Consider the following 72,089-nt stretch of genomic DNA (forward strand, 5'->3'; position numbering starts at 1 on the left):
GTCTACTCCTCCTGTATAATAATAATAATAATAATAATATAATAATAATAGACAGGACACTACAGTCTACTCCTCCTGTATAATAATAATAATAGACAGGACACTACAGTCTACTCCTCCTGTATAATAATAATAATAATAGACAGGACACTACAGTCTACTCCTCCTGTATAATAATAATAGACAGGACACCACAGTCTACTCCTCCTGATAATAATAATAATAATAATAATAATAATAATAATAGACAGGACACTACAGTCTACTCCTCCTGTATAATAATAATATAGACCGGACACTACAGTCTACTCCTCCTGTATAATAATAATAATAGACAGGACACTACAGTCTACTCCTCCTGTATAATAATAATAATCATAATAGAACAGGACACTACAGTCTACTCCTCCTGTATAATAATAATAATAGACAGGACACTACAGTCTACTTCTCCTGTATAATAATAATAGACAGGACACTACAGTCTACTCCTCCTGTAAAATAATAATAATAATAATAATAATAATAATAATAGACAGGACACTACAGTCTACTCCTCATGTATAATAATAATAGACAGGACAACTACAGTCTACTCCTCCTGTATAATAATAATAATAATAATAATAATAATAGACAGGACACTACAGTCTACTCCTCCTGTATAATAATAATAGACAGTACACTACAGTCTACTCCTCCTGTATAATAATAATAGACAGGACACTACAGTCTACTCCTCCTGTAAAATAATAATAATAATAATAATAATAATAATAGACAGGACACTACAGTCTACTCCTCATGTATAATAATAATAGACAGGACACTACAGTCTACTCCTCCTGTATAATAATAATAATAATAATAATAATAATAGACAGGACACTACAGTCTACTCCTCCTGTATAATAATAATAATAATAATAGACAGGACACTACAGTCTTCTCCTCCTGTATAATAGTAATAATAATAATAATAATAATAATATACAGGACACTACAGTCTACTCCTCCTGTATAATAATAATAATAATAATAATAGACAGGACACTACAGTCTACTCCTCCTGTATAATAATAATAATAGACAGGACACTACAGTCTACTCCTCCTGTATAATAATAATAATAATAATAGACAGGACACTACAGTCTACTCCTCCTGTATAATAATAATAATAATAATAATAATAGACAGGACACCACAGTCTACTCCTCCTGTATAATAATAATAATAGACAGGACACTACAGTCTACTCCTCCTGTATAATAATAATAATAATAATGATAGACAGGACACTACAGTCTACTCCTCCTGTATAATAATAATAATAATAATAATAATAATAATAATAATAATAGACAGGACACTACAGGTCTACTCCTCCTGTATAATAATAATAATAGACAGGACACTACAGTCTACTCCTCCTGTATAATAATAATAATAATAGACAGGGACACTACAGTCTACTCCTCCTGTATAATAATAATAATAGACCGGACACTACAGTCTACTCCTCCTGTATAATAATAATAATAGACAGGACACTACAGTCTACTCCTCCTGTATAATAATAATAATAATAATAGACAGGACACTACAGTCTACTCCTCCTGTATAATAATAATAATAGACAGGACACTACAGTCTACTCCTCCTGTAAAAATAATAATAATAATAATAATAGACAGGACACTACAGTCTACTCCTCATGTATAATAATAATAGACAGGACACTACAGTCTACTCCTCCTGTATAATAATAATAATAATAATAATAATAATAGACAGGACACTACAGCTCTACTCCTCCTGTATAATAATAATAGACAGTACACTACAGTCTACTCCTCCTGTATAATAATAATAGACAGGACACTACAGTCTACTCCTCCTGTAAAATAATAATAATAATAATAATAATAATAGACAGGACACTACAGTCTACTCCTCATGTATAATAATAATAGACAGGACACTACAGTCTACTCCTCCTGTATAATAATAATAATAATAATAATAATAATAATAATAGACAGGACACTACAGTCTACTCCTCCTGTATAATAATAATAGACAGTACACTACAGTCAACTCCTCCTGTATAATAATAATTATAATATAATAATAATAGACAGGACACTACAGTCTACTCCTCCTGTATAATAATAATAATAATAATAATAATAATAATAGACAGGACACTACAGTCTACTCCTCCTGTATAATAATAATAATAGACAGGACACTACAGTCTACTCCTCCTGTATAATAATAATAGACAGGACACTACAGTCTACTCCTCCTGTATAATAATAATAATAATAATAATAATAATATACAGGACACTACAGTCTACTCCTCCTGTATAATAATAATAATAATAATAATAATAGACAGGACACTACAGTCTACTCCTCCTGTATAATAATAATAATAATAATAATAATAGACAGGACACTACAGTCTACTCCTCCTGTATAATAATAATAATAATAGACAGGACACTACAGTCTATTCCTCCTGTATAATAATAATAATAATAATAATAATAATAATAGACAGGACACTACAGTCTACTCCTCCTGTATAATAATAATAATAATAGACAGGACACTACAGTCTACTCCTCCTGTATAATAATAATAATAGACAGGACACTACAGTCTACTCCTCCTGTATAATAATAATAATAATAATAATAATAATAATAATAATAATAGACAGGACACTACAGTCTACTCCTCCTGTATAATAATAATAATAATAATAGACAGGACACTACAGTCTACTCCTCCTGTATAATAATAATAATAATAGACAGGACACTACAGTCTACTCCTCCTGTATAATAATAATAATAATAATAGACAGGACACTACAGTCTACTCCTCCTGTATAATAATAATAATAGACAGGACACTACAGTCTACTCCTCCTGTATAATAATAATAATAATAATAATAATAGACAGGACACTACAGTCTACTCCTCCTGTATAATAATAATAATAATAATAATAATAATAATAATAATAATAGACAGGACACTACAGTCTACTCCTCCTGTATAATAATAATAATAATAATAGACAGGACACTACAGTCTACTCCTCCTGTATAATAATAATAATAATAGACAGGACACTGCAGTCTACTCCTCCTGTATAATAATAATAATAATAATAATAATAATAGACAGGACACTACAGTCTACTCCTCCTGTATAATAATAATAATAGACAGGACACTACAGTCTACTCCTCCTGTATAATAATAATAATAATAATAATAATAATAGACAGGACACTACAGTCTACTCCTCCTGTATAATAATAATAATAATAGACAGGACACTACAGTCTACTCCTCCTGTATAATAATAATAATAATAATAATAGACAGGACACTACAGTCTACTCCTCCTGTATAATAATAATAATAATAATAGACAGGACACTACAGTCTACTCCTCCTGTATAATAATAATAATAATAATAATAATAATAATAGATAGGACACTACAGTCTACTCCTCCTGTATAATAATAATAATAATAATAGACAGGACACTACAGTCTACTCCTCCTGTATAATAATAATAATAATAATAATAGACAGGACACTACAGTCTACTCCTCCTGTATAATAATAATAATAGACAGGACACTACAGTCTACTCCTCCTGTATAATAATAATAATAATAGACAGGACACTACAGTCTACTCCTCCTGTATAATAATAATAATAGACAGGACACTACAGTCTACTCCTCCTGTATAATAATAATAATAATAATAATAGACAGGACACTACAGTCTACTCCTCCTGTATAATAATAATAGACAGGACACTACAGTCTACTCCTCCTGTATAATAATAATAATAATAGACAGGACACTACAGTCCACTCCTCTTGTATAATAATAATAATAATAATAGACAGGACACTACAGTCTACTCCTCCTGTATAATAATAATAGACAGGAAACTACAGTCTACTCTTCCTGTATAATAATAATAATAATAGACAGGACACTACAGTCTACTCCTCCTGTATAATAATAATAATAATAATAGACAGGACACTACAGTCTACTCCTCCTTTATAATAATAATAATAATAATAATAGACAGGACACTACAGTCTACTCCTCCTGTATAATAATAATAATAATAATAATAATAATAATAGACAGGACACTACAGTCTACTCCTCCTGTATAAAAATAATAATAATAATAATAATAATAATAGACAGGACACTACAGTCTACTCCTCCTGTATAATAATAATAATAATAATAATAGACAGGACACTACAGTCTACTCTTCCTGTATAATAATAATAGACAGGACACTACAGTCTACTCTTCCTGTATAATAATAATAATAATAGACAGGACACTACAGTCTACTCCTCCTGTATAATAATAATAATAATAATAATAATAGACAGGACACTACAGTCTACTCCTCCTTTATAATAATAATAATAGACAGGACACTACAGTCTACTCCTCCTTTATAATAATAATAATAATAATAATAATAATAGACAGGACACTACAGTCTACTCCTCCTGTATAATAATAATAATAATAGACAGGACACTACAGTCTACTCCTCCTGTATAATAATAATAATAATAATAATAATAATAGACAGGACACTACAGTCTACTCCTCCTGTATAATAATAATAATAATAATAATAATAATAGACAGGACACTACAGTCTACTCCTCCTGTATAAAAAAAATAATAATAATAATAATAATAGACAGGACACTACAGTCTACTCCTCCTGTATAATAATAATAATAATAATAATAATAATAGACAGGACACTACAGTCTACTCCTCCTGTATAATAATAATAATAATAGACAGGACACTACAGTCTACTCCTCCTGTATAATAATAATAATAATAATAGACAGGACACTACAGTCTACTCCTCCTGTATAATAATAATAATAATAATAATAATAGACAGGACACTACAGTCTACTCCTCCTGTATAATAATAATAATAATAATAATAGACAGGACACTACAGTCTACTCCTCCTGTATAATAATAATAATAATAATTATTATTATAGACAGGACACTACAGTCTACTCCTTCTGTATAATAATAATAATAATAATAATAATAATAATAGACAGGACACTACAGTCTACTCCTCCTGTATGATAATAATAATAATAATAGACAGGACACTACAGTCTACTCCTCCTGTATAATAATAATAATAATAATAGACAGGACACTACAGTCTACTCCTCCTGTATAATAATAATAATAGACAGGACACTACAGTCTACTCCTCCTGTATAATAATAATAATAATAGACAGGACACTACAGTCTACTCCTCCTGTATAATAATAATAATAATAGACAGGACACTACAGTCTACTCCTCCTGTATAATAATAATAATAATAATAATAATAATAATAATAATAATAGACAGGACACTACAGTCTACTCCTCCTGTATAATAATAATAATAGACAGGACACTACAGTCTACCCCTCCTGTATAATAATAATAATAATAGACAGGACACTACAGTCTACTCCTCCTGTATAATAATAATAATAGACAGAACACTACAGTCTACTCCTCCTTTATAATAATAATAATAATAATAGACAGGACACTATAGTCTACTCCTCCTGTATAATAATAATAATAATAATAATAATAATAATCAGGACACTACAGTCTACTCCTCCTGTATAATAATAATAATAATAATAATAATAGACAGGACACTACAGTCTACTCCTCCTGTATAATAATAATAATAGACAGGACACTACAGTCTACTCCTCCTGTAGAATAATAATAATAATAATAGACAGAACACTACAGTCTACTCCTCCTGTATAATAATAATAATAATAATAGACAGGACACTACAGTCTACTCCTCCTGTATAATAATAATAATAATAATAATAATAATAATAATAGACAGGACACTACAGTCTACTCCTCCTGTATAATAATAATAATAGACAGGACACTACAGTCTACTCCTCCTGTAGAATAATAATAATAATAATAATAGACAGGACACTACAGTCTACTCCTCCTGTATAATAATAATAATAATAATAGACAGGACAGTACAGTCTACTCCTCCTGTATAATAATAATAATAATAATAATAATAATAATAATAATAATAGACAGGACACTACAGTCTACTCCTCCTGTATAATAATAATAATAATAGACAGGACACCACATTCTACTCCTCCTTGTCACGATTCGGCTTCCAGGTAGTGGATCCTCTGTGCCAGAGAGGGATTGGCGTGGACCGTGCTAGTGGACCGGTTCTAAGCCACTACTGGTTTTCACCAGAGCCCGCCGCAAAGCGGGATGGTCTTGCTGCGGCGGTAGTGACCAGGTCGTATCCACTAGCAACGGCTCACCTCTCTGGCTGCTGAAGATAGGCGCGGTACAAGGGAGTAGGCAGAAGCAAGGTCAGACGTAGCAGAAGGTCGGGGGCAGGCGGCAAGGTTCGTAGTCAGGATGGGTAGCAGAAGTTCAGGTACACAGGCTTTGGACACACTAAACGCTTTCACTGGCACAAGGCAACAAGATCCGGCAAGGGAGTGCAAGGGAGGAGACTAGATAAAGGCAGGGAGCAGGTGGGAGCCAATTAAGCTAATTGGGCCAGGCACCAATCATTGGTGCACTGGCCCTTTAAGTCTCAGAGAGCTGGCGCGCGCGCGCCCTAGAGAGCGGAGCCGCGCGCGCCAGCACATGACAGCAGGGGACCGGGACGGGTAAGTGACCTGGGATGCGATTCGCGAGCGGGCGCGTCCCGCTGTGCGAATCGCATCCCCAACGGCCAAAACAGTGCAGCGCTCCCGGTCAGCGGGACTGACCGGGGCGCTGCAGGGAGAAAGACGCCGTGAGCGCTCCGGGGAGGAGCGGGGACCCGGAGCGCTAGGCGTAACAGTACCCCCCCCCTTAGGTCTCCCCTTCTCTTTGTCCGGAGACTGCCTCCCCTGGGATGAGGACACCGGGAAAGAATGGAGGGTTTCCTCAACGGCAGGCAGTACAGCAGGAGTGGGAATGGGGAGGGAGGGCAGAGGGCGAGGCCAGGCACGGGGCAGTGTGACACCAGGACGGGGGCCATGGGGAGGCACAGAGGCTTGCCTGATGGGACTGGGAGGGGGGGAGAGGCACTTCCTGTGGCAGGCAGAGTCCCAGTTCCTGATCTCCCCGGTGGTCCAATCAATGGTGGGGGAATGAAGCCGGAGCCAAGGCAGACCGAGGAGGACCTCAGAGGTACAGTTGGGGAGAATGAAGAACTCAATCCTTTCGTGGTGGGGTCCGATAGACATCAGGAGGGGTTCTGTGCGGTAACGCACGGTGCAGTCCAATCTGGCTCCGTTGACCGCGGAAATGTAGAGCGGTTTGACGAGACGGGTCACCGGGATGCTGAATCTATTAACAAAGGACTCTAACATGAAATTCCCGGAGGCACCAGAGTCCAAGCAGGCCACGGCTGAGATGGAGGAGTTGGCTGTAGGGGAAATCCGCACGGGCACCGTGAGACGTGGAGAAGAAGACTTAGAAGCAAAAGATGCCACACCCACGTGAGCTGGGTGCGTGCGTGCGTTTCCCAGGCGTGGAGGACGGATAGGGCAATCCACCAAGAAATGTTCAGTACTGGCACAGTACAGACAGAGATTTTCTTCTCTACGGCGATTCCTCTCTTCCTGGGTCAGGCGAGACCGATCCACTTGCATGGCCTCCTCGGCGGGAGGCCCAGGCGAAGACTGCAAAGGATGCTGTGGGAGAGGTGCCCAGAGATCTAAGTCTTTTTCCTGGCGGAGCTCTTGGTGTCGCTCAGAAAAACGCATGTCAATGCGGGTAGCCAAATGGATGAGTTCTTGGAGGTTGGCAGGAATCTCTCGTGCGGCCAGCACATCCTTGATGCGACTGGATAGGCCTTTTTTAAAGGTCGCGCAGAGAGCCTCATTATTCCAGGATAGTTCAGAAGCAAAAGTACGGAATTGTATGGCGTACTCGCCAACGGAAGAATTACCCTGGACCAGGTTCAGCAAGGCAGTCTCAGCAGAAGAGGCTCGGGCAGGTTCCTCAAAGACACTTCGGACTTCAGCAAAGAAGGACTGGACTGTGGCTGTGGCAGGATCATTGCGGTCCCAGAGCGGTGTGGCCCAAGACAAGGCCTTTCCTGAAAGAAGACTTACTACGAATGCCACCTTAGACCGTTCAGTAGGAAACAAGTCTGACAACATCTCCATATGCAGGGAACACTGAGACAAAAATCCACGGCAGAGTCTGGAGTCCCCATCAAATTTGTCCGGCAGGGACAAGCGGAGGTTAGGAGCGGCCACTCGCTGCGGAGGAGGTGCAGGAGCTGGCGGAGGAGATGGTTGCTGCTGTAGCAGAGGCAGAATTTGCTGTAACATGGCGGTCAACTGCGACAGCTGCTGTCCCTGTTGGGCAATCTGCTGCGATTGCTGAGCGACCACCGTGGGAAGATCAGCGAGACTTGGCAGCGGCACCTCAGCGGGATCCATGGCCGGATCTACTGTCACGATTCGGCTTCCAGGTAGTGGATCCTCTGTGCCAGAGAGGGATTGGCGTGGACCGTGCTAGTGGACCGGTTCTAAGCCACTACTGGTTTTCACCAGAGCCCGCCGCAAAGCGGGATGGTCTTGCTGCGGCGGTAGTGACCAGGTCGTATCCACTAGCAACGGCTCACCTCTCTGGCTGCTGAAGATAGGCGCGGTACAAGGGAGTAGGCAGAAGCAAGGTCAGACGTAGCAGAAGGTCGGGGGCAGGCGGCAAGGTTCGTAGTCAGGATGGGTAGCAGAAGTTCAGGTACACAGGCTTTGGACACACTAAACGCTTTCACTGGCACAAGGCAACAAGATCCGGCAAGGGAGTGCAAGGGAGGAGACTAGATAAAGGCAGGGAGCAGGTGGGAGCCAATTAAGCTAATTGGGCCAGGCACCAATCATTGGTGCACTGGCCCTTTAAGTCTCAGAGAGCTGGCGCGCGCGCGCCCTAGAGAGCGGAGCCGCGCGCGCCAGCACATGACAGCAGGGGACCGGGACGGGTAAGTGACCTGGGATGCGATTCGCGAGCGGGCGCGTCCCGCTGTGCGAATCGCATCCCCAACGGCCAAAACAGTGCAGCGCTCCCGGTCAGCGGGACTGACCGGGGCGCTGCAGGGAGAAAGACGCCGTGAGCGCTCCGGGGAGGAGCGGGGACCCGGAGCGCTAGGCGTAACACTCCTGTATAATAATAATAATAATAATAATAATAGACAGGACACTACAGTCTACTCCTCCTGTATTATAATAATAATAATAATAATAATAATAGACAGGACACTACAGTCTACTCCTCCTGTATAATAATAATAATAGACAGGACACTACAGTCTACTTCTCCTGTATAATAATAATAATAATAGACAGGACACTACAGTCTACTCCTCCTGTATTATAATAATAACAATAATAATAATGGACAGGACACTACAGTCTACTCCTCCTTTATAATAATAATAATAGACAGGACACTACAGTCTACTCCTCCTGTATAATAATAATAATAATAATAGACAGAACACTACAGTCTACTCCTCCTGTATAATAATAATAATAATAATAATAATAGACAGGACACTACAGTCTACTCCTCCTGTATAATAATAATAATAATAATAATAATAATAGACAGGACACTACAGTCTACTCCTCCTGTATAATAATAATAATAGACAGGACACTACAGTCTACTCCTCCTGTATAATAATAATAATAGACAGGACACTACAGTCTACTCCTCCTGTATAATAATAATAATAATAATAGACAGGACACTACAGTCTACTCCTCCTGTATAATAATAATAATAATAATAATAGACAGGACACTACAGTCTACTCCTCCTGTATAATAATAATAATAGACAGGACACTACAGTCTACTCCTCCTGTATAATAATAATAATAATAATAATAGACAGGACACTACAGTCTACTCCTCCTGTATAATAATAATAATAATAGACAGGACACTACAGTCTACTCCTCCTGTATAATAATAATAATAATAATAATAGACAGGACACTACAGTCTACTCTTCCTGTATAATAATAATAATAATAGACAGGACACTACAGTCTACTCCTCCTGTATAATAATAATAATAATAGACAGGACACTACAGTCTCCTCCTCCTGTATAATATTCATAATAATAGACAGGACACTACAGTCTACTCCTCCTGTATAATAATAATAATAATAGACAGGACACTACAGTCTACTCCTCCTGTATAATAATAATAATAATAGACAGGACACTACAGTCTACTCCTCCTGTATAATAATAATAATAATAGACAGGACACTACAGTCTACTCCTCCTGTATAATAATAATAATAATAGACAGGACACTACAGTCTACTCCTCCTGTATAATAATAATAATAATAATAATAATAATAGACAGGACACTACAGTCTACTCCTCCTGTAGAATAATAATAATAATAGACAGGACACTACAGTCTACTCCTCCTGTATAATAATAATAGACAGGACACTACAGTCTACTCCTCCTGTATAATAATAATAATAGACAGGACACTACAGTCTACTCCTCCTGTATAATAATAATAGACAGGACATTACAGTCTACTCCTCCTGTATAATAATAATAATAATAGACAGGACACTACAGTCTACTCCTCCTGTATAATAATAATAGACAGGACACTACAGTCTACTCCTCCTGTATAATAATAATAATAATAGACAGGACACTACAGTCTACTCCTCCTGTATAATAATAATAGACAGGACACTACAGTCTACTCCTCCTGTATAATAATAATAATAATAATAATAATAATAATAGACAGGACACTACAGTCTACTCCTCCTGTATAATAATAATAATAATAATAATAATAATAGACAGGACACTACAGTCTACTCCTCCTGTATAATAATAATAATAATAATAATAATAGACAGGACACTACAGTCTACTCCTCCTGTATAATAATAATAATAATAATAATAATAATATAATAATAATAATAATAATAATAATAATAATAGACAGGACACTACAGTCTACTCCTCCTGTATAATAATAATAATAATAATAATAGACAGGACACTACAGTCTACTCCTCCTGTATAATAATAATAGACAGGACACTACAGTCTACTCCTCCTGTATAATAATAATAATAATATTAATAATAGACAGGACACTACAGTCTACTCCTCCTGTATAATAATAATAATAGACAGGACACTACAGTCTACTCCTCCTGTATAATAATAATAATAATAGACAGGACACTACAGTCTACTCCTCCTGTATAATAATAATAATAGACAGGACACTACAGTCTACTCCTCCTGTATTATAATAATAATAATAATAATAGACAGGACACTACAGTCTACTCCTCCTGTATAATAATAATAGACAGGACACTACAGTCTACTCCTCCTGTATAATAATAATAATAATAGACAGGACACTACAGTCTACTCCTCCTGTATAATAATAATAATAATCAGGACACTACAGTCTACTCCTCCTGTATAATAATAATAGACAGGACACTACAGTCTACTCCTCCTGTATAATAATAATAATAATAATAATAATAGACAGGACACTACAGTCTACTCCTCCTGTATAATAATAATAATAATAATAATAGACAGGACACCACAGTCTACTCCTCCTGTATAATAATAATAATAGACAGGACACTACAGTCTACTCCTCCTGTATAATAATAATAATAATAATAATAATAATAATAATAGACAGGACACTACAGTCTACTCCTCCTGTATAATAATAATAATAATAGACAGGACACCACATTCTACTCCTCCTGTATAATAATAATAATAGACAGGACACTACAGTCTACTCCTCCTGTATAATAATAATAATAATAATAATAGACAGGACACTACAGTCTACTCCTCCTGTATAATAATAATAATAATAATAATAATAGACAGGACACTACAGTCTACTCCTCCTGTATAATAATAATAATAATAATAATAATAATAATAGACAGGACACTACAGTCTACTCCTCCTGTATAATAGTAATAATAATAATAATAATAATAATAATATACAGGACACTACAGTCTACTCCTCCTGTATAATAATAATAATAATAATAGACAGGACACTACAGTCTACTCCTCCTGTATAATAATAATAATAGACAGGACACTACAGTCTACTCCTCCTGTATAATAATAATAATAATAATAGACAGGACACTACAGTCTACTCCTCCTGTATAATAATAATAATAATAATAGACAGGACACTACAGTCTACTCCTCCTGTATAATAATAATAATAATAGACAGGACACTACAGTCTACTCCTCCTGTATAATAATAATAATAATCAGGACACTACAGTCTACTCCTCCTGTATAATAATAATAATAGACAGGACACTACAGTCTACTCCTCCTGTATAATAATAATAATAATAATGATAGACAGGACACTACAGTCTACTCCTCCTGTATAATAATAATAATAATAATAATAATAATAATAGACAGGACACTACAGTCTACTCCTCCTGTATAATAATAATAATAGACAGGACACTACAGTCTACTCCTCCTGTATAATAATAATAATAATAGACAGGACACTACAGTCTACTCCTCCTGTATAATAATAATAGACAGGACACCACAGTCTACTCCTCCTGTATAATAATAATAATAATAATAATAATAATAGACAGGACACTACAGTCTACTCCTCCTGTATAATAATAATAATAGACCGGACACTACAGTCTACTCCTCCTGTATAATAATAATAATAGACAGGACACTACAGTCTACTCCTCCTGTATAATAATAATAATAATAATAATAGACAGGACACTACAGTCTACTCCTCCTGTATAATAATAATAATAGACAGGACACTACAGTCTACTTCTCCTGTATAATAATAATAGACAGGACACTACAGTCTACTCCTCCTGTAAAATAATAATAATAATAATAATAATAATAATAGACAGGACACTACAGTCTACTCCTCATGTATAATAATAATAGACAGGACACTACAGTCTACTCCTCCTGTATAATAATAATAATAATAATAATAATAATAATAGACAGGACACTACAGTCTACTCCTCCTGTATAATAATAATAGACAGTACACTACAGTCTACTCCTCCTGTATAATAATAATAGACAGGACACTACAGTCTACTCCTCCTGTAAAATAATAATAATAATAATAATAATAATAATAATAGACAGGACACTACAGTCTACTCCTCATGTATAATAATAATAGACAGGACACTACAGTCTACTCCTCCTGTATAATAATAATAATAATAATAATAATAATAGACAGGACACTACAGTCTACTCCTCCTGTATAATAATAATAATAATAATAGACAGGACACTACAGTCTACTCCTCCTGTATAATAGTAATAATAATAATAATAATAATAATATACAGGACACTACAGTCTACTCCTCCTGTATAATAATAATAATAATAATAGACAGGACACTACAGTCTACTCCTCCTGTATAATAATAATAATAGACAGGACACTACAGTCTACTCCTCCTGTATAATAATAATAATAATAATAATAGACAGGACACTACAGTCTACTCCTCCTGTATAATAATAATAATAATAATAGACAGGACACCACAGTCTACTCCTCCTGTATAATAATAATAATAGACAGGACACTACAGTCTACTCCTCCTGTATAATAATAATAATAATAATGATAGACAGGACACTACAGTCTACTCCTCCTGTATAATAATAATAATAATAATAATAATAATAATAATAATAATAATAGACAGGACACTACAGTCTACTCCTCCTGTATAATAATAATAATAGACAGGACACTACAGTCTACTCCTCCTGTATAATAATAATAATAATAGACAGGACACTACAGTCTACTCCTCCTGTATAATAATAATAATAGACCGGACACTACAGTCTACTCCTCCTGTATAATAATAATAATAGACAGGACACTACAGTCTACTCCTCCTGTATAATAATAATAATAATAATAGACAGGACACTACAGTCTACTCCTCCTGTATAATAATAATAATAGACAGGACACTACAGTCTACTTCTCCTGTATAATAATAATAGACAGGACACTACAGTCTACTCCTCCTGTAAAATAATAATAATAATAATAATAATAATAGACAGGACACTACAGTCTACTCCTCATGTATAATAATAATAGACAGGACACTACAGTCTACTCCTCCTGTATAATAATAATAATAATAATAATAGACAGGACACTACAGTCTACTCCTCCTGTATAATAATAATAGACAGTACACTACAGTCTACTCCTCCTGTATAATAATAATAGACAGGACACTACAGTCTACTCCTCCTGTAAAATAATAATAATAATAATAATAATAATAATAGACAGGACACTACAGTCTACTCCTCATGTATAATAATAATAGACAGGACACTACAGTCTACTCCTCCTGTATAATAATAATAATAATAATAATAATAGACAGGACACTACAGTCTACTCCTCCTGTATAATAATAATAGACAGTACACTACAGTCAACTCCTCCTGTATAATAATAATTATAATAATAATAATAATAGACAGGACACTACAGTCTACTCCTCCTGTATAATAATAATAATAATAATAATAATAATAATAGACAGGACACTACAGTCTACTCCTCCTGTATAATAATAATAATAGACAGGACACTACAGTCTACTCCTCCTGTATAATAATAATAGACAGGACACTACAGTCTACTCCTCCTGTATAATAATAATAATAATAATAATAATAATAATATACAGGACACTACAGTCTACTCCTCCTGTATAATAATAATAATAATAATAATAATAGACAGGACACTACAGTCTACTCCTCCTGTATAATAATAATAATAATAATAATAATAGACAGGACACTACAGTCTACTCCTCCTGTATAATAATAATAATAATAGACAGGACACTACAGTCTATTCCTCCTGTATAATAATAATAATAATAATAATAATAATAATAATAGACAGGACACTACAGTCTACTCCTCCTGTATAATAATAATAATAATAGACAGGACACTACAGTCTACTCCTCCTGTATAATAATAATAATAGACAGGACACTACAGTCTACTCCTCCTGTATAATAATAATAATAATAATAATAATAATAATAATAGACAGGACACTACAGTCTACTCCTCCTGTATAATAATAATAATAATAATAGACAGGACACTACAGTCTACTCCTCCTGTATAATAATAATAATAATAATAGACAGGACACTACAGTCTACTCCTCCTGTATAATAATAATAATAGACAGGACACTACAGTCTACTCCTCCTGTATAATAATAATAATAATAATAATAGACAGGACACTACAGTCTACTCCTCCTGTATAATAATAGACAGGACACTACAGTCTACTCCTGTATAATAATAATAATAGACCGGACACTACAGTCTTCTCCTCCTGTATAATAATAATAATAATAGACCGGACACTACAGTCTACTCCTCCTGTATAATAATAATAATAATAATAATTAATAATAGACAGGACACTACAGTCTACTCCTCATGTATAATAATAATAATACACAGGACACTACAGTCTACTCCTCCTGTATAATAATAATAATAATAATAGACAGGACACTACAGTCTACTCCTCCTGTATAATAATAATAATAATAATAACAGACAGGACACTACAGTCTACTACTCCTGTATAATAATAATAATAGACAGGACACTACAGTCTACTCCTCCTGTATAATAATAATAATAATAATAATAATAATAATAATAGACAGGACACTACAGTCTACTCCTCCTGTATAATAATAATAATAGTAATATTAGACAGGACACTACAGTCTACTCCTCCTGTATAATAATAATAATAATAATAATAGACAGGACACTACAGTCTACTCCTCCTGTATAATAATAATAATAATCAGGATACTACAGTCTACTCCTCCTGTATAATAATAATAGACAGGACACTACAGTCTACTCCTCCTGTATAATAATAATAATAATAATAATAGACAGGACACTACAGTCTACTCCTCCTGTATAATAATAATAATAGACAGGACACTACAGTCTCCTCCTCCTGTATAATAATAATAATAATAATAATAATAGACAGGACACTACAGTCTACTCCTCCTGTATAATAATAATAATAATAATAGACAGGACACTACAGTCTACTCCTCCTGTATAATAATAATAATAATAATAATAGACAGGACACTACAGTCTACTCCTCCTGTATAATAATAATAATAATAATAATAATAGACAGGACACTACAGTCTACTCCTCCTGTATAATAATAATAGACAGGACACTACAGTCTACTCCTTCTGTATAATAATAATAATAGACCGGACACTACAGTCTACTCCTCCTGTATAATAATAATAATAATAATAATAATAATAATAATAATAATATTAGACAGGACACTACAGTCTACTCCTCCTGTATAATAATAATAATAATAATAATAGACAGGACACTACAGTCTACTCCTCCTGTATAATAATAATAATAGAAAGGACACTACAGTCTACTCCTCCTGTATAATAATAATAATAATAATAATAATAATAGACCGGACACTACAGTCTACTCCTCCTGTATAATAATAATAATAATAGACCGGACACTACAGTCTACTCCTCCTGTATAATAATAATAATAATAATAATAATAGACAGGACACTACAGTCTACTCCTCCTGTATAATAATAATTATAATAGACAGGACACTACAGTCTACTCCTCCTGTATAATAATAATAATAATAGACCGGACACTACAGTCTACTCCTCCTGTATAATAATAATAATAATAATAATAATAATAGACAGGACACTACAGTCTACTCCTCCTGTATAATAATAATAATAATAATAATAGACAGGACACTACAGTCTACTCCTCCTGTATAATAATAATAATAATAATAGACAGGACACTACAGTCTACTCCTCCTGTATAATAATAATAATAGACCGGACACTACAGTCTACTCCTCCTGTATAATAATAATAATAATAATAATAATAATATTAGACAGGACACTAGAGTCTACTCCTCCTGTATAATAATAATAATAATAATAATATTAATAATAATAATAATAGACAGGACACTACAGTCTACTCCTCCTGTATAATAATAATAATAATAGACAGGACACTACAGTCTACTCCTCTTGTATAATAATAATAATAGACAGGACACTACAGTCTACTCCTCCTGTATAATAATAATAATAGACCGGACACTACAGTCTACTCCTCCTGTATAATAATAATAATAATAGACCGGACACTACAGTCTACTCCTCCTGTATAATAATAATAATAATAATAATAATAATAATAATAATAATAATAATAATAGACAGGACACTACAGTCTACTCCTCCTGTATAATAATAATAATAATAATAGACAGGACACTACAGTCTACTCCTCCTGTATAATAATAATAATAATAATAATAGACAGGACACTACAGTCTACTCCTCCTGTATAATAATAATAATAATAATAATAATAATAATAGACAGGACACTACAGTCTACTCCTCCTGTATAATAATAATAATAATAATAGACAGGACACTACAGTCTACTCCTCCTGTATAATAATAATAATAGACCGGACACTACAGTCTACTCCTCCTGTATAATAATAATAATAATAATAATAATATTAGACAGGACACTACAGTCTATTCCTCCTGTATAATAATAATAATAATAATAATATTAATAATAATAATAATAATATTAGACAGGACACTACAGTCTACTCCTCCTGTATAATAATAATAATAATAGACAGGACACTACAGTCTACTCCTCCTGTATAATAATAATAGACAGGACACTACAGTCTACTCCTCCTGTATAATAATAATAATAATAATAATATACAGGACACTACAGTCTACTCCTCCTGTATAATAATAATAATAATAATAATAATAATAGACAGGACACTACAGTCTACTCCTCCTGTATAATAATAATAATAATAATAATAGACAGGACACTACAGTCTACTCCTCCTGTATAATAATAATAATAATAATAGACAGGACACTACAGTCTACTCCTCCTGTATAATAATAATAATAATAGACCGGACACTACAGTCTACTCCTCCTGTATAATAATAATAATAATAATAATAGACAGGACACTACAGTCTACTTCTCCTGTATAATAATAATAATAATAATAATAGACAGGACACTACAGTCTACTCCTCCTGTATAATAATAATAATAGACAGGACACTACAGTCTACTCCTCCTGTATAATAATAATAATAATAATAGACAGGACACTACAGTCTACTCCTCCTGTATAATAATAATAATAATAATAGACAGGACACTACAGTCTACTCCTCCTGTATAATAATAATAATAGACCGGACACTACAGTCTACTCCTCCTGTATAATAATAATAATAATAATAATAATAATAATAATAATAATATTAGACAGGACACTACAGTCTACTCCTCCTGTATAATAATAATAATAATAATATTAGACAGGACACTACAGTCTACTCCTCCTGTATAATAATAATAATAATAGACAGGACACTACAGTCTACTCCTCCTGTATAATAGTAATAATAGACAGGACACTACAGTCTACTCCTCCTGTATAATAATAATAATAGACCGGACACTACAGTCTACTCCTCCTGTATAATAATAATAATAATAGACCGGACACTACAGTCTACTCCTCCTGTATAATAATAATAATAATAATAATAATAATAATAATAATATTAGACAGGACACTACAGTCTACTCCTCCTGTATAATAATAATAATAATAATAATAATAATAATAATAATAATAATAATAATATTAGACAGGACACTACAGTCTACTCCTCCTGTATAATAATAACAATAATAGACAGGACACTACAGTCTACTCCTCCTGTATAATAATAATAATAGACAGGACACTACAGTCTACTCCTCCTGTATAATAATAATAATAGACCGGACACTACAGTCTACTCCTCCTGTATAATAATAATAATATTAGACCGGACACTACAGTCTACTCCTCCTGTATAATAATAATAATAATAATAATAATAATAGACAGGACACTACAGTCTACTCCTCCTGTATAATAATAATAATAATAATAACAGACAGGACACTACAGTCTACTCCTCCTGTATAATAATAATAATAATAATAGACAGGACACTACAGTCTACTCCTCCTGTATAATAATAATAATATTAGACAGGACACTACAGTCTACTCCTCCTGTATAATAATAATAATAATAGACAGGACACTACAGTCTACTCCTCCTGTATAATAATAATAATAATCAGGACACTACAGTCTACTCCTCCTGTATAATAATAATAGACAGGACACTACAGTCTACTCCTCCTGTATAATAATAATAATAATAATAATAATTAATAATAATAATAGACAGGACACTACAGTCTACTCCTCCTGTATAATAAAAATAATAGACAGGACACTACAGTCTCCTCCTCCTGTATAATATTCATAATAATAATAATAATAATAGACAGGACACTACAGTCTACTCCTCCTGTATAATAATAATAATAATAATAATAATAGACAGGACACTACAGTCTACTCCTCCTGTATAATAATAATAATAATAGACAGGACACTACAGTCTACTCCTCCTGTAAAATAATAATAATAATAATAATAATAATAGACAGGACACTACAGTCTACTCCTCCTGTATAATAATAATAATAATAATAATAGACAGGACACTACAGTCTACTCCTCCTGTATAATAATAATAATAATAATAATAATAGACAGGACACTACAGTCTACTCCTCCTGTATAATAATAATAATAGACAGGACACCACAGTCTACTCCTCCTGTATAATAATAATAATAGACAGGACACTACAGTCTACTCCTCCTGTATAATAATAATAATAATAATAATAATAGACAGGACACTACAGTCTACTCCTCCTGTATAATAATAATAATAATAATAATAGACAGGACACTACAGTCTACTCCTCCTGTATAATAATAATAATAATAATAATAATAATAGACAGGACACTACAGTCTACTCCTCCTGTATAATAATAATAATAATAATAGACAGGACACTACAGTCTACTCCTCCTGTATAATAATAATAATAATAGACAGGACACCACAGTCTACTCCTCCTGTATAATAATAATAATAGACAGGACACTACAGTCTACTCCTCCTGTATAATAATAATAATAATAATAATAATAGACAGGACACTACAGTCTACTCCTCCTGTATAATAATAATAATAATAATAGACAGGACACCACATTCTACTCCTCCTGTATAATAATAATAATAATAGACAGGACACTACAGTCTACTCCTCCTGTATAATAATAATAATAATAATAATAGACAGGACACTACAGTCTACTCCTCCTGTATAATAATAATAATAATAATAATAATAATAGACAGGACACTACAGTCTACTCCTCCTGTATAATAATAATAATAATAATAATAATAATAGACAGGACACTACAGTCTACTCCTCCTGTATAATAGTAATAATAATAATAATAATAATAATAATATACAGGACACTACAGTCTACTCCTCCTGTATAATAATAATAATAATAATAATAGACAGGACACTACAGTCTACTCCTCCTGTATAATAATAATAATAATAATAGACAGGACACTACAGTCTACTCCTCCTGTATAATATAATAATAATAATAATAGACAGGACACTACAGTCTACTCCTCCTGTATAATAATAATAATAGACAGGACACCACAGTCTACTCCTCCTGTATAATAATAATAATAGACAGGACACTACAGTCTACTCCTCCTGTATAATAATAATAATAATAATGATAGACAGGACACTACAGTCTACTCCTCCTGTATAATAATAATAATAGACCGGACACTACAGTCTACTCCTCCTGTATAATAATAATAATAATAATAATAATATAGACAGGACACTACAGTCTACTCCTCCTGTATAATAATAATAATAATAATAGACAGGACACTACAGTCTACTCCTCCTGTATAATAATAATATTAGACAGGACACTACAGTCTACTCCTCCTGTATAATAATAATAATAATAATAATAATATTAGACAGGACACTACAGTCTACTCCTCCTGTATAATAATAATAATAATAATAGACAGGACACTACAGTCTACTCCTCCTGTATAATAATAATAATAATAATAGACAGGACACTACAGTCTACTCCTCCTGTATAATAATAATAATAGACAGGACACTACAGTCTACTCCTCCTGTATAATAATAATAATAGACAGGACACTACAGTCTACTCCTCCTGTATAATAATAATAATAATAATAGACAGGACACTACAGTCTACTCCTCCTGTATAATAATAATAATAGACAGGACACTACAGTCTACTCCTCCTGTATAATAATAATAATAATAGACCGGACACTACAGTCTACTCCTCCTGTATAATAATAATAATAGACCGGACACTACAGTCTACTCCTCCTGTATAATAATAATAATAATAGACCGGACACTACAGTCTACTCCTCCTGTATAATAATAATAATAATAGACCGGACACTACAGTCTACTCCTCCTGTATAATAATAATAATAATAGACCGGACACTACAGTCTACTCCTCCTGTATATAATATAATATAATAATAATAATAGACAGGACACTACAGTCTACTCTCCTGTATAATAATAATATAATAATAATAATAGACAGGACACTACAGTCTACTCCTCCTGTATAATAATAATTATAATAGACAGGACACTACAGTCTACTCCTCCTGTATAATAATAATAATAATAATAGACACAGGACACTACAGTCTACTCCTCCTGTATAATAATAATAATAATATTAGACAGGACACTACAGTCTACTCCTCCTGTATAATAATAATAATAATAGACAGGACACTACAGTCTACTCCTCCTGTATAATAATAATAATAATCAGGACACTACATCTACTCCTCCTTATAATATTAATAGACAGGACACTACAGTCTACTCCTCCTGTATAATAATAATAATAATAATAATAGACAGGACACTACAGTCTACTCCTCCTGTATAATAATAATAATAATAATAGACAGGACACTACAGTCTACTCCTCCTGTATAATAATAATAATAGACAGGACACTACAGTCTAACTCCTCCTGTATAATAATAATAATAATAGACAGGACACCACATTCTACTCCTCCTGTATAATAATAATAATAGACAGGACACTACAGTCTACTCCTCCTGTATAATAATAATAATAATAATAATAATAATAATAATAGACAGGACACTACAGTCTACTCCTCCTGTATAATAATAATAATAATAATAATAATAGACAGGACACTACAGTCTACTCCTCCTGTATAATAATAATAATAATAATAGACAGGACACTACAGTCTAACTCCTCCTGTATAATAGTAATAATAATAATAATAATAATAATAATAATATACAGGACACTACAGTCTACTCCTCCTGTATAATAATAATAATAATAATAATAATAGAATAATAATAATAATAGACAGGACACTACAGTCTACTCCTCCTGTATAATAATAATAATAGACAGGACACTACAGTCTACTCCTCCTGTATAATAATAATAATAGACAGGACACTACAGTCTACTCCTCCTGTATAATAATAATAATAATAATAGACAGGACACCACAGTCTACTCCTCCTGTATAATAATAATAATAGACAGGACACTACAGTCTACTCCTCCTGTATAATAATAATAATAATAATAATGATAGACAGGACACTACAGTCTACTCCTCCTGTATAATAATAATAATAATAATAATAATAATAGACAGGACACTACAGTCTACTCCTCCTGTATAATAATAATAATAGACAGGACACTACAGTCTACTCCTCCTGTATAATAATAATAGACAGGACACTACAGTCTACTCCTCCTGTATAATAATAATAATAGACCGGACACTACAGTCTACTCCTCCTGTATAATAATAATAATAGACAGGACACTACAGTCTACTCCTCCTGTATAATAATAATAATAATAATAATAATAGACAGGACACTACAGTCTACTCCTCCTGTATAATAATAATAATAGACAGGACACTACAGTCTACTTCTCCTGTATAATAATAATAGACAGGACACTACAGTCTACTCCTCCTGTAAAATAATAATAATAATAATAATAATAATAGACAGGACACTACAGTCTACTCCTCATGTATAATAATAATAGACAGGACACTACAAACTACTCCTCCTTTATAATAATAATAATAATAATAATAATAGACAGGACACTACAGTCTACTCCTCCTGTATAATAATAATAAACAGTACACTACAGTCAACTCCTCCTGTATAATAATAATTATAATAATAATAATAATAGACAGGACACTACAGTCTACTCCTCCTGTATAATAATAATAATAATAATAATAATAATAATAATAGACAGGACACTACAGTCTACTCCTCCTGTATAATAATAATAATAATAATAATAGACAGGACACTACAGTCTACTCCTCCTGTATAATAATAATAATAATAATAATAATAATAGACAGGACACTACAGTCTACTCCTCCTGTATAATAATAATAATAGACAGGACACTACAGTCTACTCCTCCTGTATAATAATAATAGACAGGACACTACAGTCTACTCCTCCTGTATAATAATAATAATAATAATAATAATAATAGACAGGACACTACAGTCTACTCCTCCTGTATAATAATAATAATAATAATAATAATAATAGACAGGACACTACAGTCTACTCCTCCTGTATAATAATAATAATAATAATAATAATAGACAGGACACTACAGTCTACTCCTCCTGTATAATAATAATAATAATAATAGACAGGACACTACAGTCTATTCCTCCTGTATAATAATAATAATAATAATAATAATAATAATAATAATAGACAGGACACTACAGTCTACTCCTCCTGTATAATAATAATAATAATAATAGACAGGACACTACAGTCTACTCCTCCTGTATAATAATAATAATAGACAGGACACTACAGTCTACTCCTCCTGTATAATAATAATAATAATAATAGACAGGACACTACAGTCTACTCCTCCTGTATAATAATAATAATAATAATAATAATAATAGACAGGACACTACAGTCTACTCCTCCTGTATAATAATAATAATAGACAGGACACTACAGTCTACTCCTCCTGTATAATAATAATAATAATAATAATAGACAGGACACTACAGTCTACTCCTCCTGTATAATAATAATAATAATAATAATAATAGACAGGACACTACAGTCTACTCCTCCTGTATAATAATAATAATAATAATAGACAGGACACTACAGTCTACTCCTCCTGTATAATAATAATAATAATAGACCGGACACTACAGTCTACTCCTCCTGTATAATAATAATAATAATAATAATAGACAGGACACTACAGTCTACTCCTCCTGTATTATAATAATAATAATAATAATAATAGACAGGACACTACAGTCTACTCCTCCTGTATAATAATAATAGACAGGACACTACAGTCTACTCCTCCTGTATAATAATAATAATAATAGACAGGACACTACAGTCTACTCCTCCTGTATAATAATAATAATAATCAGGACACTACAGTCTACTCCTCCTGTATAATAATAATAGACAGGACACTACAGTCTACTCCTCCTGTATAATAATAATAATAATAATAATAGACAGGACACTACAGTCTACTCCTCCTGTATAATAATAATAATAATAATAGACAGGACACCACAGTCTACTCCTCCTGTATAATAATAATAATAGACAGGACACTACAGTCTACTCCTCCTGTATAATAATAATAATAATAATAGACAGGACACTACAGTCTACTCCTCCTGTATAATAATAATAATAATAGACAGGACACTGCAGTCTACTCCTCCTGTATAATAATAATAATAATAATAATAATAGACAGGACACTACAGTCTACTCCTCCTGTATAATAATAATAATAGACAGGACACTACAGTCTACTCCTCCTGTATAATAATAATAATAATAATAATAATAATAGACAGGACACTACAGTCTACTCCTCCTGTATAATAATAATAATAATAGACAGGACACTACAGTCTACTCCTCCTGTATAATAATAATAATAATAATAATAATAGACAGGACACTACAGTCTACTCCTCCTGTATAATAATAATAATAATAATAATAATAATAATAGATAGGACACTACAGTCTACTCCTCCTGTATAATAATAATAATAATAATAATAATAGACAGGACACTACAGTCTACTCCTCCTGTATAATAATAATAATAATAATAATAATAGACAGGACACTACAGTCTACTCCTCCTGTATAATAATAATAATAGACAGGACACTACAGTCTACTCCTCCTGTATAATAATAATAATAATAGACAGGACACTACAGTCTACTCCTCCTGTATAATAATAATAATAGACAGGACACTACAGTCTACTCCTCCTGTATTATAATAATAATAATAATAATAATAGACAGGACACTACAGTCTACTCCTCCTGTATAATAATAATAGACAGGACACTACAGTCTACTCCTCCTGTATAATAATAATAATAATAGACAGGACACTACAGTCTACTCCTCCTGTATAATAATAATAATAATCAGGACACTACAGTCTACTCCTCCTGTATAATAATAATAGACAGGACACTACAGTCTACTCCTCCTGTATAATAATAATAATAATAATAATAGACAGGACACTACAGTCTACTCCTCCTGTATAATAATAATAATAATAATAGACAGGACACCACAGTCTACTCCTCCTGTATAATAATAATAATAGACAGGACACTACAGTCTACTCCTCCTGTATAATAATAATAATAATAATAATAATAATAATAGACAGGACACTACAGTCTACTCCTCCTGTATAATAATAATAATAATAGACAGGACACCACATTCTACTCCTCCTGTATAATAATAATAATAGACAGGACACTACAGTCTACTCCTCCTGTATAATAATAATAATAATAATAATAATAATAGACAGGACACTACAGTCTACTCCTCCTGTATAATAATAATAATAATAATAATAATAGACAGGACACTACAGTCTACTCCTCCTGTATAATAATAATAATAATAATAATAATAATAGACAGGACACTACAGTCTACTCCTCCTGTATAATAGTAATAATAATAATAATAATAATAATATACAGGACACTACAGTCTACTCCTCCTGTATAATAATAATAATAATAATAGACAGGACACTACAGTCTACTCCTCCTGTATAATAATAATAATAGACAGGACACTACAGTCTACTCCTCCTGTATAATAATAATAATAATAATAGACAGGACACTACAGTCTACTCCTCCTGTATAATAATAATAATAATAATAGACAGGACACTACAGTCTACTCCTCCTGTATAATAATAATAATAATAGACAGGACACTACAGTCTACTCCTCCTGTATAATAATAATAATAATCAGGACACTACAGTCTACTCCTCCTGTATAATAATAATAATAGACAGGACACTACAGTCTACTCCTCCTGTATAATAATAATAATAATAATGATAGACAGGACACTACAGTCTACTCCTCCTGTATAATAATAATAATAATAATAATAATAATAATAATAATAATAGACAGGACACTACAGTCTACTCCTCCTGTATAATAATAATAATAGACAGGACACTACAGTCTACTCCTCCTGTATAATAATAATAATAATAGACAGGACACTACAGTCTACTCCTCCTGTATAATAATAATAGACAGGACACCACAGTCTACTCCTCCTGTATAATAATAATAATAATAATAATAATAATAATAATAATAGACAGGACACTACAGTCTACTCCTCCTGTATAATAATAATAATAGACCGGACACTACAGTCTACTCCTCCTGTATAATAATAATAATAGACAGGACACTACAGTCTACTCCTCCTGTATAATAATAATAATAATAATAGACAGGACACTACAGTCTACTCCTCCTGTATAATAATAATAATAGACAGGACACTACAGTCTACTTCTCCTGTATAATAATAATAGACAGGACACTACAGTCTACTCCTCCTGTAAAATAATAATAATAATAATAATAATAATAATAATAATAGACAGGACACTACAGTCTACTCCTCATGTATAATAATAATAGACAGGACACTACAGTCTACTCCTCCTGTATAATAATAATAATAATAATAATAGACAGGACACTACAGTCTACTCCTCCTGTATAATAATAATAGACAGTACACTACAGTCTACTCCTCCTGTATAATAATAATAGACAGGACACTACAGTCTACTCCTCCTGTAAAATAATAATAATAATAATAATAATAATAATAGACAGGACACTACAGTCTACTCCTCATGTATAATAATAATAGACAGGACACTACAGTCTACTCCTCCTGTATAATAATAATAATAATAATAATAATAATAGACAGGACACTACAGTCTACTCCTCCTGTATAATAATAATAATAATAATAGACAGGACACTACAGTCTACTCCTCCTGTATAATAGTAATAATAATAATAATAATAATAATATACAGGACACTACAGTCTACTCCTCCTGTATAATAATAATAATAATAATAGACAGGACACTACAGTCTACTCCTCCTGTATAATAATAATAATAGACAGGACACTACAGTCTACTCCTCCTGTATAATAATAATAATAATAATAGACAGGACACTACAGTCTACTCCTCCTGTATAATAATAATAATAATAATAGACAGGACACCACAGTCTACTCCTCCTGTATAATAATAATAATAGACAGGACACTACAGTCTACTCCTCCTGTATAATAATAATAATAATAATGATAGACAGGACACTACAGTCTACTCCTCCTGTATAATAATAATAATAATAATAATAATAATAATAATAGACAGGACACTACAGTCTACTCCTCCTGTATAATAATAATAATAGACAGGACACTACAGTCTACTCCTCCTGTATAATAATAATAATAATAGACAGGACACTACAGTCTACTCCTCCTGTATAATAATAATAATAGACCGGACACTACAGTCTACTCCTCCTGTATAATAATAATAATAGACAGGACACTACAGTCTACTCCTCCTGTATAATAATAATAATAATAATAGACAGGACACTACAGTCTACTCCTCCTGTATAATAATAATAATAGACAGGACACTACAGTCTACTCCTCCTGTAAAATAATAATAATAATAATAATAATAATAGACAGGACACTACAGTCTACTCCTCATGTATAATAATAATAGACAGGACACTACAGTCTACTCCTCCTGTATAATAATAATAATAATAATAATAATAATAGACAGGACACTACAGTCTACTCCTCCTGTATAATAATAATAGACAGTACACTACAGTCTACTCCTCCTGTATAATAATAATAGACAGGACACTACAGTCTACTCCTCCTGTAAAATAATAATAATAATAATAATAATAATAGACAGGACACTACAGTCTACTCCTCATGTATAATAATAATAGACAGGACACTACAGTCTACTCCTCCTGTATAATAATAATAATAATAATAATAATAATAATAATAGACAGGACACTACAGTCTACTCCTCCTGTATAATAATAATAGACAGTACACTACAGTCAACTCCTCCTGTATAATAATAATTATAATAATAATAATAATAGACAGGACACTACAGTCTACTCCTCCTGTATAATAATAATAATAATAATAATAATAATAATAGACAGGACACTACAGTCTACTCCTCCTGTATAATAATAATAATAGACAGGACACTACAGTCTACTCCTCCTGTATAATAATAATAGACAGGACACTACAGTCTACTCCTCCTGTATAATAATAATAATAATAATAATAATAATAATAATAATAATATACAGGACACTACAGTCTACTCCTCCTGTATAATAATAATAATAATAATAATAATAATAGACAGGACACTACAGTCTACTCCTCCTGTATAATAATAATAATAATAATAATAATAGACAGGACACTACAGTCTACTCCTCCTGTATAATAATAATAATAATAGACAGGACACTACAGTCTATTCCTCCTGTATAATAATAATAATAATAATAATAATAATAGACAGGACACTACAGTCTACTCCTCCTGTATAATAATAATAATAATAGACAGGACACTACAGTCTACTCCTCCTGTATAATAATAATAATAGACAGGACACTACAGTCTACTCCTCCTGTATAATAATAATAATAATAATAATAATAATAGACAGGACACTACAGTCTACTCCTCCTGTATAATAATAATAATAATAATAGACAGGACACTACAGTCTACTCCTCCTGTATAATAATAATAATAATAGACAGGACACTACAGTCTACTCCTCCTGTATAATAATAATAATAATAATAGACAGGACACTACAGTCTACTCCTCCTGTATAATAATAATAATAGACAGGACACTACAGTCTACTCCTCCTGTATAATAATAATAATAATAATAATAATAGACAGGACACTACAGTCTACTCCTCCTGTATAATAATAATAATAATAATAATAATAATAATAATAATAGACAGGACACTACAGTCTACTCCTCCTGTATAATAATAATAATAATAATAGACAGGACACTACAGTCTACTCCTCCTGTATAATAATAATAATAATAGACAGGACACTGCAGTCTACTCCTCCTGTATAATAATAATAATAATAATAATAATAATAGACAGGACACTACAGTCTACTCCTCCTGTATAATAATAATAATAGACAGGACACTACAGTCTACTCCTCCTGTATAATAATAATAATAATAATAATAATAGACAGGACACTACAGTCTACTCCTCCTGTATAATAATAATAATAATAGACAGGACACTACAGTCTACTCCTCCTGTATAATAATAATAATAATAATAATAGACAGGACACTACAGTCTACTCCTCCTGTATAATAATAATAATAATAATAGACAGGACACTACAGTCTACTCCTCCTGTATAATAATAATAATAATAATAATAGATAGGACACTACAGTCTACTCCTCCTGTATAATAATAATAATAATAATAGACAGGACACTACAGTCTACTCCTCCTGTATAATAATAATAATAATAATAATAGACAGGACACTACAGTCTACTCCTCCTGTATAATAATAATAATAGACAGGACACTACAGTCTACTCCTCCTGTATAATAATAATAATAATAGACAGGACACTACAGTCTACTCCTCCTGTATAATAATAATAATAGACAGGACACTACAGTCTACTCCTCCTGTATAATAATAATAATAATAATAATAGACAGGACACTACAGTCTACTCCTCCTGTATAATAATAATAGACAGGACACTACAGTCTACTCCTCCTGTATAATAATAATAATAATAGACAGGACACTACAGTCCACTCCTCTTGTATAATAATAATAATAATAATAGACAGGACACTACAGTCTACTCCTCCTGTATAATAATAATAGACAGGAAACTACAGTCTACTCTTCCTGTATAATAATAATAATAATAGACAGGACACTACAGTCTACTCCTCCTGTATAATAATAATAATAATAATAGACAGGACACTACAGTCTACTCCTCCTTTATAATAATAATAATAATAATAATAGACAGGACACTACAGTCTACTCCTCCTGTATAATAATAATAATAATAATAATAATAATAATAGACAGGACACTACAGTCTACTCCTCCTGTATAAAAATAATAATAATAATAATAATAATAATAGACAGGACACTACAGTCTACTCCTCCTGTATAATAATAATAATAATAATAATAGACAGGACACTACAGTCTACTCTTCCTGTATAATAATAATAGACAGGACACTACAGTCTACTCTTCCTGTATAATAATAATAATAATAGACAGGACACTACAGTCTACTCCTCCTGTATAATAATAATAATAATAATAATAATAGACAGGACACTACAGTCTACTCCTCCTTTATAATAATAATAATAGACAGGACACTACAGTCTACTCCTCCTTTATAATAATAATAATAATAATAATAATAATAGACAGGACACTACAGTCTACTCCTCCTGTATAATAATAATAATAATAGACAGGACACTACAGTCTACTCCTCCTGTATAATAATAATAATAATAATAATAATAATAGACAGGACACTACAGTCTACTCCTCCTGTATAATAATAATAATAATAATAATAATAATAATAATAGACAGGACACTACAGTCTACTCCTCCTGTATAAAAAAAATAATAATAATAATAATAATAATAATAGACAGGACACTACAGTCTACTCCTCCTGTATAATAATAATAATAATAATAATAGACAGGACACTACAGTCTACTCCTCCTGTATAATAATAATAATAATAGACAGGACACTACAGTCTACTCCTCCTGTATAATAATAATAATAATAATAGACAGGACACTACAGTCTACTCCTCCTGTATAATAATAATAATAATAATAATAGACAGGACACTACAGTCTACTCCTCCTGTATAATAATAATAATAATAATAATAGACAGGACACTACAGTCTACTCCTCCTGTATAATAATAATAATAATAATTATTATTATAGACAGGACACTACAGTCTACTCCTTCTGTATAATAATAATAATAATAATAATAATAATAATAATAATAGACAGGACACTACAGTCTACTCCTCCTGTATGATAATAATAATAATAATAGACAGGACACTACAGTCTACTCCTCCTGTATAATAATAATAATAATAATAGACAGGACACTACAGTCTACTCCTCCTGTATAATAATAATAATAGACAGGACACTACAGTCTACTCCTCCTGTATAATAATAATAATAATAGACAGGACACTACAGTCTACTCCTCCTGTATAATAATAATAATAATAGACAGGACACTACAGTCTACTCCTCCTGTATAATAATAATAATAATAATAATAATAATAATAATAATAGACAGGACACTACAGTCTACTCCTCCTGTATAATAATAATAATAGACAGGACACTACAGTCTACCCCTCCTGTATAATAATAATAATAATAGACAGGACACTACAGTCTACTCCTCCTGTATAATAATAATAATAGACAGAACACTACAGTCTACTCCTCCTTTATAATAATAATAATAATAATAGACAGGACACTATAGTCTACTCCTCCTGTATAATAATAATAATAATAATAATAATAATCAGGACACTACAGTCTACTCCTCCTGTATAATAATAATAATAATAATAATAATAATAATAATAGACAGGACACTACAGTCTACTCCTCCTGTATAATAATAATAATAGACAGGACACTACAGTCTACTCCTCCTGTAGAATAATAATAATAATAATAGACAGAACACTACAGTCTACTCCTCCTGTATAATAATAATAATAATAATAGACAGGACACTACAGTCTACTCCTCCTGTATAATAATAATAATAATAATAATAATAATAATAATAATAGACAGGACACTACAGTCTACTCCTCCTGTATAATAATAATAATAGACAGGACACTACAGTCTACTCCTCCTGTAGAATAATAATAATAATAATAATAGACAGGACACTACAGTCTACTCCTCCTGTATAATAATAATAATAATAATAGACAGGACAGTACAGTCTACTCCTCCTGTATAATAATAATAATAATAATAATAATAATAATAATAGACAGGACACTACAGTCTACTCCTCCTGTATAATAATAATAATAATAGACAGGACACCACATTCTACTCCTCCTGTATAATAATAATAATAATAATAATAATAATAATAGACAGGACACTACAGTCTACTCCTCCTGTATTATAATAATAATAATAATAATAATAATAGACAGGACACTACAGTCTACTCCTCCTGTATAATAATAATAATAGACAGGACACTACAGTCTACTTCTCCTGTATAATAATAATAATAATAGACAGGACACTACAGTCTACTCCTCCTGTATTATAATAATAACAATAATAATAATAGACAGGACACTACAGTCTACTCCTCCTTTATAATAATAATAATAGACAGGACACTACAGTCTACTCCTCCTGTATAATAATAATAATAATAATAGACAGAACACTACAGTCTACTCCTCCTGTATAATAATAATAATAATAATAATAATAGACAGGACACTACAGTCTACTCCTCCTGTATAATAATAATAATAATAATAATAATAATAGACAGGACACTACAGTCTACTCCTCCTGTATAATAATAATAATAGACAGGACACTACAGTCTACTCCTCCTGTATAATAATAATAATAGACAGGACACTACAGTCTACTCCTCCTGTATAATAATAATAATAATAATAGACAGGACACTACAGTCTACTCCTCCTGTATAATAATAATAATAATAATAATAGACAGGACACTACAGTCTACTCCTCCTGTATAATAATAATAATAGACAGGACACTACAGTCTACTCCTCCTGTATAATAATAATAATAATAATAATAGACAGGACACTACAGTCTACTCCTCCTGTATAATAATAATAATAATAGACAGGACACTACAGTCTACTCCTCCTGTATAATAATAATAATAATAATAATAGACAGGACACTACAGTCTACTCTTCCTGTATAATAATAATAATAATAGACAGGACACTACAGTCTACTCCTCCTGTATAATAATAATAATAATAGACAGGACACTACAGTCTCCTCCTCCTGTATAATATTCATAATAATAGACAGGACACTACAGTCTACTCCTCCTGTATAATAATAATAATAATAGACAGGACACTACAGTCTACTCCTCCTGTATAATAATAATAATAATAGACAGGACACTACAGTCTACTCCTCCTGTATAATAATAATAATAATAGACAGGACACTACAGTCTACTCCTCCTGTATAATAATAATAATAATAGACAGGACACTACAGTCTACTCCTCCTGTATAATAATAATAATAATAATAATAATAATAGACAGGACACTACAGTCTACTCCTCCTGTAGAATAATAATAATAATAGACAGGACACTACAGTCTACTCCTCCTGTATAATAATAATAGACAGGACACTACAGTCTACTCCTCCTGTATAATAATAATAATAGACAGGACACTACAGTCTACTCCTCCTGTATAATAATAATAGACAGGACATTACAGTCTACTCCTCCTGTATAATAATAATAATAATAGACAGGACACTACAGTCTACTCCTCCTGTATAATAATAATAGACAGGACACTACAGTCTACTCCTCCTGTATAATAATAATAATAATAGACAGGACACTACAGTCTACTCCTCCTGTATAATAATAATAGACAGGACACTACAGTCTACTCCTCCTGTATAATAATAATAGACAGGACACTACAGTCTACTCCTCCTGTATAATAATAATAATAATAATAATAATAATAGACAGGACACTACAGTCTACTCCTCCTGTATAATAATAATAATAATAATAATAGACAGGACACTACAGTCTACTCCTCCTGTATAATAATAATAATAATAATAATAATAGACAGGACACTACAGTCTACTCCTCCTGTATAATAATAATAATAATAATAATAATAATATAATAATAATAATAATAATAATAGACAGGACACTACAGTCTACTCCTCCTGTATAATAATAATAATAATAATAATAGACAGGACACTACAGTCTACTCCTCCTGTATAATAATAATAGACAGGACACTACAGTCTACAGTCTACAGTCCCATGTAATAACAGCGCCCATGTAATGATAGCGCCCATGTAATGACGGCGCCCGTGTAATGACGGCGCCCATGTAATGATGCACTAGCACCACCAAATGCAGCTGATCCATGGATCAGAAAAGCTTTACCAACCTTGGGCTGAAGAATCGTTTTCTTAAAGACAACTAAAGGGGTATTCCGAGCTAAAAGAGTTTATCCAGGACTAGAAAAACAGCAAATTTATTACAAAAAACAGCGCCACCCCTGTCGTCAGGTTGTGAGTGGTATAACAAGCTGCAATACCACACATAACCTGAGAAGAGGAAATTGGCTTTTTTTTTGTAATCCTGCACAACCCCTAACTTATCCCCTATTGTTATCGGACCCCCCGCGATCTCTAGATCAGGACCCTGAGTCTTTTTGTGTATACGCGCCCCTCCTCCATTCAGTCTCTATGGGAGGTGCCGAAGATTTCCAGGGATCTGCAAAATCTCCATAGACAATGAATGTACAACTTACCTCTCCAGGTTCTGTAGATCATGGGGGTCTGACCACTGGGGATAGGTAAAGGGGTCATCCCTTATTCACAGGCTAGGGGATACCTGTAAGAGTCACCGCTGGGACCCCCTACGATCTCCAGAACAGGACCCCGCTCTACCATTACAAGGTGAGGTATGGAGAATGACTGGGGTACATTGAGTTGGGGTGGGGGGGGGGGGGGGGTAGGTCTGCTCACCCACTCCATTGAGTTGGAACCAAAGGGGAGGGTTATGCAGCACTGGCCCAACCCACAATGTCCTTGTCTCTCCCGGACGGTTATTGGGTTAATGTCGCCCTACACTCAGTCCCATAAATGTAATGCTATCTTTTCTTTCTCCTCTGTAGTGCCTGAATACACCATCGTTTATTTTGATGTCAGAGGTAAGTAGAGCTTGTTATTTCATAGTTCTACCTGTACGCCCCGACACCTTAAAGGGGTACTCCGGCTTTAGGCCCCTTTCACTCTATATAAAATGACTCCATTTTAAAGATCCATTCGAAGTTCTGCCTGAAAATCGTCTGTAAAACGTCTATTAGAAAAATCCCATAGACTATAATAGGATTTAACTGTCGCTTTACAGACGATTTTCAGACAGAACTTCGAATGGATCTTTAAAATGGAGGAATTTTATATAGAGCGTCCTGCCGCTGAGACCCTCCGCGATCTCCGTGCAGCAGATAGAGATAAGACTATCCTTCATATAAGATAGAGATAGGTATAAGGCTATCCTTCATATAAGATAGAGATAGGTATAAGGCTATCCTTCATATAAGATAGAGATAGGTATAAGGCTATCCTTCATATAAGATAGAGATAGGTATAAGACTATCCTTCATATAAGATAGAGATAGGTATAAGACTATCCTTCATATAAGATAGAGATAGGTATAAGACTATCCTTCATATAAGATAGAGATAGGTATAAGACTATCCTTCATATAAGATAGAGATAGGTATAAGGCTATTCTTCATATAGGATAGAGATAGGTAGAAGGCTATCCTTCATATAAGATAGAGATAGGTATAAGGCTATCCTTCATATAAGATAGAGATAGGTATAAGGCTATCCTTCATATAAGATAGATATAGGTATAAGGCTATCCTTCATATAAGATAGAGATAGGTATAAGGCTATCCTTCATATAAGATAGGGATAGGTATAAGACTATCCTTCATATAAGATAGAGATAGGCATAAGGCTATCCTTCCTATAAGATAGAGATAGGTATAAGGCTATCCTTCCTATAAGATAGAGATAGGTATAAGGATATCCTCCATATAAGATAGGGATAGGTATAAGGCTATCCTTCATATAAGATAGAGATAGGTATAAGGCTATCCTTCATATAAGATAGAGATAGGTATAAGGCTATCCTTCATATAAGATAGAGATAGGTATAAGGTTATCCTTCATATAAGATAGAGATAGGTATAAGACTATTCTTCATATAAGATAGAGATAGGTATAAGGCTATCCTTCATATAAGATAGAGATAGGTATAAGGCTATCCTTCATATAAGATAGAGATAGGCATAAGGCTATCCTTCCTATAAGATAGAGATAGGTATAAGGCTATCCTTCATATAAGATAGGGATATGTATAAGGCTATCCTTCATATAAGATAGAGATAGGTATAAGGCTATCCTTCATATAAGACAGAGGTAGGTATAAGGCTATCCTTCATATAAGATAGAGATAGGTATAAGGATATCCTCCATATAAGATAGGGATAGGTATAAGGCTATCCTTCATATAAGATAGAGATAGGTATAAGGCTATCCTTCATATAAGATAGAGATAGGTATAAGGCTATCCTCCATATAAGATAGGGATAGGTATAAGGCTATCCTTCATATAAGATAGGGATAGATATAAGGCTATCCTTCATATAAGATAGAGATAGGTATAAGGATATCCTCCATATAAGATAGGGATAGGTATAAGGTTATCCTTCATATAAGATAGAGATAGGTATAAGGCTATCCTTCATATAAGATAGAGATAGGTATAAGGTTATCCTTCATATAAGATAGGGATAGATATAAGGCTATCCTTCATATAAGATAGAGATAGGCATAAGGCTCCTTCATATAAGATAGAGATAGGTATAAGGATATCCTTCATATAAGATAGAGATAGGTATAAGGATATCCTTCATATAAGATAGGGATAGGTATAAGGTTATCCTTCATATAAGATAGAGATAGGTATAAGGCTATCCTTCATATAAGATAGAGATAGGTATAAGGCTTTCCTTCATATAAGATAGAGATAGGTATAAGGATATCCTTCATATAAGATAGGGATAGGTATAAGGCTATCCTTCATATAAGATAGGGATAGGTATAAGGCTCCTTCATATAAGATAGGGATAGGTATAAGGCTATCCTCCATATAAGATAGAGATAGGTATAAGGCTCCTTGATATAAGATAGGGATAGGTATAAGGCTATCCTTCATATAAGATAGGGATAGGTATAAGGCTATCCTTCATATAAGATAGAGCTAGGTATAAGGCTATCCTTCATATAAGATAGGGATAGGTATAAGACTATCCTTCATATAAGATAGAGATAGGTATAAGGCTATCCTTCATATAATATAGAGATAGGTATAAGACTATCCTTCATATAAGATAGAGATAGGCATAAGGCTATCCTTCATATAAGATAGAGATAGGTATAAGACTATCCTTCATATAAGATAGAGATAGGCATAAGGCTATCCTTCATATAAGATAGAGATAGGTATAAGGCTATCCTTCATATAATATAGAGATAGGTATAAGGCTATCCTTCATATAAGATAGAGATAGGCATAAGGCTATCCTTCATATAAGATAGAGATAGGTATAAGACTATCCTTCATATAAGATAGAGATAGATATAATGCTATCCTTCTTATAAGATAGGGATAGGTATAAGACTATCCTTCATATAAGATAGAGATAGGTATAAGGCTATCCTTCATATAAGATAGAGATAGGTATAAGGCTATCCTTCATATAAGATAGAGATAGGTATAAGACTATCCTTCATATAAGATAGGGATAGGTATAAAACTATCCTTCATATAAGATAGAGATAGGTATAAGGCTATCCTTCATATAAGATAGAGATAGGTATAAGGCTATCCTTCATATAAGATAGAGATAGGTATAAGGCTATCCTTCATATAAGATAGAGATAGGTATAAGGCTATCCTTCATATACGATAGAGATAGGTATAAGGCTATCCTCCATATAAGATAGAGATAGGTATAAGGCTATCCTTCATATAAGATAGAGATAGGTATAAGGCTATCCTTCATATAAGATACGGATAGGTATAAGGCTATCCTTCATATAAGATAGAGATAGGTATAAGACTATCCTTCATATAAGATAGGGATAGGTATAAGGTTATCTTTCATATAAGATAGAGATAAGTATAAGGCTATCCTTCATATAAGATAGAGATAGGTATAAGGCTATCCTTCATATAAGATAGGGATAGGTATGAGGCTATCCTTCATATAAGATAGGGATAGGTATAAGGCTATCCTTCATATAAGATAGAGATAGGTATAAGGTTATCCTTCATATAAGATAGGGATAGGTATAAGGCTATCCTTCATATATGATAGGGATAGGTATAAGACTATCCTTTATATAAGATAGGGATAGGTTTAAGGCTATCCTTCATATAAGATAGAGATAGGTATAAGGCTATCCTTCATATAAGATAGAGATAGGTATAAGACTATCCTTCATATAAGATAGGGATAGGTATAAGACTATCCTTCATATAAGATAGAGATAGGTATAAGGCTATCCTTCATATAAGATAGATAGGTATAAGGCTATCCTACATATAAGATACAGATAGGTATAAGGCTATCCTTCATATAAGATAGAGATAGGTTTAAAGGGTTTCTCCGGTGCTTACACATCTTATCCTTTATCCAAAGGATAGGGGATAAGATGCCTGATCGCGGGAGTCTTGCAGCTGGGGACCCCCATGATCATGCAGGCGGCACCCCGTTTGCAATCAGTCCCTGGAGCGTGTTCGCTCCAGGACTGATTACGGTCGACCGCAGGGCCGGCGGCGTGTGATGTCACGCCTCCGCCCCGTGTGACGTCACACTCCACCCCTCAATGCAAGCCTACGGGAGGGGGCGTGATAGCTTGGGTAGGAGCTGCGGTCTTGGTTAGGGGCTGGGGTCTTGGTTAGGGGCTGGGGTCTTGGTTAGGGGCTGCGGTCTTGGTTGGGGCTGGGGTCTTTGTTAGGGGCTGGGGTCTTTGTTAGGGGCTGGGGTCTTGGTTGGGGCTGGGGTCTTGGATAGGGGCTGGGGTCTTGGATAGGGGCGGGGGTCTTGGATAGGGGCGGGGGTCTTGGTTAGGTGCTGGGGTCTTGGTTAGGGGCTGGGGTCTCGGATAGGGGCTGGGGTCTTGGTTAGGGGCTGAGGTCTTGGATAGGGGCTGGGGTCTTGGTTAGGGGCTGGGGTCCTGGTTAGGGGCTGGGGTCTTGGATAGGGGCTGGGGTCTTGGATAGGGGCTGGGGTCTTGGTTAGGGGCTGGGGTCTTGGTTAGGGGCTGGGGTCTTGGATAGGGGCTGGGGTCTTGGTTAGGGGCTGGGGTCTTGGTTAGGGGCTGGGGTCTTGGTTAGGGGCTGGGGTCTTGGTTAGGGGCTGGGGTCTTGGTTAGGGGCTGGGGTCTTGGTTAGGGGCTGCGGTCTTGGTTAGGGGCTGGGGTCTTGGTTAGGGGCTGGGGTCTTGGTTAGGGGCTGGGGTCTCGGATAGGGGCTGGGGTCTCGGTTAGGGGCTGGGGTCTTGGATAGTGGCTGGGGTCTTGGATAGGGGCTGGGGTCTTGGATAGGGGCTGGGGTCTTGGATAGGGGCTGGGGTCTTGGTTAGGGGCTGGGGTCTTGGTTAGGGGCTGGGGTCTTGGTTAGGGGCTGTGGTCCTGGTTAGGAGCTTTAGGCATCTGGGACTGAAGTAATTGTATTCTAAGGGGACATTTATAAATGTGTGCGTGGTGAAAAAACGAGAAATGTTGCATAATTTTTGTACAAGCTCCAGATGTATATATGCAAACGTTCCCAGTCTTGTGCTGCGCTCAGTGAATGGCTGGGGCTTTACAGAAAGGGGGCATCATTCCGACTGAAGGGGGCCCGTCTGCCAAATTGATATCTCTGAGCTGGCAGAGATCTCATCTAGGGCGTCAGCCTCTGATGCGCAGGAATTTATATTGGGACATGCGGCCTTACATATATCCAGTGAGCCTGTGCACTGCTGGGGGATTATTTAGAGGCCACTCTTGATAATATCCCCCCCTTAGTGTCTTATCTTTCCTGGTCAGGTCGCTGTGAACCTATGCGGATGCTCATCGCTGACCAGGGATTAGAATGGACGGAGGAGGTTGTGACAGATGAAACATGGGACAAGGGAGATCTGAAACGAGCTGCGGTAAGATTAACCACTGTTACTGTCTTTAGAGTGGTATAGACCATAGTGACCATAGAGTGGGATAGACCCTAGTGGCCATAGAGGGGTAGAGACCCTAGTGGCCATAGAGGGGTAGAGACCCTAGTGACCATAGAGTGGTATAGACCCTAATGACCATAGAGTGGGATAGACCATAGTGACCATAGAGTGGGATAGACCCTAGTGACCATAGTGTGGTATAGACCATAGTGACCATAGAGTGGGATAGACCCTAGTGACCATAGAGTGGGATAGACCCTAGTGACCATAGAGTGGGATAGACCCTAGTGACCATAGAGTGGGATAGACCCTAGTGACCATAGAGTGGGATAGACCCTAGTGACCATAGAGTGGGATAGACCCTAGTGACCATAGTGTGGGATAGACCCTAGTGACCATAGAGTGGGAAAGACCCTAGTGACCATAGAGTGGGATAGACCCTAGTGACCATAGAGTGGGATAGACCCTAGTGACCATAGAGTGGGATAGACCCTAGTGACCATAGAGTGGGAAAGACCATAGTGACCATAGAGTGGGATAGACCATAGTGACCATAGAGGGGTATAGACCATAGTGATCATAGAGGGGTATAGACCCTAGTGACCATAGAGTGGGATAGACCCTAGTGACCATAGAGTGGGATAGACCATAGTGACCATAGAGGGGTATAGACCCTACTGACCATAGAGGGGGATAGACCCTAGTGGCCATAGAGGGGTAGAGACCCTAGTGGCCATAGAGTGGGATAGACCCTAGTGACCATAAAATGGGATAGACCCTAGTGACCATAGAGTGGGAAAGACCATAGTGACCATAGAGTGAGAAAGACCATAGTGACCATAGAGGGGTATAGACCATAGTGATCATAGAGGGGTATAGACCCTAGTGACCATAGAGTGGGATAGACCTTAGTGACCATAGAGTGGGATAGACCTTAGTGACCATAGAGGGGTATAGACCTTGGTGACCATAGAGTGGTATAGACCCTAGTGACCATAGAGTGGGATAGACCATAGAGTGGGATAGACCATAGAGTGGGATAGAGGGGTATAGACCTTAGTGACCATAGAATGGTATAGACCCTAGTGACCATAGAGTGGGATAGACCCTAGTGACCATAGAGTGGTATAGACCATAGTGACCATAGAGGGGTATAGACCCAAGTGATCATAGAGGGGTATATACCCAAGTGACCATAGAGTGGGATAGACCATAGTGATCATAGAGGGGTATAGACCATAGTGATCATAGATGGGTATAGACCATAGTGATCATAGAGGGGTATAGACCCTAGTGACCATAGAGGGGTATAGACCATAGTGAGGCATAGACCCTAGTGACCATAGAGTGGGAAAGACCATAGAGGGGTATAGACCCAAGTGATCATATAGGGGTATAGACCCAAGTGATCATAGAGGGGTATAGACCCAAGTGATCATAGAGGGGTATAGACCATAGTGATCATAGAGGGGTATAGACCATAGTGATCATAGAGGGGTATAGACCCTAGTTACCATAGAGTGGGATAGATCCTAGTGACCATAGAGTGGGATAGACCCTAGTGACCATAGAGGGGTATAGACCCAAGTGATCATAGAGTGATATAGACCATAGTGTGGGATAGACCATAGGGACCATAGAGTGGTATAGACCCTAGTGACCATAGAGGGGTATAGACCCTAGTGACCATAGAGTGGGATAGACCATAGAGTGGGATAGACCATAGAGTGGGATAGAGGGGTATAGACCTTAGTGACCATAGAATGGTATAGACCCTAGTGACCATAGAGTGGGATAGACCCTAGTGACCATAGAGTGGTATAGACCATAGTGACCATAGAGGGGTATAGACCCAAGTGATCATAGAGGGGTATATACCCAAGTGACCATAGAGTGGGATAGACCATAGTGATCATAGAGGGGTATAGACCATAGTGATCATAGATGGGTATAGACCATAGTGATCATAGAGGGGTATAGACCCTAGTGACCATAGAGGGGTATAGACCATAGTGAGGCATAGACCCTAGTGACCATAGAGTGGGAAAGACCATAGAGGGGTATAGACCCAAGTGATCATATAGGGGTATAGACCCAAGTGATCATAGAGGGGTATAGACCCAAGTGATCATAGAGGGGTATAGACCATAGTGATCATAGAGGGGTATAGACCATAGTGATCATAGAGGGGTATAGACCCTAGTTACCATAGAGTGGGATAGATCCTAGTGACCATAGAGTGGGATAGACCCTAGTGACCATAGAGGGGTATAGACCCAAGTGATCATAGAGTGATATAGACCATAGTGTGGGATAGACCATAGGGACCATAGAGTGGTATAGACCCTAGTGACCATAGAGGGGTATAGACCCTAGTGACCATAGAGTTGGATAGACCCTAGTGATCATAGAGGGGTATAGACCATAGTGTGGGATAGACCATAGTGACCATAGAGTGGTATAGACCATAGTGACCATAGAGGGGGATAGACCCTAGTGACCATAGAGGGGTATAGACCCTAGTGATCATAGAGAGGTGTAGACCATAGTGTGGGATAGACCATAGTGACCATAGAGTGGTATAGACCATAGTGACCATAGAGTGGTATAGACCATAGTGACCATAGACTTGGTTAAGACCCTAGTGACCATAGAGTGGGATAGACCATAGTGACCGATCCTCTAACATTAGTCTGTGAGTCATAATTGGGGTGGTTATTGATGAAACTTTCTCAGATTGGGTAAAAGTTAAAAGTAGTGACCACAGGGGGCAATACTGAGTCTTCTTCAATATGTTTATAAATGACCCTGTAGAGTAGGATTTCAATATTTGCGGATTACAATAAACTATTACAGAGGGGGATGATATAATATTACAGAGGAGGAGGATATAATATTACAGAGGAGGAGGATATAATATTACAGAAGAGGATAGTATAATATTACAGAGGAGGATGATATAATATTACAGAGGAGGATGATATAATATTACAGAGGAGGATGATATAATATTACAGAGGAGGAGGATATAATATTACAGAGGAGGGTGATATAATATTACAGAAGAGGATAGTATAATATTACAGAGGAGGATGGTATAATATTACAGAGGAGGATTTTATAATATTACAGAGGAGGATTATATAATATTACAGAGGAGGATGACATAATATTACATAGGAGGATAGTATAATATTACAGAGGAGGTTGATATAATATTACAGAGGAGGATGATATAATATTACAGAGGAGGATGATATAATATTACAGAGGAGGATTATGTAATATTACAGAGGAGGATGACATAATATTACATAGGAGGATAGTATAATATTACAGAGGAGGTTGATATAATATTACAGAGGAGGATGATATAATATTACAGAGGAGGATGATATAATATTACAGAGGAGGATGATATAATATTACAGAGGAGGATGATATAATATTAGAGAGGAGGATAATATAATATTACAGAGGAGGTTGATATAATATTACAGGTGGAGGATTCTTCACTGCAAGAGCAGTGACACTATGGAGCTCTCTCCACATGATGTAGTGATGGAGGATTCTTTACTGTAAAAGCAGTGACACTATGGAGCTCTCCCCACATGATGTAGTGATGGAGGATTCTTTACTGTAAGAGCAGTGACACTATGGAGCTCTCTCCACATGATGTAGTGATTGACTGTTCTTTACTGTAAGGGCAGTGACACTATGGAACTCTCTCCACATGATGTAGTGATGGACTGTTCTTTACTGTAAGGGCAGTGACACTATGGAACTCTCTCCACATGATGTAGTGATGGACTGTTCTTTACTGTAAGGGCAGTGACACTATGGAACTCTCTCCACATGATGTAGTGATTGAGAATTCTTTACTGTAAGAGCAGTGACACTATGGAGCTCTCCCCACATGATATAGTGATGGAGGATTCTTTACTGTAAGAGCAGTGACACTATGGAGCTCTCCCCACATGATGTAGTGATGGAGGATTCTTTACTGTAAGAGCAGTGACACTATGGAGCTCTCTCCACATGATGTAGTGATGGAGAATTCTTTACTGTAAGAGCAGTGACACTATGGAGCTCTCTCCACATGATGTAGTGATGGAGGATTCTTTACTGTAAAAGCAGTGACACTATGGAGCTGTCCCCACATGATGTAGTGATGGAGGATTCTTTACTGTAAGAGCAGTGACACTACAGAGCTCGCTCTACATGATGTAGTGACCCTTGCGGCCCTTATGGCTACTCCACTGATTAGGGCCCCTCTACTGATCTCTGCCATAATAGCACAGCTCGGAGCGGGGGAGACCAGCTCACTACATCGTATTATGTTTTGTGAAGGGTTAATTTATCCAGAAAGTCTGATCAGATGGAATCCCTGTTTACAGCAGAGAATTGGCGTGGGGAGTGCTGACAGGCTTCGGCTTCTTCTGGGGGGGGATCTGTGATCTGACGATTGGCCTATAATACGCTCCCCCTGTCACAGCTTTTAGTTGATCTTATGATTCCTTTTTCTCTGTAGGTGTTTGGCCAACTCCCAGCACTCAAAGATGGAGATTTCACCCTGTATCAGTCCAACGCCATTATGCGCTATCTTGGGAGGAATCACGGTATAACCATATATATCGTTGTTCTTCATGGCTTAAAGGGAACCTTTCATCAAAAGAACTTTTGATATATTATAGATTAATGTTTGCAGAATAACTTTCCAATAGCATGTTATTAAAAAAATATGCATCCCTACCAGGGAGCAGTGCTGAGCTTGTCTGCGTCCCGGCTGCAGTCTGAGATTTAGGACTCCGGCATGAGTCTTAAATCTATTTTTTTAAAAAAGGCTTATGGCCAGGACCGGTACGGAGACCCCTAGTGGAAAATTAAATAAAAAGAAGCATATTTTTTAATAACATGCAATTGGAAAGTTATTCTGCATACATTCATCTATAATATATCAAAAGTTTTTTTTTTTTATGAAAGATACCCTTTAAAGGGTTGCTCCACCCCTAGACATCTTATCCCCTATCCAAAGGGACCCCAGCGATCTCGGCTGTGGCACCCCAGACATCTGGTGCATGAAGCGAACTTCATGGCAATGCAGCGCCGAAGGCTCGTGACGACACGGCTGTTCCCGGTCGTGATGTCATGGCCACGCCCCTTCAATGCAAGTCTATGGTGTCACGCCCCCTCCCATAGATTTGCAGTGAGGGGGCGTGGCCGTGATGCCCCAAGCGGGACACGGCCGTGTCGTCACGAGCCACCGGCACTGCAACCGATGCTCTAAACAAATGCCGGGTGCAGCAGGGAGATCGTGGGGGTCCCCAGCAGCGATCAGACATCTCCTATCCTTTGTATAGGGAAAAAGATGTCTAGGGGCGGAGTACCCCTTTAAGTAAATGCGTTCAGCTTTGATGAAGTTATTCTTTGCTTCTATGATTGGTCTGCAGGTATCTATGGTAAGAATCCTTGCGAGGCGGCGCTCATAGACATGCTCAGCGATGGCGTGGAGGATCTTCGGCGCAAATACATCGATCTCATCTATGATAACTATGTGAGTGGTATGAGGAGTGCGGCAGGTGCCGGTCCTGCTCTCGACCACTGACTGACATCTGATTGTCTCGTCTAGGACAATGGAAAAGCGGATTACATTAAGGCTCTGCCCACCGAGCTGGCGCACTTCGAGCGTTTCCTGGCATCCAACAATGGGGGGAAAGGTTTTATGGTCGGAGATCAGGTGAGAATCCTGTATTACCCCCCCCCCCCCCCCCCCCATGGCTGTATGAGGCCTTGTTCATACAGGAGGAATTGTTTTGTATTTCGCTGCTGTTTGGGGAAACGTAAATTGTATAACTTGTTACTACTTCTAGAAGAAAGGATTTCCAGCGCAGGATACAATGCAACAGGTTCTTTATTACGGATCACATGGGATACACAGGTAACACCAATGCGTTTCGGGTTAAGCTGGGCCCTTAGTCATGGGTAATACGGTTGTGTTAGACCTAATAAGTGTAGTTTATGCCATATATGCAAACAAATATTTATAAGGAAACTTATTTTGTACTAAAATGGTTAAAAGGAAAAAAATCGGCAAAAAGTGCCTCCATAGATTGATAACATTTTGATAACTCATCTATATACAGTGTGTGTGTGTGTGTGTGTGTGTGTGTGTGTGTGTGTGTATATATATATATATATATATATAGGCAGTCCCAATCATGTCACCAGGAAACCTTAAAGGGGTACTCCACTGCTCAGTGTTTGGAACAAACTGTTTTGAATGCTGGCATCGGGAGTTTGTGACATCTTAGCCCCGCCCCCTCACGACATCACACCACGCCCTCTCATGACATCATGCCCCGCCCCATAAATGCAAGTCTATGGGAGGGGGCATGACAGCCATCACGCCCCCTCCCATAGGCTTGAATTGAGGGGGTGGGGTGTCACGCCCCCTCCCGTAGACTTGAATTGAGGGGGCGGGGCTATGACATCACAAGCTCCCGGCTCCAGCATTCGGCTGAGCAGCGGAGTACCCCTTTAATGATCCAATCAAGGGTTCCTCTTTGATGAAGCCACAGTCAGTCATGAGCAGTGACTCCGGTGGAAAACATATATATATTTTTTTTAAATCAACTGGTGCCAGAAAGTTAAACAGATTTGTAAACGACTTCTATTGTATGGTACGAGCGCTGGAAATTGATCTGGTTACCGTATCTGCTGCTGGACTATTGGCATCCACCCCGGTATATTATGCCCAATGGTAAGTAAAGTTATTATTATATATAGTTCGCGCTGATACGGATTTATTGCAATATGTAAATGTCGTACGTGTATGAAGAAGTTGCTGTAGGTTGGGTGATGGGTATAACGGCGCTATATTTAGCTGGAGAGAGAGTGAATGAGTAGAAGTCAAAATGAGTGCACATGAATTGGGGATAATGGCGTATAGTGATGTTTCTATATACTGTACCTGGCGTATATGCTTTTAAAAAGATTCCCACGTCCAGAGTTTAACGTATGACTGTTCTTCATATATTACACCAGGTTCTCAAATCCCAAAAACTAAACAAGAAACACGAGACCAAAACAAATCACAAAAACTAAACAAGAAACACGAGACCAAAACAAATCACAAAAACTAAACAAGAAACACGAGACCAAAACAAATCACAAAAACGGTAACACAAAAAACCTTGTCACAGAAGAAAAAGACAATAAAACAAGATTTTTTTCAGAAAAAGGACCCAAACAGAGAAAAAGAGGAAAGAGGGGTGGACAACATGCCAAAAAAGAGACAGAATTATTAAATAAAAGGAAACAGAACCAACTAAAAATCTACAATTTAAGCAACTATATTAACAATAGGGGAGGAGTCACTGATTCAAAAGGGTCTAAAATCTGCCCCAACACAATTAACAAATTTGAGTGTTATGTGGGTATTAAAAAATAGAGGAACCTGTCTCTAAAAAAAATTCTTCATAAAAAACCCCATTCACATAACGAATGAAATAACCAACAATGTATATAAACAAACAACTCTAAAGAAAATATCGACTTTTTCCCACAGCAGGAATACTCGGAGGCAATGAATGCATTGAAAGTGAAGTAACATGTGACTTAAGACAAGCTAAAATCAACACTAGACATCAAAATCACAATTTAAATAAAGTAGAACAAAAAGCGATCATATCCTTACAAAATAATCAAGGTATCGTAATACGTCCCTCCGATAAGGGCGGGAGGATCGTTATTTTGAATCGGGATAAATACCATCTGGAGTGTATACGACTCCTGTATACGACAAACTTACAAACAATTAAACAACGACCCTACATTACAATATCAAAAAGAACTACAGACTTTGATAAAAACAGGCATAATGGAGGGGATACTATCTAAAGATGAAGCAAACGATATCATGATGGAAAATCCTAGGATCCTCGTCTTTTATCATATTCCAAAGATCCGCAAAGACAGCGCAAACCCTCCGGGAAGGCCTATAGTTTCAGGCATTGAGTCCCTGACAACAAATCTGTCAAAATATATTGATATTCACTTACAACCCTGTGTTGAGAAAATCCCAGCGAACCTGAAAGATACATCACATATTTAAAAATCTTGCAGGATATACCATGGTGGGAAAACTTCTATATAGGCACTTTAGACATAACTTCACTCTATATAATAATAGAGCATCAAAAGGGACAAATAGCCGCAAAATATTTCTTATGAAAAAATGAAGCTATGCCAGAACGACAAATTAAGTTCATAGGAGAGTGTATAGGTTTTATATTAAACCATAACTATTTTAAATATGACTCATCTTTTTATAACCAGCAATGGGGCACCGCCATGGGGACGAGATTCGCGCCCAGCTATTCAAACCTGTATGTGGCCCTATGGGAAGAGTCCCATATATACCCTGGGGGCCGGCTGGGCGGGGGTCTCGTCCTATGGAGGTATTTTATAGATGATGTCATTTTTATATGGGAGGGCAATGAGGACGGTCTTACCACGTTTTTAACTAATTTAAATAAAAATACTTTCTTTTTAAACTTTACTAGTTCTTATAGTAAGACGTCCATACATTTTCTGGACCTTACCGTTAACATCGTAGACGGACAAATACAAACTCGCACATTTAACAAACCAACAGACAGCAATAGCCTAATTCACATGACAAGCTGTCATCTACTCGTCTGGCTGAACAATATCCCCAAGAGTCAGTTTTTGAGATTACAACGAAATTGCAGTGATATAAAACGCTATAATTGTGAGGCCGAGGAAATGAAAAGCAAATTCATTAACAAGGGATATAAGGAAGAAGATCTTGACACAATACAAAAACAAGTACGGGAAAGAAGGAGGGAACCATTAATTGCTGCAGAAAAACCGAAAGAGCCCCAAGATAAAAATACTAATTTACAAAATACAGAAATAAAAATACCTATTATCACACAATACAACAAACATAGTTTTCTTTTTTTTTTAATTATAAAACGCCATTGGGACTTATTGAAAAACGATAAAACAATAGGTAACCTAATCCCAACTAAACCTTCATTTGTGTTTAAAAAGGCTTCCAATTTGGGAAACCAAATAGCTCCCACAGTCAAAAATAAGTGTAAAAATATGGCTAATTCTACATCTACCTTCCTCCTTCAAAAGAAAGGTTTCTTTCCTTGTAGAGACTGCAGCGCCTGTAAATCTACCACTAACAAAATACCTATATACTACTGTATATACCAGAACAACCAGAAAATGCACAATATAAGATAAAACAACATATCCACTGTAAATCAAAGGGGGTGATATACGGGATCCTATGCCCATGCAAGAAAATATATGTGGGCCGCACAAAGAGCCAATTAGGAATACGAATAAAGGAGCACCAGTATAATATTCAGAGAGGATATACAGGACACCCTCTGTCCACACATTATCTAGAAAAACATAACCAATCATTCACAAACTCCATATTTTTTGGGATAGAAACTGTAACACCCCATTGGAGGGGAGGTAACTGTAACGCCGAGCGCTCCGGATCCCGCTGCTTCCCCGTAGCGCTCACGGCTTTACTCTGCTTGCAGCGCTCCGGTCGACGCTGCTGACCGAGAGCGCTGCTACCCTGTCACCGGAGGGGATGCGATCCGCGGGACGGGACCTGCCCGCTCACAGATCGCATCCCATGTCTCTTCTCACCTGCTCCGTCCTTCCTCTGTCCCATCATGGCGCGCGCGGCCCCGCTCTCTAGGGGCGCGCGCATGCCGGCTCTCTGAAATTTGAAGGGCCAGTGCACCACTAATTGGTGCCTGGCCCAATCTAGTCCAATTACTGTTTTCCCTATAAAACATCACTTCCCCTTCCTGTCCCTGCCGGATCTTGTTGCCTAGTGCCTAGTGAAAGCGTTCCAGTGTGTCCTTGCCTGTGTTTCCAGAATCTCTGCCGTTGCCCCTGACTACGAACCTTGCCGCCTGCCCTGACCTTTCTGCTACATCTGACCTTGCCTTGCCTTGTCCTTTTGTACCGCGCCATCTCAGCCGCCAGAGAGGTTGAGTTGCTACCGGGTGGAACGACCTGTGGGTTACCTGCCGCAGCAAGTCCATCTCGCTTTGCGGCGGGCTCTGGTGAATACCAGTAACCCCTTAGACTCCGTTCCCCTGGTATGGCCCACGTCATCACCCCACTGACACAGAGGATCCACTTCCAGTGTCCTCACCCTCCGCCAACCCGGATCCTGACAGTAACTACATGGCACAACTCTCAAGAACAGAATCTAAATGGATATATAACTTAAACTCTATGACCCCACACGGACTTGAATGGGAACTATTTGGATTCTTACAATAGTTTACAGGAAGATACAGTATGGACTATGATGAAATGAAACCATGTTTGCTTTTTATTACTTGAATCTATATTGTGCATTAACTTCATTATTTTTAATCATATTGGAGAATATTTTTCTATGCGTTTTTTCAAGCATTTTTCATTGGTTTTTTCAAGTATCCCTAAAGAATAAAGTGGGGATATCTTGGAAAAATAGGAGCATTGTTAAAATTCCCCCTCGCTAAGAAATAGATAAGAATACTTAATTACAGGCTATTAATAGATCAACTAATGTGAAGAACCAGATCAAAAAAAACAAATGACTAAGGTTCCAATCTCTAAGGAATAGACAGCGAACACTAATTGGTGATCCAGTGGTCCATAAAAGGTTAAGACTCCGAATGACTGCGCTACCGCATAAATAACATCAGAATCTCCTCTCAATCCATTCCTCCCGATGAAGGAAACCGAATGAGTAGTTTCCAAAACGCGTTGAGGTGTTTTGGTAGAGAGGAGCGCCTGTAGTGACGTCACTATTGTTCATACCCGGAAGTCGCAGGCAGCAGGGGCTAGAGAAGCCGCCGGCCGGGGCCTACTCGCCGCTGCAAGGAGAAAAACCAACAAGGACCTCAAAACAACCATCGGAGAACACCACGGAAAGCAACGGCATTATCCAGATAAACAGAATAGCAAGACACGGACTGGTAAAGTACCCGAACTAACCAATAAGGACCATTACTGTTTAGGGCCGGTAGGGTGAAGCGCTGCGTATATATAGAACTATACAAAACAGTACAGAGAAACTTGCCGCGATACATCGGTATAACCTGGGATTTTTTTCTTGTTTAGTTTTTGTGATTAGTTTTGGTCTCGTGTTTCTTGTTTAGTTTTTGTGATTTGTTTTGGTCTCGTGTTTCTTGTTTAGTTTTTGTGTTTTGTTTTGGTCTCGTGTTTCTTGTTTAGTTTTTGTGATTTGTTTTGGTCTCGTGTTTCTTGTTTAGTTTTTGTGTTTTGTTTTGGTCTCGTGTTTCTTGTTTAGTTTTTGGGATTTGTTTTGGTCTCGTGTTTCTTGTTTAGTTTTTGTGATTTGTTTTGGTCTCGTGTTTCTTGTTTAGTTTTTGTGATTTGTTTTGGTCTCGTGTTTCTTGTTTAGTTTTTGTGATTTGTTTTGGTCTCGTGTTTCTTGTTTAGTTTTTGTGTTTTGTTTTGGTCTCGTGTTTCTTGTTTAGTTTTTGTGTTTTGTTTTGGTCTCGTGTTTCTTGTTTAGTTTTTGTGTTTTGTTTTGGTCTCGTGTTTCTTGTTTAGTTTTTGGGATTTGTTTTGGTCTCGTGTTTCTTGTTTAGTTTTTGTGATTTGTTTTGGTCTCGTGTTTCTTGTTTAGTTTTTGTGTTTTGTTTTGGTCTCGTGTTTCTTGTTTAGTTTTTGGGATTTGTTTTGGTCTCGTGTTTCTTGTTTAGTTTTTGTGATTTGTTTTGGTCTCGTGTTTCTTGTTTAGTTTTTGTGATTTGTTTTGGTCTCGTGTTTCTTGTTTAGTTTTTGTGATTTGAGAACCTGGTGTAATATATGAAGGACAGTCATACGTTAAACTCTGGACGTGGGAATCTTTTTAAAAGCATATACGCCAGGTACAGTATATAGAAACATCACTATACGCCATTATCCCAATTCATGTGCATGCAATCATTTTGACTTCTACTCATTCACTCTCTCTCCAGCTAAATATAGCGCCGTTATACCCATCACCCAACCTACAGCAACTTCTTCATACACGTACAACATTTACATATTGCAATAAATCCGTATCAACGCGAACTATAAATATTAATAACAGATTTGTAAATTACTTCTATTAAAAAATCTTAATCCTTCCAGTACTTATCAGCTGCCGTTATGATCCACAGGAAGTTCTTTTCTTTCTGAATTTCCTTTCTGTCTGACCACAGTGCTCTCTGCTGACACCTCTGTCCATGTCAGGAACTGTCCAGAGCAGGACCAAATCCCCATAGCAAACCTATCCTGCTCCGGACAGTTCCTAAAATGAACAGAGGTGTCAGCAGAGAGCACTGTGGTCAGAAAGAAAAGGAAATTCAAAAAGAAAAGAACTTTGTGTGGAGCATACAGCAGCTGATAAGTACTGGAAGGATTATGATTTTTAAATTTAAGTAATTTACATATCTGTTAAACTTTCTGGCACCAATTGATAAAAAATAATAATAATAATAATGTTTTCCAGGGGAGTACCCCTTTAATGTGGCTGGAGCAGGAGTAACTCTAGTCCCAGCTGTTGGTGCAGGAACCTTGGGCGGCGCAGACCCCCCACATGGGACTTATTCTACTGAAAACAGCACTGGAGATAAAAAGATAGTTAGGTACAAGGACTAAAACATGTCTCGGTAGAACTATTGCTATATTGTTCTTAGAGGGGAACTCCGGTGGAAAACAAAGGTTTTCAAATCAACAGGTGGTGAAAGTTTTAGATTTGTGAATAACTTAATTTCATAATCTTAACCCTTCCAGTACTTATAAGCTGCTGTATGCTCCACAGGAAGTTGTGTTGTTCTTTCCAGTCTGACCACAGTGCTCTCTGCTGACACCTCTGTCCATGTCAGGAACTGTTCAGAGTAGGAGCAAATCTATTCTGTTCTGGACAGTTCCTGACATGGACAGAGGTGGCAACAGAGAGCACTGTGGTCAGACTGGAAAGTACTACACAACTTCCTGTGGAGCATACAGCAGCTGATAAGTACTGGAAGGGTTAAGGTTTTTATATAGAAGTAATTTACAAATCTGTAGAACTTTATGGTATAATTTGATTTGAAAACATTTGTTTTCCTCCAGAAAACCCCCATGACCCCTTAAGGACCAGGCCCATTATGACCTTAACCCCTTAAGGACGCAGCTCTTTTTCACCTTAAGACCCTTTTTTCTACTTCTGACGACTGTCACTTTATATATTAGTAAATAAATCTCCAATCCCCTTCAGGAGGGGAAACCTCCCCTTTTCCGGGGAACAATGCCCTAACTTATAACCCAATTAAAATGTAACTTTTATTTTGATTAATTAAATAACATAGAAAACGTGAAAATCAAATGTAGTGATTTTAAAACTATCAGGAAATACAGAGTGTCTTCTAATAATGACCCACTAGGTGGTGCTACAGTGTAAGTTGTGGAGTTCTCCTTTTCCCCTATGCAGGTTCACTACCGTTACATAGTCACTCCACACTTAAACACAGCCTGTATTCCTGTCTAAAAAGTATATAGATGCTCTAACGTTTCGTTTGTGACCAAACTTCTTCAGAGAGCTGCCTAACCTCTCGAGTAAGGAAATACCTCATATGTGTATGTGAAGTGCTCTGTGGGCGCAGTAGAGGGCTCAGAAGGGAAGGAGCAACAGTGGGATTTTGGAGAGTGAATTTTGATGAAATAGTTTTTGGGGGGCATGTCACATTTAGGAAGCCCCTAAGGTGCCAGAACAGCAAAAAAAATATAAAAAAAAAAATAACAAACATGGTATACTATTTTGGAAACTACATCCTTCAAGGCAAGTAACAAGGGGTACAATGAACCTTAACACCCCAAGGGTGTTTGACAACCTTTCGTTAAAGTGGGATGTGTAAATGAAAAAAAAAATTCCCACTAAAATGCTGTTTTTCCCCCCCAAATTTACAATTTTTTCAAGAGGTAATAGGAAAAAATGCCCCCTACATTTGTAACCCCATTTCTTTTGAGTATGGAAATACCCCATGTGTGGACATAAAGTGCTCTGCGGGCGCACTACAGGGCTCAGAAGAGAAGGAGCCACATTTGGCTTTTGGAAAGCAATGTTTGCTGAAATGGTTTTTGGGGGCCATGTCGCATTTAGGAAGCTCCTATGGTGCCAGCACAGCAAAAAAAAAAAAAAAAAACACATGACACACTATTTGGGAAACAACCCCCATCTAGGAACGTAACAAGGGGTATAGTGAGCCTTAACACCCCACAGGTGAAAATTTTTATTTTTTTCACTAAAATGCCGGTGTTACCCCAATTTTTTTTTATTTTCACAAGGGGTAATAGGAGAAAAAGCCCCCCAAAATTTAACACCATTTTTTCTGAGTATGGAAATACCCCATATGTGGATGTAAAGTGCTCTGCGGGCGCACTACAGGGCTCAGAAGAGAAGGAGCGCCATTGGGCTTTTGGAGAGAGAATTTGGTTGGAATGGAGGTCGGGGCCATGTGCGTTTACAAAGCCCCCATGGTGCCAGAAAAGTGGACCCCCCCCCACCATGTGACACCATTTTAGAAACGACACCCCTCACAGAACATAAGGGGTGCAGTGAGCAATTACACTCCATTGTTGTTTGACAGACCTTTGAAACTGAACTTTTCATTTTCATGGACCACTGTTCAAAAAATCTGTCAGACACCTGTGGGTGTAAATGCTCACTATACCCCTTGTTTTATTCTGTGAGGGGTGTAGTTTCCAAAATGGGGTCACATGTGGAAGGGGGCACTGTTCTGGCACAATGGGGGCTTTTTAAACACACGTGGCCTTCAATTCCAGCCAAATGCTCTCTCCAAAAGCCTAAAGGCGCTCCTTCTCCTCTGAGCCATGTAGTGCGCCCGCAGAGCACTTTACATCCACATATGGGGTATTTTTTTTTACTGGTATTTTTTTTATTTTTTATATGGGGGTTTTTTCCTATTACCCCTTGTGAAAATGAAAATTTTGGGGTAACACCAGCATTTTAGTGAAAACACCTGTGGGGTGTTAAGGCTCACTATACCCTTTGTTATGTTCTGTGAGGGGTGTCGTTTTCAAAATGGGGTCACATGTGGGTGTTTTTTTTTTTTTTTTGCATTTGTCATAACCGCTGTAAAATCAGCCACCCCTGTGCAAATGACCAATTTAGGCCTCAAATGTACATAGTGCACTCTCACTCCTGAGCCTTGTTGTGCGCCCGCAGAGCATTTTACGTCCACATATGGGGTATTTCCGTACTCAGGAGAAATTACCTTTTCATAAGGGGTAAAAGGAGAAAAAGACCCCCAAAATGTGTTAGGCAAAGTTGGAGTCTACACCAGCATGTTAGTGAGAAAAATTTTTTACACTAACATGCTGGTGTTGCTCCATACTTTTCATTTTCACAAGCGGTAAAAGGAAAAAAAGACCCCAAAAATTTGTAACGCAATCTCTTCTGAATACGGAAATATCCCACATGTAGACGTAATATGCTGGACAGTCAATGGCTAATTGGCAATACTGGGAGTTGTTGTTTTTGCAACAGCTGGAGGCTCCGTTTTGGAAACATTGCCGTACGAGATGTTTTTCATTTTTATTGGTGGGGGGGGGGGGGCCTAACTGTGTAGGGGTATGTGTATATGTAGTGCTTTACTTTTTTACTTTTTTTATTTTGTGTAATGTAGGTATAGTGTAATGTGGTGTAGTGTGGTGTAGGTGTAGTTGTAGTGTAGGTATAGTGTAATGTGGTGTAGGTGTAGGGTAGTGTAGATGTAGTTGTAGTGTAGGTGTAGTGTTTTTAGGGTACAATCACACGATCGGGTTTACACTGAGTTTCCTGCTGGGAGTTTGAGTTGCAGCGGAAAATTTGCCGCATCTCAAACTTGCAGCGAGAAACTCACTGTCAACCCGACCGTGTGACTGTACCCTGTACATACACATGGGGGGCAGACCTCCAGCTGTTGCAAAACTAGAACTCGTAGCATGCCTTTTGGCTGTCCGTGCATGCTGGGGGTTGTAGTTATGCAACAGCTGGAGGCACACTGGTTGCAAAACACTGAGGTTTGTCACTTAACTTTGTTTCGCAACCTGTGTGGCTCCAGCTGTTGCAAAACTACAGCTCCCAGCATGTACAGTCTTGCAGTGCATGCTGGAAGTTGTAGTTTGCAACAGCTGGAGGCACACTGGTTGAGAAACACTTAGTTCGGTTACAAATTCTGTGTTTCGCAACCAGTGTGCCTTCAGCTGTTGCAAAACTACAACTCTCAGTATGCATTGACAGCCGAAGGGCATGCTGGGAGTTGTAGTTATGTAACAGCTAGAGGCACACTTTTTCCTAGAAAAAAATGTGCCTCCAGCTGTTGCATAACTACAACTCCCAGCATGTACAGACAGCCAAAGGCCATGCTGGGAGTTGTGCCTCCAGCTGTTGCATAACAAAAACTCCCAGCATGCCCTTTGGCTGTACATGCTGGGAGTTGTTGCTAAGCTACAGCAGGAGGCAAAGAGGCTGTATCCTGCTGCTGCTGCCGCTGCCTGTAGGGGCCCTCGCTGACCTTTGGACAGGTAAGGCCCCGATCACTGCCCAGCAGGATAGTGATTGGTCGGTCGTTCCGATCATGTGATCATGAGGTAGTACTTGTGCCACCTCACTCATGCTGGTAAAGGGTGATAGGTGCTGTCTCGGAGAGCACCTATCACCCATTTTTCTCCGGGTCACCAGAGACCCGATTGACTCGGAATCACCCCCAAAATGCCGATCTGAATTGACCGGCAATTTGGGGGAGGTTTGCACAGGGTGCCGTCCCGTTCTGTTCACTGCCCGGTTACCGGCAGTGAACGGAAATGTCCAGGACGTACAGGTACGCCCAGGGTCCTTAAGTCCCAGGACGCCAGGGTGTACATGTACGCCCTGTGTCCGGGACGGGTTAATGATCCTTTTCTGCATTGTATCTAAATTAAAAATGAATTAACAAATCTTGATTAGAGGGGTGGAAAACTATTTATTTTAAATCAATTGGTGCCAGAAAGTTCTACAGAATTGTAAATTACATCTATTTAAAAATCTTAATCCTTTTAGTACTTATCAGCTGCTGTCTACTCCACAGGAAGTTGTGTAGTTCTTTCCAGTCTGACCACAGTGCTCTCTGCTGACACCTCTGTCCATGTCAGGAACTGTCCAGAGTAGGAGCAAATCCCCGTAGCAAACCTCTCCTGCTCTGGACAGTTCCTGACATGGACAGAGGTGTCAGCAGAGAGCACTGTGGTCAGACTGGAAAGGACTACACAACTTCTTGTGGAGCATATAGCAGCTGATAAGTACTTGAAGGGTTACATTTTTTTTAAATAGAAGTCATTTACAAATCTGTTTAACTTTCTGGCACGAGTTGATTTAAAAAAAAAAAAAAAACAATTCCACCGGAGTACCCCTTTAAGAAGTTTATTTTGCGGACTCCGAGCTTTGTCTGCGTCGTCTGATCTTACATTCGTGCCTACTTTATATTTAGCAGTTTACAGGACAGATGCATGACCTGACACCCAGCTCAGACGATTGTAGTCTGTTACCATGGAGACACATTCCATCTGTTATTCCCATTGTGTTCTGTAGATTTCCTTTGCTGAATATAACTTGGTGGATCTTCTGCGCAACCATCTTGTCCTGGCCCCCGACTGCCTTTCGTGCTTCCCGCTCCTTGATGCCTACGTGAAACGCATTAGCAGCCGCCCCAAAATCCAAGTGTATATGTCTAGTGACGCCCACAAGAACAGACCGATCAATGGAAACGGTAAACAGTGAGCGCCAAAAAGAGTCCACGCGACCAAGATCCGGAAGCCTCCGAACCTAGAAGATGGAAGCGCCTCTCGCGTTCTCCCCCCGTAACCTCCGCCTACTTGTTACTGTCATTCGTTGTCACTGGATTTGGACTCTCCTGATTTTTATTGAAAACTTAAAATATGTTTATGAATGTTTTGTATTTTTAATTATATTCTAAACTGATTAACGAACCAATGGGATGCGAGTTGTTTGTTATTTTACCTGAAACAGACGTCCAAATCCCCAGTATTGCCATGTGGTGGCGCCATCCTGAAAATGAGCGTACACTTTATAACCATAGCTGCCAATATGTCGCCTTCTGGTAGTAAAGCTAAAGAATGTTTGATGTCATGGACACCAAGGAGTTAAAAATATTTTATATGGAGCGAGAAATTAAAGGGGTACTCCGGTGGGAAACATAATTTTTATTTTTTTTTAAATCAACTGGTGCCAGAAAGTTAAACAGATTTGTAAATGACTTCTATAAAAAAAATCTTTACCCTTCCAGTACTTATTAGCAGCTATATGCTACAGAGGAAGTTCTTTTCTTTTTGGATTTCTTTTTTGTCTTGTCCACAGTGCTCTCTGCTGACACCTCTGTCCGTATCAGGAACTGTCCAGAGCAGGAGAAAATCTCCATAGCAAACCTATGCTGCTCTGGACAGTTCCTGACACGGACAGAGGTGTCAGCAGAGAGCACTGTGGACAAGACAAAAAATACATTCAAAAAGAAAAGGATTTCCACTGTAGTATACAGCTGCTAATAAGTACTGAAAGGATTGAGATTTTTAAATAGAAGTAATTTACAAATCTGTTTAACTCTCTGGCACCAGTTCATTTAAAAAAAAAAGTTTTTCCACCGGAGTACCCCTTTAATGTTTTGTTTGAGGAGTTATCCAGGAGGCTATCGATATTAGATGGGTGAGGGTCTCTCTGTACCCCAGCACATCAGCCGTGCGCCATTGTTCACATCTGCTCATACTGGCATGCGCTGGACCAGATTTACTACCACCCCCTTCCTATATGTCCCGCTCCGTTTCACTTTGATGCAGTAGATAAGTAGCGTAGGGAAATGACGATTGAACTCCACACAGTTCAGATCAGCCAATACTTAAAGGGGTATTCCGGAATTATACATCTTATCCCCTATTCAAAAAGAAAATATAGTAGATAAAACAGAAAGAGGCGGCGCTCAGATCCCAAAAGCAATTGAAAGTAGGAGAGGTTTGTACTCACCCGGTGTATGTGGGAGGTCACAGGACAGTGATCCCCCACTAACACCTGGAGTCCTCTTGTCACTTATATACTGAAACAATCTCCGTCATGTAGACATCCCTTAGGGAGGGCGCAGGGTGAGCCGGAATCACAGTGCCGTGGTCCGTGTATGAGAAAAGAACAAATGGAAAAACCAGCGCTCGGAGGCAGTATATAACATAATAACAATCAAACCAAAATATAGTAGATTGTCACTGAGATGGACTTACTTCACTAGGGCAGATGTGTAGGTACAATTACCTTTCACATCATCCCCTTCCAGGAGAGTATGACAAAAAGGCCCGGAGGTCCGTGGATAGATAGGGTAGGTTTTATTGCGACGCGTTTCGGAGGGCTTACAGGATCGCCTCCTTCCTCAGGCATATATCAAAGCAAAGTAATAACAGCCCCCTTAAATACATACCATGTCCGGGGTAGAGGCGTGTTAATTGGTTCTTGTGTTCTAATGGAAGGATGGTTTGAGGACCTGCAGATCCGGTTCTGCAGGTCACATGTTCCAGAGTCACGTGATTATAGATCACGTGATACCCAGAGGTATAGTGATTACCTCCTAAGGGGAGAAAAGCCCGGAGTTCCGGCAATGTGACCCGCGACCACGTGACGAAAATCGCCACGTGATCGGGGATGACACGCCGGCCCTCCGGACAAATGCGTTCCACGCTGGAGCGCTCCCAATGCGCAAGCGGAGATGGATGGAACACTCGACGCCTGCGCACCAGGCGTGTCGGCGACCCGATGTGCTCCAGGGCGGAACGCACTAAGGTGACTATCGGTAAATTGTTAAAGAACCAAAAACGCCCATCCTACGGACATGTTTACAAAAAAGGGAGGCAAGTAATACATTAAGAGAAACATGTTCAATTAAAAACATACAATACTGATATAGTATAATATAAAAGGAATACAAATATAAAAATATATAAATATAGTGTACACATGTACACGCAGGTGCAAGGACATATGCACGCGTATGTACACATGCATAAAGCACTCAATCTTAGATGACAACTAGAAAAATCTAGGTAACTAGAAGACAACAGTTACCTAGATTTTTCTAGTTGTCATCTAAAATCATGGAAAACCAATATCCCATATGGGCAAATGAGGCATATACGACGCAATTGCTCCTCTGACCTACAATGCTCTTCTCAACTAAAGACTCTAGAAAATAGGTTCAGGGAGAAAGGATACCCTGAACCACTTATAAAAGATGCTAGTGACAGGATTTCACAACTTGGACAAAATGAATGTCTACAGGTGAAATCTGCCACCAACGGAGACAACCAAGAGAGATTGGATCTAGCCTTTTTGACTCGATTCAATACCTCACATGGCTACATCAAAAAGATCCTTTCTAAAAATTGGGACCTTATCAAACAGGATCCCATTATGGAGAAAATAGTCCCTAAAAATCCTAGATGCATCTTTAGAAGATCAAAGACCCTAAAAAACCTCATTGCACCATCAATACCCAATAAGCAAAAAAAGAAATTTACCCCACGGAGGGAGGTGGGTACGTTATTTGGAGGTGAGGCTATTACAGGGGCCTACAAATGTGGACTTAAGAATTGTAGATGTTGTGACATTATTATGCACAGGAGAACCGAAATTCCCATAGCCGATTGTAAACCCTATTACATCAAGGATTACCTTAACTGTGCTAGTGGTTATATCATATACCTACTGGAGTGTCCGTGTGACCTTAGATATATTGGTAGAACCACTACGAGTCTAAGACAGCGTATCAATGGCCATAGATTCAATATACGCCACGGCTTCAACCTCCATAGTGTATCTAGGCATTTTAACCTCCAACACAATAGAGATCCAACACTACTAAGAATAACACCTCTTGAAAAGATTCCAAATAATAATTACAAACTACTATGTAATAAGGAGATGTTTTGGATCTTCAAATTGAACACCCTAATGCCCCGGGGGTTAAACGAATCCTTAGAACAAGTATATTGATTCCTCTATACATCAAGTAATTGACGCGAATTTTATATGACATGCATATATTGTGGAGTATGTATTTTAGCTATCCTTTCATATGGAAGAATGTGGCTGTGTGTGTATGTGCACACACGTGCTTTTACGCGTGTGTGTGCGTATACACATGGATACATGTATATGTGTATATATATATAATGTGTTATTCTTTCTCTTTTTATAATGTTAAATTAATTATATGCCTGTGATTGAGATGTGATATGTTGGAATATGCTCTATGTGTTTAATGTGATATCTATGTGTGACTATATGTGCATGCATGTATGTATGTACCCTGGTATATGTATTTTTTATGTGTGTATACATTTATGTGTGTAGGTGTATGTTAATACGTGTATGTGTGTATGTTTATTTCTAAGTATATGTGAATGTGTATGTATGTATGTGTATGTATATATATATATATACATATGAGAGTATGGGTGTGTATGTTAACATATGTGTGATTGAGTGCTTTATGCATGTGTACATACGCGTGCATATGTCCTTGCACCTGCGTGTACATGTGTACACTATATTTATATATTTTTATATTTGTATTCCTTTTATATTATACTATATCAGTATTGTATGTTTTTAATTGAACATGTTTCTCTTAAGGTATTACTTGCCTCCCTTTTTTGTAAACATGTCCGTAGGATGGGCGTTTTTGGTTCTTTAACAATTTACCGATAGTCACCTTAGTGCGTTCCGCCCTGGAGCACATCGGGTCGCCGACACGCCTGGTGCGCAGGCGTCGAGTGTTCCATCCATCTCCGCTTGCGCATTGGGAGCGCTCCAGCGTGGAACGCATTTGTCCGGAGGGCCGGCGTGTCATCCCCGATCACGTGGCGATTTTCATCACGTGGTCGCGGGTCACATTGCCGGAACTCCGGGCTTTTCTCCCCTTAGGAGGTAATCACTATACCTCTGGGTATCACGTGATCTATGATCACGTGACTCTGGAACATGTGACCTGCAGAACCGGATCTGCAGGTCCTCAAACCATCCTTCCATTAGAACACAAGAACCAATTAACACGCCTCTACCCCGGACATGGTATGTATTTAAGGGGGCTGTTATTACTTTGCTTTGATATATGCCTGAGGAAGGAGGCGATCCTGTAAGCCCTCCGAAACGCGTCGCAATAAAACCTACCCTATCTATCCACGGACCTCCGGGCCTTTTTGTCATACTCTCCTGGAAGGGGATGATGTGAAAGGTAATTGTACCTACACATCTCCTCTAGTGAAGTAAGTCCATCTCAGTGACAATCTACTAAATTTTGGTTTGATTGTTATTATGTTATATACTGCCTCCGAGCGCTGGTTTTTCCATTTGTTCCTTTATCCCCTATTCAAAGGATAGGGGATAAGATGTATGGTCGCAGGGGTCCCGCTGCTGGGGACCCCTGTGATCTCTGTGCAGCACTCAGAGACGGGGATGTGATGTCACAGCCACGCCCCCCTAGTGACATCATGCCACGCCCCCTCCATTCATGTCTATGGGAGGGGGCATACATAAATGGAGGGGCGTGGACATGTCACAGCCATGCCCCCTAGTGACGTCATCCCACACCCCCTCCATTCATGTCATTCACCCCCCTTCCATATACATGAATGAAGGGGCATGGACATGATGTCACGACCACGCCCCCTGGTGATGCCACGCCCCCTCTATTCATGTACTCACTGAAGTACATGAAGTGCAAGAGACAGAGCTGTTATAAGGCTACAACTCCCATCATACCCTGACATCTGTGTTTGTATGTATGGAGTTTGTCACAGGTTGGTAGGTAACTTACTGGGGTTACACGGGGACTTTGGTTGCGCCGCGGGTCGTGCTACTAAAACTCCCCATGTCGTACTCTTTGTATTGTGCTGCGTCACATCTAATGTAACTAGCAGCCACTGTGACCCACAAGTGGCCAAGACTCCCGCCTAACTGTAGGGTCACGGCCACTTGTAGGTCACAGTGCGACTCCATTTTCCTACATTAGGTGTCAAGCAGCACAATACAGAGTGCAACACAGCGCGTTTTAGTTCTGGTAGAGCGACTTTTGTCACGGCCGGTGTAATATACAAACCAGTAGCTGGGTGAACAGTAGACCTCCCACTGCTCAGATAGGTAATGTATGAGGTGAGGAGCTCAGGTTATTAGCCTAATATAAACCTACACTCGAGCTCATGTACCGGCTCCGTATTCTTATATGTTGGGGTCACCTGTCCTTTCTTCTCCACATTCTTTGTCTCATCTTGATGCACATTTTGTGACTATTTGTTTCTGGGGTGGATTTATAGTTGGTTGGAGGCCGTGTTCCCCTCTCTAACTCACAATTGTCTGTCAGCTAACTGTGGGCCAAACCAATGTACAGTCACTACCTACAATAATGGACTGAACCAATGTACAGTCACTACCTACAATAATGGACTGAACCAATGTACAGTCACTACCTACAATAATGGACTGAACCAATGTACAGTCACTACCTACAATAATGGTCTGAACCAATGTACAGTCACTACCTACAATAATGGTCTGAACCAATGTACAGTCACAACCTACAATAATGGACTGAACCAATGTACAGTCACTGCCTACAATAATGGACTGAACCAATGTACAGTCACTGCCTACAATAATGGACTGAACCAATGTACAGTCACAACCTACAATAATGGACTGATCCAATGTACAGTCACTGCCTACAATAATGGACTGAACCAATGTACAGTCACAACCTACAATAATGGACTGATCCAATGTACAGTCACTGCCTACAATAATGGACTGAACCAATGTACAGTCACTACCTACAATAATGGACTGAACCAATGTACAGTCACTACCTATAATAATGGACTGAACCAATGTACAGTCACTGCCTACAATAATGGACTGAACCAATGTACAGTCACAACCTACAATAATGGACTGAACCAATGTACAGTCACTGCCTACAATAATGGACTGAACCAATGTACAGTCACTGCCTACAATAATGGACTGAACCAATGTACAGTCACTGCCTACAATAATGGACTGAACCAATGTACAGTCACAACCTACAATAATGGACTGATCCAATGTACAGTCACTGCCTACAATAATGGACTGATCCAATGTACAGTCACTGCCTACAATAATGGACTGAACCAATGTACAGTCACAACCTACAATAATGGACTGATCCAATGTACAGTCACTACCTATAATAATGGACCGAACCAATGTACGGTCACAACCTACAATAATGGACTGAACCAATGTACAGTCACTGCCTACAATAATGGACTGAACCAATGTACAGTCACGACCTACAATAATGGACTGATCCATTGTACATGGACTAGCTACAATAATGGACTTATCCAATGTACACTCACTGCCTACAATAATGGACCAAACCAATGTACAGTCACTACCTACAATAATGGACTGATCCAATGTACATGGACTAGCTACAATAATGGACTGATCCAATGTACAGTCACTACCTACAATAATGGACTGAACCAATGTACACTCACTGCCTACAATAATGGACTGATCCAATGTACACTCACTGCCTACAATAATGGGCTCATCCATTGTACCTGGACTAGCTACAATAATGGACTTATCCAATGTATACTCACTACCTACAATAATGGACCAAACCAATGTACAGTCACTACCTACAATAATGGACTGATCCAATGTACATGGACTAGCTACAATAATGGACTGATCCAATGTACAGTCACTACCTACAATAATGGACTGAACCAATGTACACTCACTGCCTACAATAATGGACTGATCCAATGTACACTCACTGCCTACAATAATGGACTGATCCATTGTACATGGACTAGCTACAATAATGGACTGATCCAATGTACACTCACTGCCTACAATAATGGACTGAACCAATGTACAGTCACTACCTACAATAATGGACTGAACCAATGTACACTCACTGCCTACAATAATGGACTGAACCAATGTACACTCACTGCCTACAATAATGGACTGATCCATTGTACATGGACTAGCTACAATAATGGACTGATCCAATGTACACTCACTGCCTACAATAATGGACTGAACCAATGTACAGTCACTGCCTACAATAATGGACTGAACCAATGTACAGTCACAGCCTACAATAATGGACCGAACCAATGTACAGTCACTACCTACAATAATGGACTGATCCAATGTACACTCACTGCCTAAAATAATGGACTGAACCAATGTACAGTCACTGCCTACAATAATGGACCGAACCAATGTACAGTCACTACCTACAATAATGGACTGATCCAATGTACACTCACTACCTACAATAATGGACTGAACCAATGTACAGTCACAGCCTACAATAATGGACTGATCCAATGTACAGTCACAGCCTACAATAATGGACTGATCCAATGTACAGTCACAGCCTACAATAATGGACTGATCCAATGTACACTCACTGCCTACAATAATGGACTGATCCAATGTACACTCACTACCTACAATAATGGACTGAACCAATGTACAGTCACAGCCTACAATAATGGACTGATCCAATGTACACTCACTGCCTAGAGTGATTTGTCTCGCTCCCCCATGTGCTGGTGCAAGGATCTAGTGTTCCGTCTCCCAGACACAGTCCAGTTCAAAGACAAGGAAAAGCAAATCCAGTGAGTGCAAATGGAAAATCTTTAAACTTTTTATTTTTAGCCTATTAATATGACATATTACAAACGGGGTGCCTCCTTTCCATATATCAGTCATCTGGTGACGTCTCCCCTTCTGTGTGCACCGGAGGGAAACTGATGCTAGAACTGATCCCATTCATTTGAATAGGACGGTTCACAATCATCCGGCGTCTTGGTTTGGACACCAGATGGTTGAACTCGCCGGACCGGCACCGGACAGGGGAATGCATCATGCTGCGTTTCCCCATCTGGGGTTCAGAAAAAATGGACAACTGATGACAACTGATGATAACTGATGCATGTTGTCATCAGTTGTGGCATCAGTTGCATCGAGGTTTAAGCTCAGATTATATAAAATGGACATATAATCCTACTCTGTACGGGAAGTCGTTTGTACCAAGTCAATGGTGGGGAATGAAATTACTGGATCGGCTGGTGTAAGTATTGTCCAATGTTTCCTCATTAAACCTTGTATCCTCGGGAGGGTCGGGTGAAAGGTCGTGACACAACGGGGTCACATTCAAAACTCTTCACATCAAAAATTTCCCTTTTTGCTCCACAATTTTGGCCCAAAAAAGTTTATGTCAGATATTCTAAGTGTTTACATGAGAATTATCCAAGGTTTACACTAGTCACACCAGTTTGGCAAAAGTGGGCGTGGCTATGTAAATTTCATGTTTTACATTATATTTTCAGGAGTCCATTTTACATAAAAAAAATTCCCACCAGCTTTTTGCAACTGTAGAAATCACAGAAATTGTTATCATTTTTATGCTTTTGTTTTTTTTTTTTCTTTAGTTTTTTGGGAAAATGTGTTATTAAATCAATTATTGAAAAATAACGAATTATTGAAAAATGTTATAAAATATATATATATATATATATATATATATTTTTTTTTTTTCATGGTTACTGCACCTACATTCACATTTAAAGGGGTACTCCGGCGCTTAGAGTCCTGCCGCTGGGGACCCCCGTGATCTTGCACGCAGCACCCCAGCTAAAATCAGTCCCCGAAGCGTGTTCGCTCCGGGTCTGATAACCGGCGACTACAGGGTGACGTCACGCCTCCACCCCTCAACGCAAGCCTATGGGAGGGGGCGTGCAACAAAATAAAAGAAAAAACGCCATTTTGTAACTTTTGGGGGCTTCTGTTTCTACGCAGTACATTTTCCGGTAAAAATGACACCTTCTCTTTATTCTGAGATTCAGTGCGCGGTACCGCGCGTATATGCCGGGAGGCGGGGCCAGAGAGCCAATGCACGCAGCCCCCCGGCGTTCACAGTGCTCGCACCCGTCTGTCTGATTGACAGGCAGGGAGAGAGCGCAGGCTGACGGAATTTCGACTGCTGCCCGGCCAGGATCGGTCCGAATTCAGCTGCAGCCAGAGGGAGACCCCTAGTGGCCGGATTCCAAAGGCGAAATACAATATTTTAACCACCAAAAATATAATTGAAGTATATTAGAAATATGTTGTACTACATAAGTACTACAACATATAAAAAACAAAGTTCATGACAGCGCCCATTTGAGGTGTCTTCACCCCTATGAATGTCCCCCGTTTCTTCTGCAGGACATATAGACACTTGTGCACAATTGAACGTCAGAGCCGTCTGTGGGCTACAAGAATAAGAATTGAAGATGTGCCCCAACAATGACTGGCAGAGCACTGGGAGGCCGCCGTCCACCCGGGTCCTGCCCCGCCCCCTCACAATGTCACGTACCACCCCCTCAATGCAAGTCTATGGGAGGGGGCGTGACGACTGTCACGCCCCCTCCCATAGACTTGCATTGAGGGGGCAGGCGTGATGTCATGAGGGGGCGGGACTATGATGTCACGAGTTCCCGGCTCCACCATTCGGAACAGAGCTCCCAGTTGTCACGCCCCCTCCCATAATCTGGGGCGGGGCGTGACTTAATGAGGGGCGGGGCTATGACATCACAAGCTGCCGACCCCAACGTTCGGAACAGATTGTTCCAAATGATGAGCAGCGGAGTACCCCTTTAAGGGTAGGGTCACATGTATTTTGCACTGCGGATGCGCAGATGGCCGTCACCAGAGTGCGCTCCCTTATTTGATCCCCTACTGACTGACAAATGATCCGTCTATATGATTCAGATGGTTATTGGCAAACGTCAGACGGTCCTGTACATGAGCTTTCTAGAGCCGGGGGGGCCTGTGGACCCTGCAGGATTTTAGTCCTTCATGCCGTAGTGTGTTACCTATTGTTCTCTTGGTAACTATGGTCTTAGCTGCCTTAAAGGGGAACTCTGATGGAAACAAGTGGACAAAAATATATTTCAAATCAGCTGGTGTCAAATTTGTAAATTACTCGTTTCAAAATCTTAATCCTTCCAGCACTTATAAGCTGCTGTTTACTACAGAGCTACAGATTGTGTAGTTCTTTTCAGTCTGACAACAGTGCTCTCTGCTGACACCTCTGTCCATGTCAGGAACAGAGGTGTCAGCAGAGAGCCCCTTGGTCAGACTGGAAAGAACTACACAACTTCCTGAGTACTGAAAGAGTTAAGATTTCTAAATGGAAGTAATTTAAAAATCTGTATAATTTTCTAGCACCAATTGATTTGAAAACATTTTCTTTCCCATCGGAGATTCCCTTTAACACCTTTTGGAAATCTTTAAAAAAAAAAAAATTAACTTGTCAGAAAATATGAAAAATAATTATTAAAGGGGTTCTCCGGTGCTTACACATCTTTTCCCCTATCCAAATGATAGGGGATAAGATGCCTGATCGCGGGAGTCCCGCAGCTATCACGCCCCCTCCCGTAGGCTTGCATTAAGGGGCGGAGCATGACGTCAAACAGGGCGGAGGCGTGACGTCACATGCCGCTGGCCCGGTGGTCGCCTGTAATCAGTCCCGGAGCGAACACGCTCCGGGGACTGATTACAAACAGGGTGCCGCGTGCATGATCCCGGGGGTTCCCAGCGGCGGGACTCCCGCGATCAGGTATCTTATCCCCTATCCTTTGGATAGGGGAAAAGTTGTGCAAGCACCGGAGAGCCCCTTTAAAGTTTTCTTATATCCCACTGTTGACCAGTAGAGGGAGCTAAAATGAGAATGTGAAGAGAAAGTAACTTGAAACTTGGCTGCTGCAAATTTGACCCACCCCTCTCCCTGCTGGTGACCTCACACCTCCCTCCCTCTTATGTCTGTGTAAGGGAAGGGGGAGAGATTCCACTGTGCAGCGCCATCTTGTTCGTGACTGAACAGTGGTAAAGTACAGCTGCTACAGATTAATGGTATAATTCTGTATATAAGAAGAATGTGCTGCGGATACAGCATATTACAATACCAGTGGATGACATGTAACAGATCTATTCCATGATTCACAGTCTAGTGTAAACATCTCCCCCTGCAGTCAGTCTGCAGTGACCCAGTAAGGGACAGACATAGTCAGTGACGCACGCACGCTCAGTACAGAGACACATGCAAACTTTGTACTGAGAGTAGCTCTCTCACACGGCTTTCCCAGGCTCCTGAAGGGAACGTGATATCCTTTGTACTGAAACATTTATAATAATTAAGGAACCTGGTAAAGCTGAGTGTTACAGCTATGCCATGTAATGACTCACACAGCTTTCCCAGGCTCCTGAATGGCATGGGATCTGCTTAGTACTGACACATTTCTGGCCATTCAGGAGCTTGGAAAAGCTGTGTGTGACAGTCAGACTCTGTTATCATTACAGGACCATGAGTCATTATAGGGTCTGACTGCCACACACAGCTTTCCCAGGCTCCTTAACCTGTTGAAGACGAAGGGCATACAGGTATGCCCTTGCTCCCTGGTACTTAAGGACCGAGGGCGTACCTGTATGCCTGTGGGAATTTCGGTCCGGGGACTGGGAAATCATTCAGCAGGCATCCCGTGCAAATGCCTGGGGGGTCCTGAGACCAATTCAGATCGGCGACTTGCGGTTATTCCGGGCTGATCGGGTCTTTGATGACCCGATAGCCCGAAAGATAGGGATGATCGGAGCTGTCAGAGATGGCCCCGATCATCCTAGAGGATAGGAGCGAGGTGGCAGGGTGCCACCTCCTCGTATCCCCTGCGATTGGCCGATCGGCGGACTGATCGGCGAATCGCAGGGCAGGGGCGGGGGGATGTCAGGGGAAAGCGGGGGAAGATGGCGGCGAGGTGTGGGGGCCGTGGATGCGGCAGGGACCGGCGGCAATTCCCTTGGGACTGGCGGCAGTCACACGGGGACCAGGACTGGCAGCAGGCAAGTGGAGCGGCGGCAGTGTCAGATGATGCAGTGAAGATTGCCGTAAAGTGATCTTCACTGCAGCTTCTAGGAGTTTCAAAACTACAACTCCCAGCATGCTCCAGCTGTTGCATAACTACAACTCACATTGCCCCCCCCCCCCCCCCCAAGTGAATGTACATTCACACGGGCGGGGGTTTACAGCAAGTTTCCCGCTTCAAGTTTGAGATGCGGCAAATTTTCCGCTGCAACAGGAAACACACTGTAAACCTCCGCCCATGTGAATGTACCCTAAAAACACTACATATACACTAACCCTAAATAAAAGAGTAAAACACTACATATACACTACCCCCTCTTACACTGTTACCCCCCCCCACCCACTAAAATAAAAAACATCTTGTACGTCAGTTTTTCCAAAACGGAGCCTCCAGCTGTTGCAAAATAACAACTCCCAGTATTGCCGGACAGCCATTGACTGTCCAGGAGTGTTGGGAGTTTTGCAACAGCTGGAGGCACCCTGTTTGGGGAAAACGGACGTACAGTATTTTTGGTGGCGGAGGCAAGTGTAACGCTTACATCCGGGTCCACCCCTATGAAAATCCCTAATTTAGGCCTCAAATGCACATGGCGTTCTCTCACTTCAGAGCCCTGTAGTATTTCAAGGCAACAGTTTAGGGCCACATTTGGGGTATCTCCGTACTCGGGAGAAATTGCGCTACAAATTTTGGTGACCTTTTCTCCTTTAACCCCTTATGGAAATGTAAAGTTGGGGTCTACACTAACATGTAAAAC

The 72,089-nt window shown here is 37.7% G+C and overlaps 1 protein-coding gene across 1 annotated transcript; it reads left to right on the forward strand.

Moving 5' to 3' along the window:
- Nucleotides 1-36,036: 36,036 nt before the first annotated feature.
- Nucleotides 36,037-59,223, forward strand: LOC130281895 (glutathione S-transferase P 1-like). Its single transcript, XM_056529626.1, has 6 exons — nucleotides 36,037-36,153; nucleotides 41,115-41,221; nucleotides 45,771-45,858; nucleotides 46,690-46,793; nucleotides 46,869-46,976; nucleotides 58,902-59,223. Exons 1-6 carry the CDS (start codon nucleotides 36,060-36,062, stop codon nucleotides 59,088-59,090), a joined length of 690 nt encoding a protein of 229 aa, XP_056385601.1. The 5' UTR covers nucleotides 36,037-36,059; the 3' UTR covers nucleotides 59,091-59,223.
- The last annotated feature ends 12,866 nt before the right edge of the window (nucleotides 59,224-72,089 follow it).

Source organism: Hyla sarda, chromosome 7 (assembly GCF_029499605.1).
Source record: "Hyla sarda isolate aHylSar1 chromosome 7, aHylSar1.hap1, whole genome shotgun sequence".
NCBI classification, from domain to species: Eukaryota; Metazoa; Chordata; class Amphibia; order Anura; family Hylidae; genus Hyla; species Hyla sarda.

Coding starts and splice junctions, on each gene's coding strand:
- LOC130281895 (XM_056529626.1), top strand. CDS start 36,060: ATGTCGCCCTACACTCAGTCCCATAAATGTAATGCTATCTTTTCTTTC. Junction 45,859..46,689: donor CTATCTTGGGAGGAATCACG/GTATAACCATAT, acceptor ATTGGTCTGCAG/GTATCTATGGTAAGAATCCT. Junction 46,794..46,868: donor ATCTCATCTATGATAACTAT/GTGAGTGGTATG, acceptor TGTCTCGTCTAG/GACAATGGAAAAGCGGATTA.